Here is a 54,874-nt window from a genome sequence, read left to right as displayed (position 1 = left end):
CAGTGTGAGGGGTGGCAATTTTTTGGGTGCCATAACTTTTAATTTTTTTGTTCAAAATGACCGCCAATATGCTTGTTACCAGATTAATTATATGTGGTAACAAGCATATTTTGGCTGTAATTTTTTTTTAAAGTGATAGCATTGCAGCAGTGGCAGCTTTTTGGATGCTTTCACATATTTTCCAACTACATTTTGTACATGTAGGGGTGAATACCATGCCAAAAAAATCACAATGAGCATTATTCCTCTCATTTGATACCAACCAAACGCCCCAGGCTGATGGCCTACTATGACAGTTGAGATAGAACTAAAGAAATGGGTATTGCAAGGGGTGCCATGTAGGCAAATACAAAGGTATACCAAAGACCCTACATTGCTTTTGGAACCTTCAAACCTGTCGCTTCTTTAATGGATTTTCCATTTTCAATCAATCTTCACCCCGACTTGCTCATATTTCATTTTTGTCTATTAGGCAGGAAAAGACTTGATGACTATTGCTCAGTCAAAAAAGTATAATAATTATATGATTTGAAAGAAAATAAACAATAAACTTCTGCCAATTATATTCCCACAACCGATTTTGTCCCAAAGGCGTTAAAATCAACCACCAGTTTTGTGAGTCTCAGTGGGCGATTCGTTTCTTATGTATTATTTTGTACATTATATTTGTTGTTGTTTTTTGTTTTGGTTTTTTTTGCTGTACATGTACTTTGATAAATCTGTTTGTACTTCGCATTTAACACAGGTTGAGTTAAAGTTGGGCATTTCTCTTTTCATTTTTTTTGTAGGAACTATGTGAGAAACCAACTTTAAAGATTTTTTTTTTGTATTTTTTCTTCCAATAAATAGAAGTACGAAAATTTGAAGCGAAATGATGATGAATAAAATTCAAATGTTTGCAATAAATTGTGTCTGTTTTCTCTCTTCATATTTACCAGATTTCACATTCTCGTTTTCACCACTTTAAGTAAGAATTGCTTATGGGCCAACTTCTAGAACTTCTATCACGATGGCCCCCTTCAATGGAGAATGCATTGTGCTAGCTATTGTTCAGATAATCCATCATAAGGGAGTTGCTTTGTACAATAGAAAGTGCAGTGGTTTCTCCATTGAAGGGGGCCTCGTGAGTGCGGTGACCTGTGCCCAGATTCATGTACATGTATACATGTACATTGCATGCCGTTTTGCCTAGTAACATGTTTTTGCTGAAAGATTTTTTTCGGTGCTTTCAATTGCTAATTTCAAAGTTTCACCACATGTATTCAATAACATTTGCCCCAGGTCTTAACAAAAATACTTGTTTTCACTGTTAAAAAGAATGCAAGTGGTTCTACCTGTGTTTGACAGAAGTTCCCTGCTGGTAAAAAAAAAAAAATTAATTGAACTTGCCTTACCCATTTTGTCATGCTAGAAATTGTATTGTTTTTTTCCAACTAAAAACAGCCAAGGAAGTTGCCATGACCGTTTCTAAATCGCCATATTGGAATAAAAGTGAGACCATGCTCCTGCAAACTACAGATTGGTATCAACCATGTAAGTTGCCAAGGTATCATTTGAGCACCCAGTTCGCTTGCTAGAGGCCCATGCACAGTACATATGCGAGTCTTCTTATTTCATGGAGATCGCATTGTTCCTACATGTTCTTATTTCTTTGCTTCTTCAAGTTCTTATTCATTCTCCAAGGAAGGGGCAGGATTTTCTTCCTGTCACTCAAAACGTGGGTTGTAGGTAAACCCCTGTAGGCCCTATATATTGCAAGCAAATTCGGCACTTGCAGATAAATCCCTAACTAGCAGTAGCAGCCAAGCTGTCAGAGGGCTAATCCCGCTGTACAGCACTCGTTTTCTGATTTATCCCCACAACAATATACGGCACAAGTCCATTGTTGTCAACAATGAGGATTAAATAGGAAAACACCACAGCTGCAGCTGTGCACACTGATTGTGGTTGATAAGCTCAGTGCTGCCCAGTTATATGTTAATGAGGTGATGTTGTTGGATGGACTACCTCCATGGATGGACATCACATTTTTTTTACTTATAAAACGACTGAAACATTGTGCACTTAAGGTCTTAGTTCAAAAACCAGGGGAATACTATAGGCCTATACATTGTATGTAAAAATGCGCTTGAACTTTTACACAAAAAAGAGGTCCTTCGATGCTGAAGCGCAGCAAGTCTACCAATTTCACGGAATGTCTAGAGGAGTAGAGAGGGCGCCTAACGTAAACATAACCAGCAAGCAGTGACAAGTGTAATGTACATGTACGTACTGAGATCAGTGACCACATCCAAGGAGCTATGTATGTATTTGGCAAACCATGAAGTGCTGACATAATGTGATGTACACAATGTACATGTACAACAACGTAAAAAAAATCAAAACGTTTTTCCCGCGTGTAAATGTACTTTGTTCATGTACAATAATTATACATTCATGTACTTGAAAACGGGCGTCTGACGTCTGGTCTGCAAATACACCTGTCATCCTGCACTTATTATTAGTCATCATCAAAACGGTCCCAGCATGGTGTCAGCATGGTGTCAGCATGGCGTATGTTGGTCACTTGCCTGATTACGTTTACCTTGTTAACCGTCACGCTACCCCTGTAAATGCATTGAAATTATACGATTCAAGAAACGAATCTCTATAAATTCCGGTTTTCAACTAATTGTTTTGGTAGATCTCTCCGCCCAATGAATTATTGAGTATTTTGCCAAGACCGGTGATTAACGAATGGTAATAACGCAAGTAACTGTGATAACCCCCCCCCCCCCCAATAAATAAAAGGGGTAGGCCTAGGGGAAATTTAAATCAAATTTAAAGAGGACATCTGAGGAAAGTTTGTACTCAATTTTAAAATGGACTGACCCAAAAACTGTACATAAAGTAACGAAACATTGATTTGACAGACATGAATTCCATCTCTTTTTTGAAAATGTGGTGGCTCTGAGAAGAGCCGTTTGGGTTTGGAGTTAAGCTGGGTCTGCTGGGGCAGTTTACTTCTTGGCTGCCTTCTTTGTAGCTGGCTTCTTTGTGCCCTTCTTCGTGGTCTTGGGCTTGCTCCCCTTGGTTGCCTTCTTGGCCGTCTTAGGCTTAGCCTTGGCTGCGGGTTTCTTGGCAGTCTTCTTGGCAGCAGGCTTCTTGTCCTTCTTGGCTGGCTTCTTGGGCGACTTCTTCTTGGTTGCCGTCTTCTTCTTGGTCGGAGACTTGGCCTTCTTGGCAGCCTTCCTGGCTGCTTTCTTGGCTGCTGCCTTCTCCTTCCTGGCCTTGTTTTGTTCCTTCTTCTTCTCCTTCAGCGCCTTGGCCTTCTGGCGAGCCTTATCCTTCTTTGCCTTGTCGGAGGCGGACTGCTTCGTCTTACGGCTGTCCAGCTTGTAGGATCCGCTGGCTCCCTTGCCCTTGGTCTGCACCAGCTTGCCCGACGCCACCAGGGTCCTGAGTCCCCGCTTGATGTGGGTGTCGTAGTTGGGCGGCAGGGTGTAGTTGGCGTGGATGTACTTCTTGATGGCCTGCGAGGAGGAGCCTGATCGTGGCTGGTCCTTCAGGTTAGCCACGGCGGCCAGGATCATCTCCCCGGCGGAGGGGTGAGTTGGCTTCTTCTTGGGCGCAGCCTTCTTCTTGGCGGGCTTGGCTGGCTTGGCGGCGGGCGTTGTCGTCTGCTCGGCCATGGTGATCAGATACACACTTGATTTCTTTGAACGTGAACTTCAGCGATACAACAATACGGCGATGTAAAGAGATTTTCCGCACGGCGGCTTATATCGCATTATTGCGGACGCAGTATGAGTCGCCAATTATGATTGCTAGGCGAACAGGTTTGTCCGCGAAAATTCGCTCAAAATGGCCGCTGAATGCAAATGTGTGTTAGTGGGCATTTTTTCAACCGTTTATTTCGGGAAAAGAAACCTACTCCAACTCTTTTTATTCCTGGTGTCGGGTAGAGGACGAAATAACCTTTCATGTCGTGTATAATGTTTTGATTAAAAAACTACCGAATTTGATGAAAAATCGAGCGAATATAAATGTTGAAGAACATTTATTCACGGCCACAAAAATACGCGATTATGCCACGAAAACGCAAGATCTGCCACCGATAAATTGTATCCCAAATTAAACCTGTATCTTTGATTTGTTAAGAGCATGAGCTGATTTTAAGACAGGTCTCGGTGCTAATGTGAAACATGGGTCTGAATTTTGGGTGGAAGGACGGAAAAACGCAGCGACGCCATGTTGTGACAAATCATTTCACCCCAATCAGGGTTTAATCGCATTCAATGTTGGGGCTAAATTTCACCCTTTGACGGCATTTTGATAAAATGTTTTACTGGATGTGTTATCTAAAATCTCCCCGATCCCTTACTCGGCAAAAAATCATCAGATTTGACGGTGTAGTTGGGGAAAATGTGGAAAAATAGGAATCGTGTTCAATCTCTATCAGAGGTCAACTTGCGTCCAAAAAGTTGACGTCACAAAGTAAAGCACAAGAGGCCGTGGAAAAAATGTCACCGATTTATGTCAAATTTCATCTAAATTTCAAATTTCAGGAGTAAAATTTCTCCAATCCTTATTCAAGGAAGGCTTTATCTAAAACCCAATGTGCTATTCATTCAAATTAATTGAGGATTTGGAGCAGAAAACCTCGATTTTGTTATCACAATCTCTACCGCTATTTTGTTATTTTGTTTTCGTCGTTCGAAGTTTCTATTTTTAGTCCTCGTGGTGGGTTGCTTAAGGGAGAGCAACGGCACGCAAATAACTCATTTCTGACCACGAAATTTTACGCAAAATACATCTTTTTGAAACGAACAGTGGACTATATTTCAGTATTGCTAAATTCCCACAGGAAAAATGATTTTGTTCAAGCGTAAACTCCGGTTTGGTGGCGTTTTGGGTCAGGATTTTTTTAGTTTTATTTTTCGACAGATGAATGTTCAATTATCTGAGAGGCGACAGCGCAGCCTGAGATAATTATTGGTCATGGAACAAAATAAGGACCCACTATATTTGGCCTTTATCATTATTTTATTCTCCATCGAAGGAACTATCCCGACTGAAGAAAAATTATTTTCTTAAAGAAATCCTTAAAACATAAAAAAAATTGCGAGTGAAAGATATTTCACTTCACACAATTCTTTGAAAAAAAATGGGGGAAAAATTGATCTCTAGGGTACGGCCGGGCTGCTTTCTCACTAGGCCTGTACAGTTTCGATTCTGTGCCACAAAATTGTTTCTGCTTTCTATTTCGAATCGAATCAGGTTCGAAGGTATTTAAGTTCACGTAATTCCAACATTAATATTCACAGGTTATTAAAATGAAAATTACTTAACAATCTGGCGGAGTTCATTTTTGCTTTTTGAAGGTAATTCTCTGGTAAATTGAAAAGACGGTCAGAACAAAGTTGGCATTAAAGTCGGCGCTCAAGCTAGCTTCCGATCCCATGCACCAATTACAAACCTGCAGGCTGTTTTGTTTTTTTACCAATGTTTTTAAAAGGGCATGGACAAAGTTTAAAGTGAACAAAATGTGATCTACTCAATAACAATCTTTTCACACATTGTTTATTGAAAATCTTTGAGATTTTTAGACAAAATTGCCATTTTGTATCAAACCAAAAACCAGAAAAAAAGTTAATGACACATTTTCCATTTAGTCACAAAGCAAAAGTTACACTGCTCAGTTGGTTCATTATGCATTTTATATTCCATTTTTCCCGGAAAGGTGAAAAAATTTAAAATTTTGAAAAAAAGAGCAATACATGTAAATTAATAGCTTCTATTACATGTAACTGTTATAACATCTACAGTAGTAGCTGTAAGTAAAAAAATAACATCTTTATTGAAGAGCCTTCTAACTCCATTTCACAAGAAATTTACTGTGGCTGCTGAAAATATACACATAATGGGCTCCGTGTGCCAACAAGAGAGGGCCCGTATTTACCACTTTCAAGAGCCACGTGGACGGGACACACCGTGTGCGCATACTGGTTTGCGCGCGTATACGCAAAGTACGCATGACAATCCAAACGTGCACAAAGCCATGGTGTCTTTGCGTGAGCGTCAGGCGCATCGGCAATGTGTTCAAATGTCTCTCACATGGTCTCCCCAACTCTCCGTATCTTACCGTTGAGAGGGTACCTGTGCACGGAGCCCATGTAGCCACTTTGTTTCGTCAAGTTTTCTAATTTACATAAAAAACTGTTTCTAAAGCACATTCCAAAAGATTGTTACGTAATCTGACGTAACACATGATGTGCACAAAATGTTCCAACTTGGGGTAAAAACCCTAATTGAATTATGTTGAACAGTACATTCGCATCTACACACATATCCAATCTTCTCTACTAGTGCAGACACAAATTTGTGGTTTATGGGAACTTACCCCAAAATAACATGCTAAAGCATAATGCAAAGAGTGCATGCACAGAAACATACTCTGCACAGTACACAAGTGCTAGGCATTGTCCAACTGCATCATAGCTGCCACAAACATAAATCTTAATTTAAACATCTGTGCTACAATAACTTACATCTTGTAATGTATACATGTACTTTACACGTAACTGTGGACCTCCATTATCTGTTGAGCATTAACATGTACATGTACTAAGTAGTCTTTGTAGTGGAGTCCATCACAAGTCCTTTCACAAGTCCATTCACAGAAGTCCTTTCATTAAGCTAGTCACAAGTACATGTAACTGGATGAACAATGTCAAAGGAATGCTTTTGTAACAGTTCACTTGAATAACTTATGACTTGACTTGAGACTGAAGGACTTGTGATGGACTTGTGATGGACTAGTGATGGACTTGTGATGGACTTGAGCTGGACTTGTGATGGACTTGTGATGGACTTGTGATGGACTTGTGATGGACTTGTGATGGACTTGTGATATTGTGATGGACTTGTGATGGACTTGTGATGGACTTGGGACGGACTTGTGATGGACTTGGGATGGACTTGTGATGGACTTGGGATGGACTTGGGATGGACTTGTGATGGACTTGGAATGGACTTGTGATGGACTTGGGATGGACTTGGGATGGACTTGGGATGGACTTGGGATGGACTTGGGATGGACTTGTGATGGACTTGGGATGGACTTGGGATGGACTTGGGATGGACTTGGGATGGACTTGGGATGGACTTGTGATGGACTTGTGATGGACTTGGGATGGACTTGGGATGGACTTGGGATGGACTTGGGATGGACTTGGGATGGACTTGGGATGGACTTGGGATGGACTTGGGATGGACTTGGGATGGACTTGTACAGACTTGTGATGGACTTGCAGGGACTTGTGATGGACTCGACTACAACACTGGTGCTATTAGATAGAAGTACATGTACAGGTGCATGAGAACTGTAATACAGTGGTACGTCGCTATACCGAACACCGCTATACTGAACATTCGGCTATACCGAACATCGTCCTTGGCTCCCGATTTTTGTGTACAAAACCAACCGAACATTGTTGTTGAAAACCGTCGACAGAAGAGCGACAAGTGGCTATTATTTCCCCAAGGCATAGAAGGGGAAAGCCACCCATCGATGTAGGTAGTAAGCTCAAAACTGTGTAATTACATAATTCAATAGTCGGAACGTGTTCGAAGTTGTCTTTCAGTAACTACCAGGGCCTGCACGGTGAAGTTCTGAAGGGCGCCATTTATTGAAAAGTGAGTACCGGAGCACTGGCAGCTTAAAATCGCTATACTGAACGATCACTATTACGAACATTTTCTGTGGATCACGATGTTCATTACAGCGGCGTTCCACTGTAGTTCTCGAGACTTCCAGCTTGTAGCCTAGAGCAAGTTTGGAGGCGAACGACAGTTAACCATAGTTCGGCTAACTTCGCTCGAACGATGGATGGTTGAACTACTCTACTTGACTATTTTGAACTGCACCACGGGGCACATCGCTGGTTACCAGTAACTGCGGGCATCATAAACCACAACGGGGATCATGGACCAAGAAGTTTCGTAATGACCTTTTGACCATTGTTTGACTAGAGGCGTTCCCACGTTGCTATTAGTGAGCTGGAGTAAGTTATGTCGCGAATCAACCACTGGTCGACTAATGGTCCTTGCCCGAACTTGCTCCTATCCGAAGAGATGAGGCAGCTCTTATGTCACAAGAATACTGGGGACATATTTACTGGGCACGAATGGTATCTCTAGCAAACATACGTATTTGTTGATTCCCGATCCCCCCCCCCCCCCCCCCGCCACCTCTCATGTTTACACACAGTCACATACTTTAGAAAAACAATTAAAAAATTGAAAGAAGCTCCAACCAACTGTTACTTTCACGTACCCCGCTCAACTTGTCAAAAAGGACAGTGCCAGAACCGAAGGGGGCTTACGAAACACAGCTTTGTCTGTCTTTGGTTCTGTCTCCAGCTCAAGATTCAACGACAACGTTCGAAGCAATGCAAGAAGGCCAACAGTTGAAGTCCTTGGGTGCCAGGGTTTGGTGTCTCCAGAGCAGAAATTGTTCGTAATGAAGTCTGTCAAGTCAGAGACTGAATGGTTTAACCGTATCTTTTAAAACAGGGGTCCTTTTTTTAAACGGTAGGTTTAACACTCATCTTGAATCCTGTGACTCAAAATTGTCCAGTGTGTTCCGCAGTTGACAGATGGTTTGAAAGCTTGTCTGGAGGTGGGCCAGTGAAGTGGAGATTGCCGTCAGTGCTCCGTCCTGTCATGAATTCATGGAAACAGAATGGACATTTGTACTTATGTCTAAGAAATTAACGTCAAAAGTTAAAAATGATCATGGAAACACCGGGGCGAAGCTCTTCTCTTAGCGATAAGTGTTACTGGGTTATTTTACGTGCATTATACAACGCACGGGACCTATGGCTTTACGTCCCATCCGAAGGACAAAGCAATAATGGTTAAGTGTCTTGCTTAAGGACACAAGTGTCAAGACCGAGACTCGAACCCACACTCTGCTGGTCAGAAACACCAGAGGTTGAGTCCGGTGCTCTTAACCGTTCGGCCGTGACACTCCACTCCACAGTTTGTTTACAAAAACAAATCTCAGCAGCAGCTGTTGTTTCTTCAATGCACACCTCTGATGTATAATCTGAATTTTATGGAAACTCACCATTTTCCCGTCCTTCATGTCAAAGCCGCTTGTCCATTGGATGGTCTCCAGGTTGCTGCTGAGCTCCGCCAGGCACGAAGCGACCAATGGGAAGAGCTCTTTGACGTGCCTGTGGTAGGTGGCCTCAATCTTTAGGTAGTCGCCGACGAAGGGCTGCTGCAGGCGATTGATGAGATGGTCCTTGCTCTGCACGACGGCCTGAAGGTGTGAACTGAGCAGGTCCAGCTGAGAAATCTTGGATTCTGAAAATCAAAAGTTGCCAGAGAATTTTGTTTATCTTTAAAAGAAACGTCTCATACGGTAAGGCTGGGTATGCATCACCAATGCAGGCAAATCCATGATATCATGGCAGGATTTGAGCAGCAAATGCATAATATTTAGCACAATTAACAAGGTTCCGACAGTTAATTGACTTCTTAAATCTTGCATCTATGCATCCACATGAAGTGTGACTTGGCCTTAACAATTAAGGAGCTAAGATGAGCAAAACATGAATTGGCAAAATGTAAACTGTGGGGAATGTTATGTATAAACACCAGAGATGAAAGTGGCCTTGGCCAAAAAAATCTGAAATTGGACCTTGGGTCCAAGCTGCCACAGCGTTGCGCAGTGCAGTGCAGCGCAGCGCATCAACATGGGACCCTGTTAATTTTTCCATGTCATAGGTCAGTATTTAACCTTTTCTCCAGCCGGAAAAGGATGTGATCAGTGTTGGCCTAGGTGTTTCTACCGTAGAATCACTCTTTTCATGACTGGTACAAGAGGTTAAAACTGGTGAAACTTGTGAAAATTTGTACGTGCCATTTTCATCGACTTTTCATGGACTTTTTTTGGAAATTATAATGAAGAAAAAAAAACATTTTTGTGGAAAAATTGTTAAATAATCGTTTTTGTGGGATTGTTAAATAATCTGAAATTTCATTGGAAAAGTAAAAAAAAAAATCTGATTTCAGATTAAAATCTGAAAAGTTTCATCTCTGAATCACTGAACTTAGACAAGGGCAAGCTAGCAGGGAACATGGCTTTAGTCAAGTTCTATTCTTGACTTGTTCCCCCTTGGCTTTGTGATTCAGCCCTGTGCTCTCATCCCATAGGCCCACAAAGTGGGGCAAAGTTACAGCCTCCTCACCAAGAATACCAAGGTGTGTGATGTCCCTTGTCTCCTTGTCCATCAATCGGCACTGAATCTCTGTAGTTGTCTGTCCAAAAACATCAATCAAAATATGCAATAGACCTAAGACGTAATGACGTAATGGCTCTGTTTACATATGCGCTTTCCTATGGGAGCGAAGTCGGGACGCCAGATAAAGTGGGGACCGTCTACTACATAGAAAAGCGCACATGTAAACAAACCGTGACATCATTACGTCTCAGGTCTATTCAAAAATTAAAAATCAAGCACAATTAGCATTTCAATTGTAAACCAAAGTTAAGGCGGCAAAAAAATTGTACAAAAAAAAAAACGATGAAAGAAGCAATGGGTTTGGGTGCAGAACCCTTGGGCACTGAACCCAGGCACCAAAGAAGGTCAAAACCTGTCCAGAGAATACAAGAGACATTCAGACACCAGTTTGTGTGAAATTATCTGTCAGATTAGGAAAGTACTGGACTACCTCACTGAGATACCGAAGTGGCTTATTCGGCAGGGTGACTTAGAGTCACTTGTGTGTCAGCATCAAGCTTGAGGATACAAACCCTGACCTCACCTTGTCTAGTTGTTGACCTTTTGCCGTCATTTCTTTCAACTGTTTCATGAGATGCAAGGACGGTGAAGTGGCCTGTAGAGATTGGACCATCTCAGCTAATGCTTCATCCCTCCTCTTTATTTCAGAGATGACAAGAAAAGAAAATATGATATGATAAACAAATAAAGTTTCATTTGTTCAGTGTCATTTGAGAAAGTCTTACATTAAGAAATGTGATTTTTTTTTTTTTGAAAGCTTTCGGTACTTCAAAATCTGAGACAAACAAAACTTAGTGTACACAAATTTCTACAAAAACTCCAAGGTTGTCTAAGGGGCGTGGCCTACTCGCAAGCGTTAGAATCGCGTTAGAATCACGTCAACGCAGCTTGTAATATTCCAATGGTAATCCTTACTTTTAGGACCCCGTTCCCGTATAGGAAGGGAAAGACTCACCAAAACAGTTAACTAAATGACACTCAAAATTGACATTCTGATATTTCTTGGCACATCTGAACAATTGGCAATGACACCTTCTTGAACATCAGCAGGTTTAATTTTGTGGAAAGAGGGCAGGGCTTTGATTCATGAGGGAAATTCGGGGGTAAAAGACGACGATGACAACCAGAAAACAGACTCAAAATCCAAGATGGCAAACGTGAAAGCTCGATGCGATGAAAGCTCGATGCTGATTGGCTGATAAAATAAACATCTTATTTATTTTTTAGCAGCCAATCAGCATTGCATTGGGCTTTCATTATGTAGGGCTTTTACTGTGTTGTGGTGAGAACTACAACATGCACGTCTGACTGCGAAAAAAGTAGGAAATTCACATTTTCTTTGACAGTGCTTTCAAAATTGCAACTAACATGAGTTTATTTATGTGAAGAAAAAAGACTGACTGCAAAAGTCACTTTGGTACTGGACAGACATCTGCAAAAGTCAGTTTTGAACAGAACTCGTAAAAAATAGAGGTGTCCTAAAAGTAAGGATTACCATTCCGATTACACAAACACGACAAATGGACGCGGAACGCCCAAAATTTGACACAAACAAAACTTAGGCATGTTGTACCGCAAAGACTGCATTGGCTGACTAAGGGGCGTGGCTAACTCGACGGCGATAGGTCAATTCTGTGAACGATAGATCACATAGCGCAGCGCGATCACCCAATTGCGCAGATCCACCGATGGCGCATTCGGCTAGGGCGAGGCCTACGCATACGCGCCCGCGCCATGACCCATGCCATTGCCCTGTGTCCAGTCCGGAAATGGGTCAACTCGTACCCGAGTTAACTCGTACCCGAGTCAACTCGTACCCCAAAATTGACACCCAAGTCAAGTCGTACCCGAGTTAGGTCGTACCCGAGTCAAGTCGTACCCCAGTCAACTCGTACCCGAGTCAAGTCGTACCCGGGTTGACTCGTACCCGAGTCAACTCGTACCCGCAGCTCAAAATAGTTGCCTATTTTCGAAAAGAAAATCAGTGAAACATACGCAATATCGGAGGGATGTCCGTGCAACATCGTTTGTGCCGAGCCTGTGCGCGCACTCGCCGGTCAACGTGGTCGTACCGCCGTGCACAGTGATATCGTTTTTGCCGGGCCTGTGCGCGCACTCGCCGGTCAACGTGGTCGTACCGCCGTGCACAGTGATATCGTTTTTGCCGGGCCTGTGCGCGCACTCGCCGGTCCACGTGGTCGTCCGTGCACGGTGATATCGTTTTTGCCGGGCCTGTGCGCGGCGCGCACTCATCGGTCAACGTGGTCGTACCGTGCACGGTCCTGTGCGCACACTCGCCGGTCAAAGTGGTTGTGCGTGCACGGTGTTTTTGCCGTCGCGTAGTTAGTGTCGGAACCTTCGCCGTTTTTCAACGGCATTAGGCCTTGGTGTAAGTTGTAGTTGTACATATTTAATACGGGGCTAATTTTCATACTTCAAATAAATGTTCTACCCAAAGTATGCATGCTTTTATCAATTTATTGAATTACAATTTGCTAATGTCAAACAATCGTTCACACCCAAGGATCAACTAACAAATTGGTCCCCTAAAACTTATAGAAAGAGCATCTCTGAATGAAACTTTATCGTGTTTAATTGATGCCTCAAATGTAAACAAATAATTAAAAATCCTACATTTCTGTTACCAAAATAATATTCTAGTTGAACTTATCGCAGAAACTTTATTTGAGCTGCACAAGATTTGTTTTACGACATTTACCGAAATAATTGTACAAAAAATGACCAACATATTAAAGAATCATTATAAATTAAATAACGATGTCCGTGTGACTCTTTTAAGTTTCCTGTAATATATTTTCTCTTCAGATTTGTACTTTCAGGGCCCCCAATCTTCCCAAAGAGATTTGTGCCATGTGCAGTTTTTATTCAATAAATGATGCCAAAAATGGAGTGAGTGAACGTTGAAAACTATTACTTTTACATTACAAAATTCATTTTTTAATAGCAGCTTTCTTTAATAAAAAAAGGTCTTAAATACTAAATTCGTAAAAAGAAAACTATGCCCTTAAAACACGTTCGACCGAACAAAAAAAAAGATGTAGCAGTTCGCACAGTCACTCCGCAATCTCAGTGATCCAGGGTCTCTGAAAAAAAGAAAGGAAAAACATCATTACTAAGAGAAAATACTACACAAATTTTAAAATAACACATCTGATGATCTGGATGAAAAGTGAAATTTACCGTTTATCAGCGAGGGCTCCGTCGACTCGTGAGTACCACACTGATGCCGTTTTGAAAATGTTCTCCGCGTGGTACCCGTCCGTTCGCGATGAAGCCCTTGCCGATGAACGGTACATTTTCCCTTTTCATCCAGATTGTGAGCAACATTTGATACCACCGCCTTCAACTAATCCTTGAACTTTATTTGTATTACTACTATTTCTCAGTCGCCGTTTTTGAGGAAAAATCGGAAGTTTTATTAACCATCCATCCGTACTTCCAAACTAAAAAAGGAGGGGAGTACGAGTTGACCTGGGTGCGAGTTGACCCGGGTACGAGTTGACTCGGGTACGAGTTAACCTGGGTACGAGTTAACTTGGGTACGAGTTAACTTGGGTACGAGTTGACTCGGGTACGAATTGACTCGAGTACGAGTTGACTCGGGTACGAGTTAACTCGGGTACGAGTTGACCCAAAATCTCTAGTCCTACCGTTTTTAAATGACCACTTCGCTCCGCCAGACGAATGGCGCTACAAACAGCCGCAGTTGTTCGATCTTCCGATATCCATGGATTCGACAATTGAAATGCACTTCTATCTTCCATTTCTACTATGTCTTTGACCAAAAAAGGACGAACAAAGGACATCAATTTCCTACATTTTCTTGAAGTTTAAGAAGTTGTTCGTGTGCGTAAATCGAATTTTACCGCTCCACTTGTTGTAATAGTCAGGCTCCGTGACATGAAATATATCATAGCATTAACTTGTCGTACTCTTTTGCCAGTAACGTCTGGGAAAAACATTGTGTTCGTTATACCCAGGGCAGAGAGTGAACCTGGCCGCGTATTCGGCCAGATACCACAGCCGCGTATTCATCCGTGTATCCAGCCGCGTATTCATAAAGTACGGAGGCCAATAAACAACATTATTGATGTGATAAATTTTTATATATTTAATGCGGATTTCATCGAGGAGTGTACCGAAAATGAAGGACGTCCGAATTATGTTTGATGGTCAGTTATTGAGGACTAGAGGCTTCCTATAAATTATTTTGGTTTCAGATCTAGGGCAGCTATGAATCACGTGATACTCGTCCTGAGAAAAGTCGTACTAAAATAGCATTTTGCGGTAACGTTGTACATTTAACTTTAAGTTAAACTTCGAGACAAAGTGTACCAAACAGTGTAGAAGAAAAAGTCAAATCGCCGATGACACCTTAAAGAGTGGTGTCCCGCCTACACTCTATTTTGGTTTCAGGTGTGTGGGGTGTATCTGTCACGTAACAATGGCATAACAAAATGGGCTCTCAGCCAAATTTACTTTATTTTATATATTTAATGCGGATTTCAGGAAAAAGTGTACCGAAAATGCAACATGTCCGAATTATGTTTGATGGTCAGTTATTGAGGACTAGAGGCTTCCTATAAATTATGTTGGTTTCAGATCTAGGGCAGCTATGAATCACGTGATACTCGTCCTAAGAAAAGTCGTACTAAAATAGCATTTTGCGGTAAAGTTGTACATTTAACTTAAACTTCGAGACAAAGTGTACCAAACAGTGTAGAAGAAAAAGTCAAATCGCCGATGGCATGCATCTTAAAGAGTGGTGTCCCGCCTACACCCTATTTTGGTTTCAGGTGTGTGGGGTGTATCTGTCACGTGATAATGGCATAACAAAATGGGCTCTCACCGCCAAATTTACTTTATTTTCATTATTATGCGGATTTCAGGAAAAAGTGTACCGAAAATAAAACATGTCCGAATTACGTTTGAAGGTCAGTTTAATATTGAGGACTAGAGGCTTCCTATAAATTATTTTGGTTTCAGATGTAGAACAGCTATGAATCACGTGATACTCGTCCTGAGAAAAATCGTACTAGTTAAAGAATAGCATTTTGCGGTTATACAACATTAAACTTAAGTTAATAAACTTCGAGACAAAGTGTACCAAACAGTGTAGGAGAAAAAGTCGAATCGCCGAAGTCATCTGAAAGAGTGGTGTCCCGACTACATTCTATTTTGGTTTCAGGTGTATGGGGTGTATTTTGTCACGTGACAATGGCATATTAAACATAATGCGCTTTCACCGCCAAATTTACTTTTAAATTATTTATATATTTAATGCGGATTTTAGGAAAAAGTGTACCGAAAATGCCACATGTCCAGATTATGTTTGATGGTCAGTTATTGAGGACTAGAGGCTTCCTGTGAATTATTTTGGTTTCAGATCTAGGGCACCTATGAATCACGTGATACTCGTCCTGAGAAAAGTCGTACTAAAATAGCATTTTGCGGTAACGTTGTACATTTAACTTAAGTTAAACTTCGAGACAAAGTGTACCAAACAGTGTAGAAGAAAAAGTCCAATCGCCGATGACTTCTTAAAGAGTGGTGTCCTGCCTACACTTTATTTTGGTTTCAGGTGTGTGGGGTGTATCTGTCACGTGACAATGGCATAACAAAATGGGCTCTCACCGCCAAATTTACTTTATTTTATATATTTAATGCGGATTTCAGGAAAAAGTGTACCTAAAATGCAAAGTGTCCGAATTATGTTTGATGGTCAGTTATTGAGAACTAGAGGCTTCCTATAAATTATTTTGGTTTCAGATCTAGGGCAGCTATGAATCACGTGAAACACGTCTTGAGAAAAATCGTACTAAAATAGCATTTTGCGGTTGTACAACATTAAACTTAAGTTAAACTTCGAGACAAAGTGTACCGAACAGTGTAGGAGAAAAAGTCAAATCGCCGATAACATCTTATAGAGTGGTAGCCCGCCTACACTCTATTTTGGTTTCAGGTGTGTGGGGTGTATCTGTCACGTGACAATGGCATACCAAAATGCGCCTTTACAGCCAAATTAACTTTATTTTATAAATTTAATGCGGATTTCAGGAAAAAGTGTACCGAAAATGCCACATGTCCAGATTATGTTTATTGGTCAGTTATTGAGGACTAGAGGCTTCCTATGAACTATTTTGGTTTCAGATCTAGGGCACCTATGAATCACGTGATACTCGTCCTGAGAAAAATCGTACTAAAATAGCATTTTGCGGTTGTACAACATTAAACTTAAGTTAAACTTCGAGACAAAGTGTACCAAACAGTGTAGAAGAAAAAGTCGAATCGCCGACGTCATCTTAAAGAGTGGTGTCCCGCCTACACTCTATTTTGGTTTCAGGTGTATGGGGTGTATTTTTTTCACGTGATAATAATTGCATAACATAATGCGCTTTCACCGCCAAATTTACTTTTATTTATATATTTAATGCGGATTTCAGTAGAAAGTGTACCGAAAACGCAACATGTTCAAATTATGTTTGATGGTCAGTTATTGAGGACTAGAGGCTTCTTATGAACTATTTTGGTTTCAGATCTAGGGCAGCTATGAATCACGTGATACACGTCTTGAGAAAAATCGTACTAAAATAGCATTTTGCGGTTGTACAACATTAAACTTAAGTTAAACTTCGAGACAAAGTGTACCGAACAGTGTAGGAGAAAAAGTCAAATCGCCGATAACATCTGATAGAGTGGTGTCCCGCCTACACTCTATTTTGGTTTCAGGTGTATGGGGTGTATTTTTTTCACGTGATAATAATTGCATAACATAATGCGCTTTCACCGCCAAATTTACTTTTATTTATATATTTAATGCGGATTTCAGTAGAAAGTGTACCGAAAACGCAACATGTTCAAATTATGTTTGATGGTCAGTTATTGAGGACTAGAGGCTTCTTATGAACTATTTTGGTTTCAGATCTAGGGCAGCTATGAATCACGTGATACACGTCTTGAGAAAAATCGTACTAAAATAGCATTTTGCGGTTGTACAACATTAAACTTAAGTTAAACTTCGAGACAAAGTGTACCGAACAGTGTAGGAGAAAAAGTCAAATCGCCGATAACATCTGATAGAGTGGTAGCCCGCCTACACTCTATTTTGGTTTCAGGTGTGTGGGGTGTATCTGTCACGTGACAATGGTATACCAAAATGCGCCTTTACCGCCAAATTAACTTTATTTTATAAATTTAATGCGGATTTCAGGAAAAAGTGTACCGAAAATGCCACATGTCCAGATTATGTTTGATGGTCAGTTATTGAGGACTAGAGGCTTCCAATGAATTATTTTGGTTTCAGATCTAGGGCACCTATGAATCACGTGATACTCGTCCTGAGAAAAATCGTACTAAAATAGCATTTTGCGGTTGTACAACATTAAACTTAAGTTAAACTTCGAGACAAAGTGTACCAAACAGTGTAGAAGAAAAAGTCAAATCGCCGACGTCATCTTAAAGAGTGGTGTCCTGCCTACAATCTATTTTGGTTTCAGGTGTATGGGGTGTATTTTTTTTCACAGGACAATTGCATAACATAATGCGCTTTCACCGCCAAATTTACTTTATTTATATATTTAATGCGGATTTCAGTAGAAAGTGTACCGAAAACGCAACAAGTTCAAATTATGTTTGATGGTCAGTTATTGAGGACTAGAGGCTTCTTATGAACTATTTTGGTTTCAGATCTAGGGCAGCTATGAATCACGTGATACTCGTCCTGAGAAAAATCGTACTGCGGTTGTACAACATTAAACATAAGTTAAACTTCGAGACAAAGTGTACCAAACAGTGTAGGAGAAAAAGTCGAATCGCCGATGGCATCTTAAAGAGTGGTGTCCCGCCTACACTCTATTTTGGTTTCATGTGTGTGGGGTGTATCTGTCACGTGACAATGGCATAACAAAATGGGCTTTCACCGCCAAATTTACAATTATTTTATATATTTAATGCGGATTTCAGGAAAAATAATGTCATGTCCGAATTATGTTTGATGTTCAGTTATTGAGGACTAAAGGCGTCCTATAAATGTTATACATGCTGCAAAAGGTGATCCGTTTTCCAGATAGATAATTTATGTTATTCAGCGAATTTTTGAAAATAAACGACAAATATCAATATTTTTCTATGGTGTATAGAGTTCACAATATAAGCAGCCATGTCGTCAACGAGTTTTGAAAATTTGATGCAATAATTACTTATAAATTAACTGCTTAATGGGAATCATCACATTTAACGTAATTTTCGAACGCTTTTAGAGATGTTGAAAAATAAATGCATCATTTAAAACAAAGTGTACCTCACATGTTGTCAAAAAAGCATAATTTTATTGCATAATCTACGAGATCACATCACTGGGCACACTCAATTTTGGTATTGGCTGCAGCCGAACACTAATTAGTGCCTAATTGGCCCCTTAAAGTGACCCAATTTTCCAGGCACTATCAGAATGCATTCTTTTCAACTGCGTTTATCACTGCTCCTTTAAAACAAAGTGTACCTCACATGTTGTCAAAAACTCATCATTTTATTGCATAATCTACGAGATCATGTGACCGGGCACACTTAATTTTGGTATTGGCTTCATCCAAGGACTAATTAGTGACTAATTGGCCCCTTATTAAAGTGACCCTATTTTCCCAGCACTATTAGCATGCATTCTTTTCAACTGCATACATCACTGCTCCTTTTAAACAAAATAAAGTGTGGCCAGTCACATGATCTCGTAGATTATGCAATAATTTTTTTTTGGCAACTTGTGAGGTACACTTTGTTTTAAAGGAGCAGTGATGTATGCAGTTGAAAAGAATGCATTCTGAAAGTGCTGCGAAAATGGGGTCACTTTAAGTGGCTAATTATGCACTAATTAGTCCATGGATGAAGCCAATACCAAACTCAAGTGTGCCCGGTGACATTATCTCGTAGATTATGCAATAAAATGATGAGTTTTTCACAACTTGTGAGGTACACTTTGTTTTAAAGGAGCAGTGATATACGCAGTTGAAAAGAATGCATTCTGAAAGTGCCGCGAAAATGGGGTCACTTTAAGGGGCTAATTATGCACTAATTAGTCCATGGATGAAGCCAATACTAAAATTAAATGTGCCCGGTGAGATGATCTCGTAGATTATGCAATAAAATTATGAGTTTTTCACAACATGTGAAGTACACTTTGTTTTAAAGGAGCAGTGATATACGCGCAGTTGAAAAGAATGCATTCTGTGCCGGGAAAATGGGGTCAATTTAAGAGGCCAATTAGGCACCAATGAGTGCTTGGATGAAGCCAATACCAAAATTAAGTGTGCCCGGTCACATGACCTCGTAGATTATTCAATAAAATTATGACTTTTTGACAACATGTGAGGTACACTTTGTTTTAAAGGACCAGTGATGTATGCAGTTGAAAAGAATGCATGCTGATAGTGCCTTGAAAATTGGGTCAATTTAAGGGGCTAATTAGGCATTAATTAGTGCTTGGATGAAGCCAATACCAGAATTAAGTGTACCCAGCGATATGATCTCGTAGATTATGAAATAAAACTGCGTGTTTTTGGCAACATGTATAAAGGTACACTTTGTTTTAAATAAGCAGTGATATTCGCAGCAGAAACGAACGCATTACAATAGTGCAGTAAAATAGCGTCGCTTTAACGGGCTATTTAGGCACTAATTAGTGTTCGGCTCGAGCCGATACCAAAACTAAGTGTGCCCAGTCGCATGATCTCGTAGATTAAGCAATAAAATTATGAGTTTTTGACAATTTGTGAGGCACACTTTGTTTTAAAGGAGCAGTGATATACGCAGTTGAAAAGAATGCATTCTCATAGTGCCTGGAAAATGGGGTCACTTTAAGGGGCCAATTAGGCACTAATTAGTGTTCGGCTGCAGCCAATACCAAAATTAAGCGTGCCCAGTCACATAATCTCGTAGATTAAGCAATAAAATTATGAGTTTTCGACAACATGTGAGGTACACTTTGTTTTAAATGATGCATTTACTTTTCAACATCTCTAAAAGCGTTCGAAAATTACGTTAAATGTGATGATTCCCATTAAGCAGTTAATTTATAAGTAATTATTGCATCAAATTTTCAAAACTCGTTGACGACATGGTTGCTTATATTGTGAACTGTGATACAGCGTAAAAAAAAATTGATATTTGTCGTTTATTTTGAAAAATTCGTTGAATAAAATAAATTATCTATCTGGCAAACAGATCACCTTTTGCAGCAGGTATTATAGATTTTTTTTACTTTTGGTGAATGCGCGGCTGAATACGCGGTGGAATACGCGGCTAAAATCCGGCCGAATCCGCGGTAACCTTGAGCCAGGTACTATTTGGTACACTTTGTCTCAAAGTTGGGCATAATAATATTTAACCGCAAACTGCTATTTTTAGTACGAATTTTCCCAGGACGAGTATCACGTGATTCATAGCTGCCCTAGATCTGAAACCAAAATAATTTACAGGAAGCCTCTAGTCCTCAATAACTAACCATCAAACATAATCTGGACATGTGGCATTTTCGGTACACTTTTTCCTGAAATCAGCATTAAATTCATAAAATAAAGTTAATTTGGCGGTAAAGGCGCATTGTGGTATGCCATTGTCACGTGACAGATACACCCCACACACCTGAAACCAAAATAAAGTGTAGGCAGGACACCACTCTTTAAGAAGTCATCGGCGATTGGACTTTTTCTTCTACACTGTTTGGTACACTTTGTCTCGAAGTTTAACTTAAGTTAAATGTAATACCGCAAAATGCTTATTTTAGTACGACTTTTCTCAGGACGAGTATCACGTGATTCATAGCTGCCCTAGATCTGAAACCAAAATAATTTACAGGAAGCTTGTAGTCCTCAATAACTGACCATCAAACATAATTCGGACATGTTGCATTTTCGGTACACTTTTTCCTGAAATCCGCATTAAATATATAAAATAAAGTAAATTTGGCGGTGAGAGCCCATTTTGTTATGCCATTGTCACGTGACAGATACACCCAAAAAGCCTGAAACAAAAATAGAGTGTAGGCGGGACACCACTCTTTAAGATGTGATCGGCGATTTGACTTTTTCTTCTACACTGTTTGGTACACTTTGTCTCGAAGTTTAACTTAAGTTTAATGTCGTACAACCGTAAAATGCTATTTTAGAACGTTTTTTTCTCAGGACGAGTATCACGTGATTCACAGCTGCCCTAGATCTGAAACCAAAATAATTTACAGGAAGCCTCTAGTCCTCAATAACTGACCATCAAACATAATTCGGACATGTTGCATTTTCGGTACACTTTTCCCTGAAATCCGCAGTAAATATATAAAATAAAGTAAATTTGGCGGTGAGAGCCCATTTTGTTATGCCATTGTCACGTGACAGATACACCCCACACACCTGAAACCAAAATAGAGTGTAGGCGGGACACCACTCTTTAAGGTGTCATCGGCGATTTGACTTTTTCTTCTACACTGTTTGGTACACTTTGTCTCGAAGTTTAACTTAAGTTTAATGTCGTACAACCGTAAAATGCTATTTTAGAACGTTTTTTTCTCAGGACGAGTATCACGTGATTCATAGCTGCCCTAGATCTGAAACCAAAATAATTTACAGGAAGCCTCTAGTCCTCAATAACTGACCATCAAACATAATTCGGACATGTTGCATTTTCGGTACACTTTTCCCTGAAATCCGCAGTAAATATATAAAATAAAGTAAATTTGGCGGTGAGAGCCCATTTTGTTATGCCATTGTCACGTGACAGATACACCCCACACACCTGAAACCAGAATAGAGTGTAGGCGGGACACCACTCTTTAAGGTGTCATCGGCGATTTGACTTTTTCTTCTACACTGTTTGGTACACTTTGTCTCGAAGTTTAACTTAAGTTAAATGTACAACGTTACCGCAAAATGTTATTTTAGTACGACTTTTCTCAGGACGAGTATCACGTGATTCATAGCTGCCCTAGATCTGAAACCAAAATAATTTACAGGAAGCTTGTAGTCCTCAATAACTGACCATCAAACATAATTCGGACATGTTGCATTTTGGGTACACTTTTCCCTGAAATCCGCATTAAATATATAAAATAAAGTAAATTTGGCGGTGAGAGCCCATTTTGTTATGCCATTGTCACGTGACAGATACACCCCACACACCTGAAACCAAAATAGAGTGTAGGCGGGACACCACTCTTTAAGGTGTCATCGGCGATTTGACTTTTTCTTCTACACTGTTTGGTACACTTTGTCTCGAAGTTTAACTTAAATGTACAACGTTAATACCGCAAAATGCTATTTTAGTACGACTTTTCTCAGGACGAGTATCACGTGATTCATAGCTGCCCTAGATCTGTAACCAAAATAATTTACAGGAAGCCTCTTGTCCTCAATAACTGACCATCAAACATAATTCGGACATGTTGCATTTTCAGTACACTTTTTCCTGAAATCCGCATTAAATATATAAAATAAAGTAAATTTGGCGGTGAGAGCCCATTTTGTTATGCCATTGTCACGTGACAGATACACCCCACACACCTGAAACCAAAATAGAGTGTAGGCGGGATACCACTCTTTAAGATGTGATCGGCGATTTGACTTTTTCTTCTACACTGTTTGGTACACTTTGTCTCGAAGTTTAACTTATTAAGTTTAATGTCGTACAACCGTAAAATGCTATTTTAGAACGTTTTTTTCTCAGGACGAGTATCACGTGATTCATAGCTGCCCTAGATCTGAAACGAAAATAATTTACTGGAAGCCTCTAGTGCTCAATAACTGACCATCAAACATAATTCGGACATGTTGCATTTTCGGTACACTTTTCCCTGAAATCCGCATTAAATATATAAAATAAAGTAAATTTGGCGGTGAGAGCCCATTTTGTTATGCCATTGTCACGTGACAGATACACCCCACACACCTGAAACCAAAATAGAGTGTAGGCGGGACACCACTCTTTAAGATGTGATGGGCGATTTGACTTTTTCTTCTACACTGTTTGGTACACCTTGTCTCGAAGTTTAACTTATTAAAGTTAAATGTACAACGTTACCGCAAAATGTTATTTTAGTACGACTTTTCTCAGGACGAGTATCACGTGATTCATAGCTGCCCTAGATCTGAAACCAAAATAATTTACAGGAAGCTTGTAGTCCTCAATAACTGACCATCAAACATAATTCGGACATGTTGCATTTTCGGTACACTTTTTCCTGAAATCCGCATTAAATATATAAAATAAAGTAAATTTGGCGGTGAGAGCCCATTTTGTTATGCCATTGTCACGTGACAGATACACCCCACACACCTGAAACCAAAATAGAGTGTAGGCAGGACACCACTCTTTAAGGTGTCATCGGCGATTTGACTTTTTCTTCTACACTGTTTGGTACACTTTGTCTCGAAGTTTAACTTAAATGTACAACGTTAATACCGCAAAATGCTATTTTAGTACGACTTTTCTCAGGACGAGTATCACGTGATTCATAGCCGCCCTAGATCTGTAACCAAAATAATTTACAGGAAGCCTCTTGTCCTCAATAACTGACCATCAAACATAATTCGGACATGTTGCATTTTCGGTACACTTTTTCCTGAAATCCGCATTAAATATATAAAATAAAGTAAATTTGGCGGTGAGAGCCCATTTTGTTATGCCATTGTCACGTGACAGATACACCCCACACACCTGAAACCAAAATAGAGTGTAGGCGGGACACCACTTTTTAAGATGTGATCGGCGATTTGACTTTTTCTTCTACACTGTTTGGTACACTTTGTCTCGAAGTTTAACTTATTAAGTTTAATGTCGTACAACCGTAAAATGCTATTTTAGAACGTTTTTTTCTCAGGACGAGTATCACGTGATTCATAGCTGCCCTAGATCTGAAACGAAAATAATTTACTGGAAGCCTCTAGTCCTCAATAACTGACCATCAAACATAATTCGGACATGTTGCATTTTCGGTACACTTTTCCCTGAAATCCGCATTAAATATATAAAATAAAGTAAATTTGGCGGTGAGAGCCCATTTTGTTATGCCATTGTCACGTGACAGATACACCCCACACACCTGAAACCAAAATAGAGTGTAGGCGGGACACCACTCTTTAAGATGTGATGGGCGATTTGACTTTTTCTTCTACACTGTTTGGTACATTTTGTCTCGAAGTTTAACTTAAGTTTAATGTCGTACAACCGTAAAATGCTATTTTAGAACGTTTTTTTTCTCAGGACGAGTATCACGTGATTCATAGCTGCCCTAGATCTGAAACGAAAATAATTTACAGGAAGCCTCTAGTCCTCAATAACTGACCATCAAACATAATTCGGACATGTTGCATTTTCGGTACACTTTTCCCTGAAATCCGCATTAAATATATAAAATAAAGTAAATTTGGCGGTGAGAGCCCATTTTGTTATGCCATTGTCACGTGACAGATACACCCCACACACCTGAAACCAAAATAGAGTGTAGGCGGGACACCACTCTTTAAGGTGTCATCGGCAATTTGACTTTTTCTTCTACACTGTTTGGTACACTTTGTCTCGAAGTTTAACTTAAGTTAAATGTACAACGTTAATACCGCAAAATGCTATTTTAGTACGACTTTTCTCAGGACGAGTATCACGTGATTCATAGCTGCCCTAGATCTGTAACCAAAATAATTTACAGGAAGCCTCTAGTCCTCAATAACTGACCATCAAACATAATTCGGACATGTTGCATTTTCGGTACACTTTTTCCTGAAATCCGCATTAAATATATAAAATAAAGTAAATTTGGCGGTGAGAGCCCATTTTGTTATGCCATTGTCACGTGACAGATACACCCCACACACCTGAAACCAAAATAGAGTGTAGGCGGGACACCACTCTTTAAGATGTGATCGGCGATTTGACTTTTTCTTCTACACTGTTTGGTACACTTTGTCTCGAAGTTTAACTTATTAAGTTTAATGTCGTACAACCGTAAAATGCTATTTTAGAACGTTTTTTTCTCAGGACGAGTATCACGTGATTCATAGCTGCCCTAGATCTGAAACCAAAATAATTTATAGGAAGCCTCTAGTCTCAATAACTGACCATCAAACATAATACTGACGTCCTTCATTTTCGGTACACTCCTCGATGAAATCCGCATTATTAAAAAATATATAAAAATTTATCATATCAATAATGTTGTTTATTGGCCTCCGTACTTTATGAATACGCGGCTGAATACACGGCTGAATACGCGGCTGTGGTATCTGGCCGAATACGCGGCCAGGTTCACTCAGGTCAGAGAGTGAACCTGGCCGCGTATTCGGCCAGATACCACAGCCGCGTATTCATCCGTGTATCCAGCCGCGTATTCATAAAGTACGGAGGCCAATAAACAACATTATTGATGTGATAAATTTTTATATATTTAATGCGGATTTCATCGAGGAGTGTACCGAAAATGAAGGACGTCCGAATTATGTTTGATGGTCAGTTATTGAGGACTAGAGGCTTCCTATAAATTATTTTGGTTTCAGATCTAGGGCAGCTATGAATCACGTGATACTCGTCCTGAGAAAAGTCGTACTAAAATAGCATTTTGCGGTAACGTTGTACATTTAACTTTAAGTTAAACTTCGAGACAAAGTGTACCAAACAGTGTAGAAGAAAAAGTCAAATCGCCGATGACACCTTAAAGAGTGGTGTCCCGCCTACACTCTATTTTGGTTTCAGGTGTGTGGGGTGTATCTGTCACGTAACAATGGCATAACAAAATGGGCTCTCAGCCAAATTTACTTTATTTTATATATTTAATGCGGATTTCAGGAAAAAGTGTACCGAAAATGCAACATGTCCGAATTATGTTTGATGGTCAGTTATTGAGGACTAGAGGCTTCCTATAAATTATGTTGGTTTCAGATCTAGGGCAGCTATGAATCACGTGATACTCGTCCTAAGAAAAGTCGTACTAAAATAGCATTTTGCGGTAAAGTTGTACATTTAACTTAAACTTCGAGACAAAGTGTACCAAACAGTGTAGAAGAAAAAGTCAAATCGCCGATGGCATGCATCTTAAAGAGTGGTGTCCCGCCTACACCCTATTTTGGTTTCAGGTGTGTGGGGTGTATCTGTCACGTGATAATGGCATAACAAAATGGGCTCTCACCGCCAAATTTACTTTATTTTCATTATTATGCGGATTTCAGGAAAAAGTGTACCGAAAATAAAACATGTCCGAATTACGTTTGAAGGTCAGTTTAATATTGAGGACTAGAGGCTTCCTATAAATTATTTTGGTTTCAGATGTAGAACAGCTATGAATCACGTGATACTCGTCCTGAGAAAAATCGTACTAGTTAAAGAATAGCATTTTGCGGTTATACAACATTAAACTTAAGTTAATAAACTTCGAGACAAAGTGTACCAAACAGTGTAGGAGAAAAAGTCGAATCGCCGAAGTCATCTGAAAGAGTGGTGTCCCGACTACATTCTATTTTGGTTTCAGGTGTATGGGGTGTATTTTGTCACGTGACAATGGCATATTAAACATAATGCGCTTTCACCGCCAAATTTACTTTTAAATTATTTATATATTTAATGCGGATTTTAGGAAAAAGTGTACCGAAAATGCCACATGTCCAGATTATGTTTGATGGTCAGTTATTGAGGACTAGAGGCTTCCTGTGAATTATTTTGGTTTCAGATCTAGGGCACCTATGAATCACGTGATACTCGTCCTGAGAAAAGTCGTACTAAAATAGCATTTTGCGGTAACGTTGTACATTTAACTTAAGTTAAACTTCGAGACAAAGTGTACCAAACAGTGTAGAAGAAAAAGTCCAATCGCCGATGACTTCTTAAAGAGTGGTGTCCTGCCTACACTTTATTTTGGTTTCAGGTGTGTGGGGTGTATCTGTCACGTGACAATGGCATAACAAAATGGGCTCTCACCGCCAAATTTACTTTATTTTATATATTTAATGCGGATTTCAGGAAAAAGTGTACCTAAAATGCAAAGTGTCCGAATTATGTTTGATGGTCAGTTATTGAGAACTAGAGGCTTCCTATAAATTATTTTGGTTTCAGATCTAGGGCAGCTATGAATCACGTGAAACACGTCTTGAGAAAAATCGTACTAAAATAGCATTTTGCGGTTGTACAACATTAAACTTAAGTTAAACTTCGAGACAAAGTGTACCGAACAGTGTAGGAGAAAAAGTCAAATCGCCGATAACATCTTATAGAGTGGTAGCCCGCCTACACTCTATTTTGGTTTCAGGTGTGTGGGGTGTATCTGTCACGTGACAATGGCATACCAAAATGCGCCTTTACAGCCAAATTAACTTTATTTTATAAATTTAATGCGGATTTCAGGAAAAAGTGTACCGAAAATGCCACATGTCCAGATTATGTTTATTGGTCAGTTATTGAGGACTAGAGGCTTCCTATGAACTATTTTGGTTTCAGATCTAGGGCACCTATGAATCACGTGATACTCGTCCTGAGAAAAATCGTACTAAAATAGCATTTTGCGGTTGTACAACATTAAACTTAAGTTAAACTTCGAGACAAAGTGTACCAAACAGTGTAGAAGAAAAAGTCGAATCGCCGACGTCATCTTAAAGAGTGGTGTCCCGCCTACACTCTATTTTGGTTTCAGGTGTATGGGGTGTATTTTTTTCACGTGATAATAATTGCATAACATAATGCGCTTTCACCGCCAAATTTACTTTTATTTATATATTTAATGCGGATTTCAGTAGAAAGTGTACCGAAAACGCAACATGTTCAAATTATGTTTGATGGTCAGTTATTGAGGACTAGAGGCTTCTTATGAACTATTTTGGTTTCAGATCTAGGGCAGCTATGAATCACGTGATACACGTCTTGAGAAAAATCGTACTAAAATAGCATTTTGCGGTTGTACAACATTAAACTTAAGTTAAACTTCGAGACAAAGTGTACCGAACAGTGTAGGAGAAAAAGTCAAATCGCCGATAACATCTGATAGAGTGGTGTCCCGCCTACACTCTATTTTGGTTTCAGGTGTATGGGGTGTATTTTTTTCACGTGATAATAATTGCATAACATAATGCGCTTTCACCGCCAAATTTACTTTTATTTATATATTTAATGCGGATTTCAGTAGAAAGTGTACCGAAAACGCAACATGTTCAAATTATGTTTGATGGTCAGTTATTGAGGACTAGAGGCTTCTTATGAACTATTTTGGTTTCAGATCTAGGGCAGCTATGAATCACGTGATACACGTCTTGAGAAAAATCGTACTAAAATAGCATTTTGCGGTTGTACAACATTAAACTTAAGTTAAACTTCGAGACAAAGTGTACCGAACAGTGTAGGAGAAAAAGTCAAATCGCCGATAACATCTGATAGAGTGGTAGCCCGCCTACACTCTATTTTGGTTTCAGGTGTGTGGGGTGTATCTGTCACGTGACAATGGTATACCAAAATGCGCCTTTACCGCCAAATTAACTTTATTTTATAAATTTAATGCGGATTTCAGGAAAAAGTGTACCGAAAATGCCACATGTCCAGATTATGTTTGATGGTCAGTTATTGAGGACTAGAGGCTTCCAATGAATTATTTTGGTTTCAGATCTAGGGCACCTATGAATCACGTGATACTCGTCCTGAGAAAAATCGTACTAAAATAGCATTTTGCGGTTGTACAACATTAAACTTAAGTTAAACTTCGAGACAAAGTGTACCAAACAGTGTAGAAGAAAAAGTCAAATCGCCGACGTCATCTTAAAGAGTGGTGTCCTGCCTACAATCTATTTTGGTTTCAGGTGTATGGGGTGTATTTTTTTTCACAGGACAATTGCATAACATAATGCGCTTTCACCGCCAAATTTACTTTATTTATATATTTAATGCGGATTTCAGTAGAAAGTGTACCGAAAACGCAACAAGTTCAAATTATGTTTGATGGTCAGTTATTGAGGACTAGAGGCTTCTTATGAACTATTTTGGTTTCAGATCTAGGGCAGCTATGAATCACGTGATACTCGTCCTGAGAAAAATCGTACTGCGGTTGTACAACATTAAACATAAGTTAAACTTCGAGACAAAGTGTACCAAACAGTGTAGGAGAAAAAGTCGAATCGCCGATGGCATCTTAAAGAGTGGTGTCCCGCCTACACTCTATTTTGGTTTCATGTGTGTGGGGTGTATCTGTCACGTGACAATGGCATAACAAAATGGGCTTTCACCGCCAAATTTACAATTATTTTATATATTTAATGCGGATTTCAGGAAAAATAATGTCATGTCCGAATTATGTTTGATGTTCAGTTATTGAGGACTAAAGGCGTCCTATAAATGTTATACATGCTGCAAAAGGTGATCCGTTTTCCAGATAGATAATTTATGTTATTCAGCGAATTTTTGAAAATAAACGACAAATATCAATATTTTTCTATGGTGTATAGAGTTCACAATATAAGCAGCCATGTCGTCAACGAGTTTTGAAAATTTGATGCAATAATTACTTATAAATTAACTGCTTAATGGGAATCATCACATTTAACGTAATTTTCGAACGCTTTTAGAGATGTTGAAAAATAAATGCATCATTTAAAACAAAGTGTACCTCACATGTTGTCAAAAAAGCATAATTTTATTGCATAATCTACGAGATCACATCACTGGGCACACTCAATTTTGGTATTGGCTGCAGCCGAACACTAATTAGTGCCTAATTGGCCCCTTAAAGTGACCCAATTTTCCAGGCACTATCAGAATGCATTCTTTTCAACTGCGTTTATCACTGCTCCTTTAAAACAAAGTGTACCTCACATGTTGTCAAAAACTCATCATTTTATTGCATAATCTACGAGATCATGTGACCGGGCACACTTAATTTTGGTATTGGCTTCATCCAAGGACTAATTAGTGACTAATTGGCCCCTTATTAAAGTGACCCTATTTTCCCAGCACTATTAGCATGCATTCTTTTCAACTGCATACATCACTGCTCCTTTTAAACAAAATAAAGTGTGGCCAGTCACATGATCTCGTAGATTATGCAATAATTTTTTTTTGGCAACTTGTGAGGTACACTTTGTTTTAAAGGAGCAGTGATGTATGCAGTTGAAAAGAATGCATTCTGAAAGTGCTGCGAAAATGGGGTCACTTTAAGTGGCTAATTATGCACTAATTAGTCCATGGATGAAGCCAATACCAAACTCAAGTGTGCCCGGTGACATTATCTCGTAGATTATGCAATAAAATGATGAGTTTTTCACAACTTGTGAGGTACACTTTGTTTTAAAGGAGCAGTGATATACGCAGTTGAAAAGAATGCATTCTGAAAGTGCCGCGAAAATGGGGTCACTTTAAGGGGCTAATTATGCACTAATTAGTCCATGGATGAAGCCAATACTAAAATTAAATGTGCCCGGTGAGATGATCTCGTAGATTATGCAATAAAATTATGAGTTTTTCACAACATGTGAAGTACACTTTGTTTTAAAGGAGCAGTGATATACGCGCAGTTGAAAAGAATGCATTCTGTGCCGGGAAAATGGGGTCAATTTAAGAGGCCAATTAGGCACCAATGAGTGCTTGGATGAAGCCAATACCAAAATTAAGTGTGCCCGGTCACATGACCTCGTAGATTATTCAATAAAATTATGACTTTTTGACAACATGTGAGGTACACTTTGTTTTAAAGGACCAGTGATGTATGCAGTTGAAAAGAATGCATGCTGATAGTGCCTTGAAAATTGGGTCAATTTAAGGGGCTAATTAGGCATTAATTAGTGCTTGGATGAAGCCAATACCAGAATTAAGTGTACCCAGCGATATGATCTCGTAGATTATGAAATAAAACTGCGTGTTTTTGGCAACATGTATAAAGGTACACTTTGTTTTAAATAAGCAGTGATATTCGCAGCAGAAACGAACGCATTACAATAGTGCAGTAAAATAGCGTCGCTTTAACGGGCTATTTAGGCACTAATTAGTGTTCGGCTCGAGCCGATACCAAAACTAAGTGTGCCCAGTCGCATGATCTCGTAGATTAAGCAATAAAATTATGAGTTTTTGACAATTTGTGAGGCACACTTTGTTTTAAAGGAGCAGTGATATACGCAGTTGAAAAGAATGCATTCTCATAGTGCCTGGAAAATGGGGTCACTTTAAGGGGCCAATTAGGCACTAATTAGTGTTCGGCTGCAGCCAATACCAAAATTAAGCGTGCCCAGTCACATAATCTCGTAGATTAAGCAATAAAATTATGAGTTTTCGACAACATGTGAGGTACACTTTGTTTTAAATGATGCATTTACTTTTCAACATCTCTAAAAGCGTTCGAAAATTACGTTAAATGTGATGATTCCCATTAAGCAGTTAATTTATAAGTAATTATTGCATCAAATTTTCAAAACTCGTTGACGACATGGTTGCTTATATTGTGAACTGTGATACAGCGTAAAAAAAAATTGATATTTGTCGTTTATTTTGAAAAATTCGTTGAATAAAATAAATTATCTATCTGGCAAACAGATCACCTTTTGCAGCAGGTATTATAGATTTTTTTTACTTTTGGTGAATGCGCGGCTGAATACGCGGTGGAATACGCGGCTAAAATCCGGCCGAATCCGCGGTAACCTTGAGCCAGGTACTATTTGGTACACTTTGTCTCAAAGTTGGGCATAATAATATTTAACCGCAAACTGCTATTTTTAGTACGAATTTTCCCAGGACGAGTATCACGTGATTCATAGCTGCCCTAGATCTGAAACCAAAATAATTTACAGGAAGCCTCTAGTCCTCAATAACTAACCATCAAACATAATCTGGACATGTGGCATTTTCGGTACACTTTTTCCTGAAATCAGCATTAAATTCATAAAATAAAGTTAATTTGGCGGTAAAGGCGCATTGTGGTATGCCATTGTCACGTGACAGATACACCCCACACACCTGAAACCAAAATAAAGTGTAGGCAGGACACCACTCTTTAAGAAGTCATCGGCGATTGGACTTTTTCTTCTACACTGTTTGGTACACTTTGTCTCGAAGTTTAACTTAAGTTAAATGTAATACCGCAAAATGCTTATTTTAGTACGACTTTTCTCAGGACGAGTATCACGTGATTCATAGCTGCCCTAGATCTGAAACCAAAATAATTTACAGGAAGCTTGTAGTCCTCAATAACTGACCATCAAACATAATTCGGACATGTTGCATTTTCGGTACACTTTTTCCTGAAATCCGCATTAAATATATAAAATAAAGTAAATTTGGCGGTGAGAGCCCATTTTGTTATGCCATTGTCACGTGACAGATACACCCAAAAAGCCTGAAACAAAAATAGAGTGTAGGCGGGACACCACTCTTTAAGATGTGATCGGCGATTTGACTTTTTCTTCTACACTGTTTGGTACACTTTGTCTCGAAGTTTAACTTAAGTTTAATGTCGTACAACCGTAAAATGCTATTTTAGAACGTTTTTTTCTCAGGACGAGTATCACGTGATTCACAGCTGCCCTAGATCTGAAACCAAAATAATTTACAGGAAGCCTCTAGTCCTCAATAACTGACCATCAAACATAATTCGGACATGTTGCATTTTCGGTACACTTTTCCCTGAAATCCGCAGTAAATATATAAAATAAAGTAAATTTGGCGGTGAGAGCCCATTTTGTTATGCCATTGTCACGTGACAGATACACCCCACACACCTGAAACCAAAATAGAGTGTAGGCGGGACACCACTCTTTAAGGTGTCATCGGCGATTTGACTTTTTCTTCTACACTGTTTGGTACACTTTGTCTCGAAGTTTAACTTAAGTTTAATGTCGTACAACCGTAAAATGCTATTTTAGAACGTTTTTTTCTCAGGACGAGTATCACGTGATTCATAGCTGCCCTAGATCTGAAACCAAAATAATTTACAGGAAGCCTCTAGTCCTCAATAACTGACCATCAAACATAATTCGGACATGTTGCATTTTCGGTACACTTTTCCCTGAAATCCGCAGTAAATATATAAAATAAAGTAAATTTGGCGGTGAGAGCCCATTTTGTTATGCCATTGTCACGTGACAGATACACCCCACACACCTGAAACCAGAATAGAGTGTAGGCGGGACACCACTCTTTAAGGTGTCATCGGCGATTTGACTTTTTCTTCTACACTGTTTGGTACACTTTGTCTCGAAGTTTAACTTAAGTTAAATGTACAACGTTACCGCAAAATGTTATTTTAGTACGACTTTTCTCAGGACGAGTATCACGTGATTCATAGCTGCCCTAGATCTGAAACCAAAATAATTTACAGGAAGCTTGTAGTCCTCAATAACTGACCATCAAACATAATTCGGACATGTTGCATTTTGGGTACACTTTTCCCTGAAATCCGCATTAAATATATAAAATAAAGTAAATTTGGCGGTGAGAGCCCATTTTGTTATGCCATTGTCACGTGACAGATACACCCCACACACCTGAAACCAAAATAGAGTGTAGGCGGGACACCACTCTTTAAGGTGTCATCGGCGATTTGACTTTTTCTTCTACACTGTTTGGTACACTTTGTCTCGAAGTTTAACTTAAATGTACAACGTTAATACCGCAAAATGCTATTTTAGTACGACTTTTCTCAGGACGAGTATCACGTGATTCATAGCTGCCCTAGATCTGTAACCAAAATAATTTACAGGAAGCCTCTTGTCCTCAATAACTGACCATCAAACATAATTCGGACATGTTGCATTTTCAGTACACTTTTTCCTGAAATCCGCATTAAATATATAAAATAAAGTAAATTTGGCGGTGAGAGCCCATTTTGTTATGCCATTGTCACGTGACAGATACACCCCACACACCTGAAACCAAAATAGAGTGTAGGCGGGATACCACTCTTTAAGATGTGATCGGCGATTTGACTTTTTCTTCTACACTGTTTGGTACACTTTGTCTCGAAGTTTAACTTATTAAGTTTAATGTCGTACAACCGTAAAATGCTATTTTAGAACGTTTTTTTCTCAGGACGAGTATCACGTGATTCATAGCTGCCCTAGATCTGAAACGAAAATAATTTACTGGAAGCCTCTAGTGCTCAATAACTGACCATCAAACATAATTCGGACATGTTGCATTTTCGGTACACTTTTCCCTGAAATCCGCATTAAATATATAAAATAAAGTAAATTTGGCGGTGAGAGCCCATTTTGTTATGCCATTGTCACGTGACAGATACACCCCACACACCTGAAACCAAAATAGAGTGTAGGCGGGACACCACTCTTTAAGATGTGATGGGCGATTTGACTTTTTCTTCTACACTGTTTGGTACACCTTGTCTCGAAGTTTAACTTATTAAAGTTAAATGTACAACGTTACCGCAAAATGTTATTTTAGTACGACTTTTCTCAGGACGAGTATCACGTGATTCATAGCTGCCCTAGATCTGAAACCAAAATAATTTACAGGAAGCTTGTAGTCCTCAATAACTGACCATCAAACATAATTCGGACATGTTGCATTTTCGGTACACTTTTTCCTGAAATCCGCATTAAATATATAAAATAAAGTAAATTTGGCGGTGAGAGCCCATTTTGTTATGCCATTGTCACGTGACAGATACACCCCACACACCTGAAACCAAAATAGAGTGTAGGCAGGACACCACTCTTTAAGGTGTCATCGGCGATTTGACTTTTTCTTCTACACTGTTTGGTACACTTTGTCTCGAAGTTTAACTTAAATGTACAACGTTAATACCGCAAAATGCTATTTTAGTACGACTTTTCTCAGGACGAGTATCACGTGATTCATAGCCGCCCTAGATCTGTAACCAAAATAATTTACAGGAAGCCTCTTGTCCTCAATAACTGACCATCAAACATAATTCGGACATGTTGCATTTTCGGTACACTTTTTCCTGAAATCCGCATTAAATATATAAAATAAAGTAAATTTGGCGGTGAGAGCCCATTTTGTTATGCCATTGTCACGTGACAGATACACCCCACACACCTGAAACCAAAATAGAGTGTAGGCGGGACACCACTTTTTAAGATGTGATCGGCGATTTGACTTTTTCTTCTACACTGTTTGGTACACTTTGTCTCGAAGTTTAACTTATTAAGTTTAATGTCGTACAACCGTAAAATGCTATTTTAGAACGTTTTTTTCTCAGGACGAGTATCACGTGATTCATAGCTGCCCTAGATCTGAAACGAAAATAATTTACTGGAAGCCTCTAGTCCTCAATAACTGACCATCAAACATAATTCGGACATGTTGCATTTTCGGTACACTTTTCCCTGAAATCCGCATTAAATATATAAAATAAAGTAAATTTGGCGGTGAGAGCCCATTTTGTTATGCCATTGTCACGTGACAGATACACCCCACACACCTGAAACCAAAATAGAGTGTAGGCGGGACACCACTCTTTAAGATGTGATGGGCGATTTGACTTTTTCTTCTACACTGTTTGGTACATTTTGTCTCGAAGTTTAACTTAAGTTTAATGTCGTACAACCGTAAAATGCTATTTTAGAACGTTTTTTTTCTCAGGACGAGTATCACGTGATTCATAGCTGCCCTAGATCTGAAACGAAAATAATTTACAGGAAGCCTCTAGTCCTCAATAACTGACCATCAAACATAATTCGGACATGTTGCATTTTCGGTACACTTTTCCCTGAAATCCGCATTAAATATATAAAATAAAGTAAATTTGGCGGTGAGAGCCCATTTTGTTATGCCATTGTCACGTGACAGATACACCCCACACACCTGAAACCAAAATAGAGTGTAGGCGGGACACCACTCTTTAAGGTGTCATCGGCGATTTGACTTTTTCTTCTACACTGTTTGGTACACTTTGTCTCGAAGTTTAACTTAAGTTAAATGTAACAACGTTAATACCGCAAAATGCTATTTTAGTACGACTTTTCTCAGGACGAGTATCACGTGATTCATAGCTGCCCTAGATCTGAAACGAAAATAATTTACAGGAAGCCTCTAGTCCTCAATAACTGACCATCAAACATAATTCGGACATGTTGCATTTTCGGTACACTTTTCCCTGAAATCCGCATTAAATATATAAAATAAAGTAAATTTGGCGGTGAGAGCCCATTTTGTTATGCCATTGTCACGTGACAGATACACCCCACACACCTGAAACCAAAATAGAGTGTAGGCGGGACACCACTCTTTAAGGTGTCATCGGCAATTTGACTTTTTCTTCTACACTGTTTGGTACACTTTGTCTCGAAGTTTAACTTAAGTTAAATGTACAACGTTAATACCGCAAAATGCTATTTTAGTACGACTTTTCTCAGGACGAGTATCACGTGATTCATAGCTGCCCTAGATCTGTAACCAAAATAATTTACAGGAAGCCTCTAGTCCTCAATAACTGACCATCAAACATAATTCGGACATGTTGCATTTTCGGTACACTTTTTCCTGAAATCCGCATTAAATATATAAAATAAAGTAAATTTGGCGGTGAGAGCCCATTTTGTTATGCCATTGTCACGTGACAGATACACCCCACACACCTGAAACCAAAATAGAGTGTAGGCGGGACACCACTCTTTAAGATGTGATCGGCGATTTGACTTTTTCTTCTACACTGTTTGGTACACTTTGTCTCGAAGTTTAACTTATTAAGTTTAATGTCGTACAACCGTAAAATGCTATTTTAGAACGTTTTTTTCTCAGGACGAGTATCACGTGATTCATAGCTGCCCTAGATCTGAAACCAAAATAATTTATAGGAAGCCTCTAGTCTCAATAACTGACCATCAAACATAATACTGACGTCCTTCATTTTCGGTACACTCCTCGATGAAATCCGCATTATTAAAAAATATATAAAAATTTATCATATCAATAATGTTGTTTATTGGCCTCCGTACTTTATGAATACGCGGCTGAATACACGGCTGAATACGCGGCTGTGGTATCTGGCCGAATACGCGGCCAGGTTCACTCAGGTTCCATAATGCCTAGGCGCCCGCCTAGTTTTTGTTTTGTACTACCATTTTAGTGGGGGACGAGGTTGCTCACGGGGGTGACCGTTTGAGCCGATTCTCGGCTAACTTTGACAGAATTTTTGTTTTAAAACGAGTTTGACAGAAAATTTGACAGAATGGATTTTTTGGTCAGATTTCTGGCAGAATTCTGCAAAAATGGTTATTTGACAGAAAACAGCGAATTTGAACAAAAAAGTGTCCGTTTGTTTAAAAAGCTTCAATCCTTTCAAAAAATCCTTGCATCAATGGGACAGGTTGGCTGGTTTAGGTGCTGAGGTTCACTGCAAAACGGACTTCGTCGTGGCATGGGGATGGCCGGATCTGCGTTTTGCCCGAAATTAACCAATAATTTCACAACATCTTTATGTTACTAGATTGTTTATTATGTAATTTGAATCTTCAATTAAGGCAATACTACAAATCTGCATGTGATTTTAAGTGTTTATAGTGTATTTCGAGTAATTCTAGGGAATTTTGCAGATTTTTGATAAATCTGACAGATTTTTGATGTGCATTTAGCAGAATTTGGCTCTGACCTTACGGTCACCCTGTTGCTCGCCTACAAGTTGATAACTTCTGTTGGGTTTGCGAGGGTGAGTTCACTCAAATTTCAGTCCCGCTTTAAAGGCCTCTTTCTTGCATTTTTTTGGTGCAAAGTTGGTAGGCCTAGGTCTCCGGTTTATGTAGACAATCATAAAAATTGCCTTTTTTTAACAGGTTTAATTCGTTGTTGTTTTGTTTTGTTTTTCAATGAGAAGATATTTCGAAAGATTCCCATATCTGGCTAGACCCGTGAACGTGGCGTTGTATACAACGCCACGTTCTTGTTTCATTTCGAACCTGGCGAAATCGATCCGACATACATAATTCCGTTTGGGTGTTGAGTACTCACCTACAAATCTAAATTTGCCCGTCCGATTGTTTCGGTTGTGTAATTTCGACGAAATTTGCCCATCAGTAAAGACCCATACGAACGTGTAGAAATTAGATTTTAACCTGACCATGACAAATAACCCCGGACGCGTCTGAGTCGCTTGGACAGATTGACGGCTGTTTCATGTCGCAACCCTGAAACCCCCCCCCCCCCCCCCCCCCCCCCCCCCCCGCAGACGATTGGCTGCTCGGCTCATCTCGTGTACAGTACGTGTGTGCACACACACGCGGGCGCACGTGCGACCGCGTGCAGTGCGGTGAGAGAGGAAAGGACTTGAAACTTGTCTAAAACGATGTCTGTTTTAGCTGCGACAGTAAACAGCCGTCGAATCATACGAAAATAAAACGCAATGCGCATGCGTCAGTTGGGAGAAAATGGCAGCTAGCAGTAGCGGACGGACTTCATGAACCGGGGCCAGAATTTTCCTCAATTTTCGTCAAATGCAAGTTTTGACGTACAAATAGAATTCAAGACAGCTTCATATGTGAGTACTTATTACATGGGCAAAATAACGTCCAGTGTGTGTAACGGAGGGAGTCAGAAGGACACGTTCGCCAGGTTCGAAATGACATAAGAACGTGGCGTAGTTTACAAGCCACGTTCACGGGTCTAATATCTGGCTAGCCCTAGTCCGAGTAACTTGGACCCAACTTATCGCCTTTTTTAACATTTGGACATGGTCTGGCGATATCGCCAGACCATGTCCAAATGTTAAAGACTCCCACTCCGTAGCCTCGTAGCCGCCAACAGGGTGGTTGGTTTGGACTTACACATTTTTTCAGCAACTCCCATTCATTTTGTGTTGCTTCGTTCTCAAATAATGGACCCCGGCCCCACTCAGTATCCGCGTAGCTGGCAATGGACTTGAATTGTTTCTTTTGCAGTGATTCCAACCTCGTAGCCAGTGATTTTAGGGGTGTATTTCCGAGTGGCGGGGTATTCTGCAATTACTCCAAAAGGCGATAAGTTGGGTCCAAGTTACTCGGACTAGCTAGCCCCATAAATGTGGCCTATTTACTGGACTGCCTCCGTAAACATAGGCCACACATCCACATGTACAAAAATCGTGTCGACTTTGCCAAATTTTGATTTTCACATTTAGGCTTAGTTTGTAGGATTTTTTAGCTTTAGAAGCATTCTCACCCTCTATATAGGCTAATCAGAAAGTGCTGCCTTTTTCAGATGTCTAATTTTTGTGAAATTTCATGTTGAAAACGTGTCGACTTTGCCAAATTTTGATTTTCACATTTAGGCTTAGTTTGTAGGTTTGTTTTGCTTTAGAAGCATACTCACCCTCTTTATAGGCTAATCAGAAAGTGCTGCCTTTTCAGATGTATATTTTTCGTGAAATTTCCAGTTTCATTTTTACACGTTTGCGTATCAAAATTTCAACATGAAATTTCACAAAAATTAGACATCTGAAAAAGGCAGCACTTTCTGACTAGCCTATAAAGTGGGTGAGTATGCTTCTAAAGCAAAAAAATCCTACAAACTAAGCCTAAATGTGAAAATCAAAATTTGGCAACGTCGACACGATTTTTGTACATGTGGACGTGTGGCCTATGTTTACGGAGGCAGTCCAGTAAATAGGCCACATTTATGGGGCTAATATCTGGCCATCACTTGTCACCTTAATTATGACTAGTCCGAGTAACTTTGACCCAACTTATCGCCTTTTTTTAACATTTGGACATGGTCCGGCGATAGTGGGGTCCAAGCTAATACCGCGACCTGGACAACACCGTCCCAAAAACCAACATTTTCCAACAAAAAACATCAGATTTCACCTTCAAAACGGCCTCCAAATTAAATGAATTACTAGATATGCCACCTAAGGTACAAGTAGACATCGATAATTAAGATGGTTGTACTGAAGTTTACTTACGATCCGGAAAAAGAGTGAAATTTTCCGTTCATTTCGGAGAGCTCCCCTCGCGATCTTGAACACGTTAAATTCCCGATCGTGTTTAATGTTTGAACAACGCGATTTCTTCTACATGCCCAGCATACATTCGATGGTCCCTGTATCCCGAGTGCGATTCCGTTACCGAGCGCGCGCGATACATTGATTATGATAATGAGTCACGTTTGTAAACACATACACGTGCATTTCGAACTGTAAAAGGGAATCGGGAACCAGCTTGAACTGGTATCCACCATAAAAGCTGTGCTAGTTCCCGATTCCCTATTATCGTTTGAAATGCACATGTGTTTACAAACGTGATCCAGTCTACTTATTATCATAATCGATGCATCGCGCGTGCTCGGTAACGGAATCAGGGGGGGGGGGCGGAATTCACCCCCTCCACTTTTTTCCGCGATAGCCTTGAAAAAATTTCACGACCCAAGCTCTTATGACTTTTTAGACTCGAGCCTTTCGCATCTTTTGATACCAAAAACAAAAATATCGGCGCACAGCGAAAAATTTTACGTGGAAACTGAATTTCCCCATATACATAGTGTACACAGTGCAGAATTATTATTCGAGCATATGAATAATTAATTAGCCATAATTCCAAAACCCTTTGACCTAGCTATAGTAATGAAATTACCTGAGAGATGGTCAAAATAACCCGGCCTGTTTAGGGTTAAGGGAAATATTACTGATGGCCAGATATGGGAATCTTTCCTATTAAATATTGGAACTTTAGTCAATATAAAATTGAAAGAGGTACACATGATATAGGCTATTCTTATTTTTTGGGGATGAAAAAAAAATTGAAAATTTTGCTAAGCTGGAAATCGAACCCTGCTATGCTGGGGATCTCTCACTCTGCACATGCTATCAAGTATCATATCCACTAGGCCACAGGTCTTGCACAATTATATTAATACCTCGTATACACTTCAAAGAGGGCACTATACAATGTAGCTGGCTCGTTTATCTATAGGCCTACTGAAAGAAAGCTGGCTAGAAAACTTCCTAGAGAATACTGCCCCCCCCCCCCCAACCCAGTTCAGCTGCTGACCAATATCGGGGTGTTATAATACTAGTAGAATGGGGCCAAAAATAATCCATGGTATGCTAATTGGGGGGGGGGGCATGCCCCCTGACCCCTAACAATAACAGGGTTTGTCTTCGGCACGCTTTCACCCCCACCCTCTTCATATTAACCCTCTGCGCAGAGATCGGACTTTTCAACCATGAGCCAAAACATTGCAGTGAGTGACGGGGTCGTGAAGGACATCCTGCGTGCGGGAGGTCCTACCAAGGTCCAGGCATTGGAGACCATCACCGTCCACTGCACTGGTTCCCTCGCTGGCAACCCACCCAAGAAATTTTGGAGGTATTAGCATGTGTTGTCATCAACTACACGTTAAAAAGTAGTGAGCATCCCCCTATTTGGGGATATTGATATTTTTGATCAGGGGTGTATACCCAACCAGTCTATGGTAATTTTAGGTTGTCCCCACTGCTGTTGCACGAAAATTTAAAATTGAGCCTATTAATGGCACGTACCCTAAGGCCTATCCATGTTTGTTTATTGGGCATGTACAGCATTTGCTTTTGCTGCAATTTTCAGAAATAAACAAATTTCGAGGATCAGTTTGTTAGGCAAAAAAAAAATAAGTCAGTCTCTGGTCAGCACGCGCGTCGATTTTAATCACGGGCGTCGATCTTTTTTTTTTCCAAAATGTTCCGCGGTAGCTCCAACAGCGCCCTCTATTTCCGCACCTCCTCAATTTCTTTTACCAAAGAGCACTAAGGAATGGGAAATTGCACCAAGGCAAATGATCGAAAGCACCAAGGCAAATTATGGAGGACACCAATGTACATGAGGACACCAAAAAAACAAAATAGTACCCCACCTTGTGTGTACAATCCAAGCTTGAAGAAAAAAAAAAAAAGCAAAAAAAAAAAAAAAGCCGCGTGGCCGTGTCAATTCCGGAACTTTGGTCTGACCAGAGACCGAATATTTTCTTTTTTTGGCCTTATAGCAAACATTTTTAAAATGACTTGTTCGCATTTTGGGCTTGTAGATCATGCTAAAAAAAAAACCAAGAAAACCAATCATGTTCTTGTAGTCTGGTTCCCTGACCCCAATTAAGATAAATCGGAGCAATTTATAGACTTTGGGGAATTGTAAGGTCAGAGAATCAGTCTAGAAGGCTTATACACATATGTACAATTGCAAAGAAAATGCGGAATAACTAATTAGGAAAAATTAGGAGCAGGTTTTGAAAACAAAACAGCTTTTCCAACGCTGGTCGGGCCGACCATCGTTGGAAAAAAAGTTTTCTTGAAAATGTCAGCACACCAGGAGCCATGATTTTACAGGATGCTTTGGACTGTCATTTCCTAACAATCCAGTAAGGTATTTCGTGGTAATTTGATCATTTCGTTTTGTGATGTTTGCAAATGTTGTATCTTCCCTTAAAAATCACTGAGAAAAGGCTGAGCTTTGGTCCCAGAGTCCACAAAATTTTGTTTAAAGCTACAGTCCATCATTTGCAGCCATCCGAAAAAGTAACTGGCGTATTATTGTTGAAAAACATACTTGGTTGAAAGATAGTAAGGGGACTAAACTCCCTGTGAAATTAATCTTTCTGGCAAGCTATCATTTTGAAGTAATCAACGAAAGAAGGCCTTTCCACCGTAGGAAAATTTAAATTAGTAGTTCGTTTTGTTATTCGGCGCAGCGCGCGCAAGCATTGGCACGACGCACAGGCGCGCGCAGTTGCTATAATTCGTCGGATCAGTGCGCGACATTGCGTATAGCTGCAATTCAAAACAATTCAAAACATGATTCAGCAACTTTTGATTTGAAATTGAGATCCTAGAATGCTGTTTTTCTCGGAATGTACAGCTGAAGCTCAGCTGAAACTTCATCAGGTTAGTTGTTTGGTATCGTTCATTAGATTTTGAACACTTTTGTTGCTTCAAACGAACAAAATGCACAAATTACAAATGATGGACTATATCTTTAATTGCTTCAGAATGGCTATTCACCGAAAGATTGCATTGGTCTACACAATGGGCTGGATTTAGCCCATTCATTGGCGTTGCTTGTAGTCCTATGTGATAGCACTGCCCAGTCCGCAAGTCACAAGTGATAGTAAGTAAGTCAGAGAGGACACTAATGTGGCTCTCTGGGACCAGCAAAAGCTGACCATTAATTAAAATTTTTAATTTTTTAATTGAAGACGTTTTTTGTTTTGTGAATGGGCAATTCCATGGTTATGAAAGGCAGTGTAATGCCTATAACCCAGCCAATATAACGGTGACATCTAATATTTAGAGAGAAGATCCAAAACTCCTGGTTGGTAATGTCCTTGACCATTACTACAGTGGAACGTCGCTATAACGAACATCGTGGGATCTACAGAATTATGTTCGTAATAGCGATCGTTCGGTATAGCGATTTTCACACATTTTTGGCGCCCTCTTTTGATAATTGTTATTGTGTAGTTGCATTTACAAACCACGCGCGGAGTCGCCAAACTTGTCCATTAATATTTTCAATTCCGTAGCAGAACTTCACCAAGTACGCCCTGGTAGTTACTGAAAGACGACTTTGAACACGTGCGACTATTGAATTATGTAATTACACAGTTTTTTATAATAGCCATTTGTCGCTCTTCTGTTGACATTGCTTGGTACGTTTTGTACACAATAATTGGGAGCCAGTGCTGATGTTCGGTATAGCCGAATGTTCGGTATAGCGGTGTTCGGTATAGTTACATTCCACTGTATAAAGAAATGAGTGAATTGAATTTATTAGTGATCTGTTCATTTCTATTGCCACAGCACAAAAGATCCTGGACAACAGCCATTCACCTTCCAGGTCGGCGCGGGAAAAGTGATCAAAGGTACTGAACCAACACCGGGAAATCCTTGAACGAGTTCACATCTTCAGTCTACACACTGAGTTCATGTGTGGGCCATTCTCATAGAGCTATATTAAATTACAAGAGCGCTAACTTCGTGTACAAAGTAATGCCTGCTGGGCGCATCCATGTTTGTGCACAAACCTATGGCTTTTGTACGGCTATCTGCATATCTGCGTTTGTATTCCATACCGATGCGTTATCGAAGCCAATACGCCCAAAACCGAAACGCACGATCAACAAATAAGCGTGTCATTTTGCTCTATGCAAACAGCGCAACGCGTGCGCGTATTCCCTGCAGATGCTTTTTGCTGTCACATTTTTTTGTACCGTCAATGACGGGCTTAAGTTGTTTGTGTATGTTCTACTTGCGCGTCGCATGTAGAGTACTCTTTCAAAATTCAATCCATCTAATTTCATTATGTTCTACAAACACGCACATGAATTCAAAATGTCTGCGCCCAGGACGGCTTCAAAGCATCTCCGCGTGCAGAATGACGAGTTAGCGCTCTAGTAATTTAATATAGCTCTAAGGCCATTCTATAAATTTGGGGTCCACTTTTTTTCCCTGTCCCTGTTACATCTGATACTATGATTTTATAATTGTGATGAAAGAAAATTGTCCCAATTTCAACCATTATTATCTAGAATTTCCCTTATGTCATTGAACCAAATGCTGTCAAAGGCCCATACATGTAGCCTACCTGGTTTGAGGGTTGGGTTTTGTTTTTACTAAAAGGTTGGGGTGCACTCAATCCATTAATCATACGGCAAGTGCTAGAAATTTAAATATGTAGACCATTCATGAATTAACCCTAACTCCCTTGGCATTTTTGCTAGGATCAATCCTGCAAAATCCTCCAACTGCCTCCATGTAAAAATAGCAGACGGCCTCAATCCTGCAAAATCCTCCGTTATTTCTTGAATGTGGTCCTTGGAGGGGTGACCACTGCCTCAATCCTGCAAAATCCTCCGGCACTCACTGTCAATATCTTAAGGCAGAGCCAGTGACATCCTGGAGCAGTGGGGAGGATTTCAAGGCCTAAAATAGGCCTAAACTTATGCATGGCTGAGCAAAAACAACACAAGGTCGGGCCCAAGACCTTGACACGGTGCATCGTCCGAAATCAGCAACACAGTTTTGCCATGTAACCTCAATCCTGCAAAAATCCTCCATTTCGCAAAGAGGATTTGGGAAGGTTAGGGTTAGTAAAGAAATTTCTGTCGATAAAAACTGACAACTGAAAAGACGACACGTCAAATTTGGAGTTGGTCAGTCAGGCTACCCACTTCTTGTAAAGGGCCTGTTTTAAATTATTGAATAGACTATTTTCTTCTTTTTTTCAGGATGGGATGAAGGCTGCTTGTCGATGTGCAAAGGAGAGATTGCTCTTCTCAAGATCCGCTCTGACAAAGGTTACGGAGCCAATGGCTTCCCAGCGTGGGGATATCCTTTTTTACATCCAATTGGTTGAAGAAGTAGCTTATGAAATTGGCTTTCCAGTCATTATTATGTTTGGTGCTACATATTTGTTTTAATATGAAATATATTTGGGGGGTTTAGGGTTCTGCTTTTGTTTTTACTCACCCTGTTTAACAATTCATTTGAGTGGATGGTTCTTTAACTTTCAGTGGGAAATTGTCATTGGAACATTTGTACTGCATTTGTACGTGAGCAAACCAGTGCAACCACCCAGAGTGTCTCTCACACCGAGCTCTCATGACTCCTAATTGGTCATAGAGTGCTGTTACGCCCCAACTATCGCATCGGTCCCAACTATAGTTGGGCCCGTCCCAACTATAGTTGGGCCTGTCCCAACTGTAGTTCCACAGTTGGGCTGGCCCAACTATAGTTGGGCCTGTCCCAACTATAGTTGGGACGGTCCCAACTGTAAGTTCCACTGTTGGGCTGGCCCATCTATAGTTGGGCCACTCCGATCTTTTTATTGTGCAGTGTCCCAACTATAGTTTACATTGATGTACAACTATAAAACGTTCCCTACAGCTCTGATACACGTCTGACTTTACTGGGGACCACTGAAATTAGCTATTGATGGGGCGAATCTATAGTTGGGCCACCCCAATCTTTTTATTTTGCGGTCCCAACTATAGTGTACATTGTTGTACGATTATAAAACATTCCCTACAACTCTAATACACATCTGACTTTACTTGGGACCAATGGAATTATCTATGGGTGGGGCCCATCTATAGTTGGCCGGCCATGGCAATCTTCGAATTTTGCAAAATGTTGCTGGACAATAAAACCCAGCAGCTGGACAACTCATCCAACTAGGCAGTACCACGTGACTGGCCAGCCTTGCGGCATGCATGCACGACGAATACACGGTGCCAGCGCCACGGAACATTTAATCCAACAAGATCTATCAAGCATGAAGCATCCGGCGCAACTCCAGTCCTAACTATAGTTGGGCCGACCCAACTGCCGCACTATAGTTGGGACAGTCCCAACTATAGTTGGGACCGATGCGATAGTTGGGGCGTAACAGTGCTACATGTATTACTTGTCCAAAAAGGTCCTACTTCTGATCCTAAATAACTCTGTTGTTTACCAATGGAATTAAACCAATATTTCCCGATCATGTCAACTAGGCATGACAAAATGGAGCGAGTTCCATCAGCTTGTGCAAAGAGGGTGCGATTTAAACGCCATACGAAAAAAAATACTTACTTTCAAAATGTCGATACAGCGCTGGAGACGGTGGCGGAAGGCGCGTGCTGCAGCCGAAAGCTTCTGGAGGAATGCAGGATTACCTCTGATGCCATTGCACACCTCCTCGATCGCTTGGCACAACACACGATCGCGGAGGTGTGCAATGACATTAGGGGTGACCCTGCATTCCTTTAGAAGTTTTCAGTTGTAGCACAGACCTTCCGCAACACGTGCCTGCCGCCACCGTCTCCAGCACTGTATCGACATTGGAGGATGTCAAGTTAAAAGTGGCAGATTCTGAAAGCGAGTATTTTTTTGCGTATGGTGTTTAAATCTCATCCTCCTGCACAAAGCTGATGAAACTCACTCCATAAAACTTGTCATGCCTTGTTTGCATGATCTGAAATTTTGATGTAATTCCATTGGTGAACAACAGAGTCATTTAGGATCAAAAGTAGGACACGTTTATTTTTACACATAGTATGTAGTGTTCAGGTCTGTTCTTCTTGAAAGTTTTCCTTAACACTGTGCTCTTCACGATCACTCCAAATGCGAACCTAGAGTTTGAAATCGAGATCCTGTGAGGAGGCGGCCCCCTCAAGCTCTTCCATATTGGAACGGGCTGTCTTAATGTTACCCATGATGCATCACTGTAAGTGGTTTCAAGGATATTTATGCGTATGAGATCAGTAGTGTTTAGAATGAGATAATTAGAAAGCACTCCTGAAATTGTAATCGTGTATGTCGTTGAAGCAGTTATCAAAGAAATACATCAGCTAATCGTCAGTCCACTATCGCTTGATTTTTTTATTTTTCCCATTTTACAATTTGAGTCACTGAGGCTAATAAGCCATTTGCGAGTAACCTATACCCTTTGGGATTTACATTTCAAAAACATCTGGTACACTGACTTGCTCAGAATGCTTGGCACATTTTAACTTTGAATACTCCAGACCAAGACACTGTTGCTAATCACATGATTCGGGGCAAGCTCTTGCATGGTTACGTAAGAGACGCTCAGCACCAATACATTGTTCACAATGGGTGAGAATGGCACAAAGACACCAGACCATGCTGGAGCTGGGGGTTGCTAGCATAAGGCTTGCCCCAAATCACGTGATATAGTAACAGTCTCTTTGGTCGGGAGAATGCAAACTTAAAACGTGCAAAGCACTGGATTAAGTCAGTGTTCCAGATTTTATGCAAATTTAACACGCAAATGGCTTATTTTGCTCAGTTGCGGCTCTATAGGGGGCATTTCTCCCCCCCCCCCCCCCCCCAGTTTTTCCCCGAACTCTTTATGTACAAGTAGATTAATTATGTTTATTTTCTTCGCTGTTAAGATTCGTAAAAATTTGGAGCCAATGAAAGCATTAAAACATTGGTATACTTAAGACAAAACATGCCACACATGCATTTATACAGCCGTACATAGTGTGCGGCCAACGTCTTTGTACATTTGTTATAATTTTGTTATACACCATTCTTCTGTTTGATACATTTCTCATTCATAAAACTGCCTACACCTCTTAAGGTGCTCTAGTGGCATATTTCTGGACCATTGACAATGGTACGCGTGCGTACACAGGCTTGAGATTTTTTTTGACTGCCCCAAAAAATTATTTCCTTGCCCCCAATTGCCCCCCCCAAAAAAAAAAATTAGAGTCTGGCGCCGCCACTGATTTTGCTATATTCGTAAAGATGGAATCACTTCACGTGGACAACTTTTTACACCACCAAATAGATACTACCTTGAAGTATGTACTTGTACAATTGTGCCATTGAATTCTTGAAAGAATACTACTCCCCGTAGATCATGCATGAAAAAAATTATGGTGCAATGTTCTGTGTATCGTTTTTTGTGTGTGTGTTAAGCACTAGTTAATTTCATTTTTTCCAAAAGTTGACCCCTCACATTTTTGTATTCTTTTGTATTTTTTGTACAGAAACTAATACAGATACTCAACTTCAGTGATTCATGTTTCACCAGTTAGCTTTTCACATCTCTTTTTAAATCTTTTCGTGATTCTTGCCAGATCTAAAATACAACTTCGTGGATACGCGGCAGACGCGATTTCTAAATCTCATGCTGCATGTGAATAATTTCCGTGATCGGTTGTGTTGTTTTTGAAAGAATCGCTTTTCGTTATTATTAAGAGACCAGACATAGTGTTTGTTACACAAAATTATGGTGTGTTTTCATTTCATTTTTTTCCATTACACCTATTTGTGACCCTCCAGCACAAAACCAGTCACTTGGACCAATTTTTTGAAAACTGGGATTTTGAGCTCATTGGAAAGGACATTGAATATCCTTTCCAATAATGTACTGAATATGGGAATCAGACAAAATCTGACAGAGTTTTTGGCATTTTCAGATTCCAATTTTTTGGCCTGGGAAAGTTTAAAGAATTGTGAAATTGGTTGTTAAAGGGAATATACAACATTTGCAAACATCAAAAACAAAACTACTAAATCATTATGAAATACCTTACTGGACTGCTAGTGAATGACAGTCCAGCATCAGTTTCTATACACACAAAGCTTCAAACAAGTCAGTGTAAGAATATTTGCTATAAAATACTAAATCCCAAATCCATCCATTTCTGAAATTTAGGCAAAAGCACTTAAAAGTTTCCCAAGGGAACTCGGAAACAACACACATTTCTATAAAAAAAAAACAATCGGCACAAAACTTGGATGGACAGTCATCACTAGTCTTGTCCTAATTTATTTACACAAATGTTCAATATTCTGATGTATTTCTAGGCTGTATCTCAAAATATGGCAGTGTGACTTCTGACTGGTTATATGCTGTAGGGTCACATATTGCGATAGGTAATGCGTTCCCTTGTTTTCAGCATTCAACCAATACAAATGGTTCACAGATAAAATGTTTAAAGAATTGAAAAAGTTCATTTACTTTATAGCTCACTCTGTAATTATAGTAAACAGAGTATAGTAAACAGACTATTTCTGCATATTATTTTGATGTTGTTTTGATATTGGGTGATTTAAGTAAATAGATAAATCATTGTGAAATTTCTAATCAGTGCCTAGCAAAGAGGAGAACAGATTAAAAGTAAGAATTAAATGAAAACTACTTATTAAGAGTTGTTTATTTTGGTGTCAAGTTGATGTTCTTGAGGTTGAATATCATAAGATATAGTTGACATGGTCGTCTTGTTTTGGGGTTAACCCTAAAGGGCAAAAACATAAAATTCCAACCAATGGGTTGCCGTGCAGCGAATTTTTTTTTGGCGCTATGCGCCGTGAAAACTGAATTTCCCCATATTTGTAGTGTACACAAAGCATAATTACCATTGGTGCATATCAATAATTATTTATCCATAATTCCAAAACCCTTTAACCTATAGTCATGCAATTTCTTGGATATGTTCATATTAAGTTGGTCTGTGCATGCACTGAGAATCATAATTTGTCGTCACTCGATGGCCGAGATCGGGGGGGGGGGCTTCTCCCCCCCCCCCCCCCCCCTGCGCCGTGAAAACGGAATTTCCCCATATTTGTAGTGTACGCAAAGCATAATTACTATTGGTGCATATCAATAATTATTTATCCATAATTCCAAAACCCTTTAACCTATAGTCATGCAAATTCTTGGATATGTTCATATTAAGTTGGTCTGTGCACTGAGATTCATAATTTGTCGTCACTCGATGGCCGAGATCTGGGGGGGACCTTCTCCCCCCCCCCCCCCCCCCCAGAAGTCATAGTAGTGTAAATTTAATGGGTTGGGGGGGGGGCAAAATGTCCATGCCCCCTCTAAGACTGATAAAACGAGAATATGTTGCGGGGAATACGGGAATTTTTTTGGGAAAATATGTTTTGCTCCCCTCTAGAAAAAAATTCTGGAAGTTGATATCTGATTCTGTCGGTCTTGCATGGTGCCTGTACTTGAAAACAAACTTTTACGTGACTTTAAGGACATTGACTCTTCTTTATCTTCTTACATCATAGGGTTTTCCGTTGTTGTCCCAAAGCGAATCGGAGATAAAGGCGTATTTATACAAAGAGAGAATAATATGTACACTGCATGAGTGCTAAGTAGTGCAGAATTTACAGTTGTCTGCTAAAAGCATACAGGCTTACAAGACTCACCTTCGATTTTCATATATAATTGCATTTCTTGGCAAATGACCCTGCGTTTATTGGATTAAGAGCCTAATGCCACTCCAGAGTCTTGTTTTTTTTTTCATCCAGGATTTTTGTTTAATCAGATACTTTTAGTTTTCCATTGGCAGTGCTTCAGTGTTTCCATGCAACGCAAAATACACTAATGTTGCCCCTGACACTTATTAGATTTCCGTAAATCCATCGAAAACTTGTATACAACTTTTTCATCTAACAATTTGCTTCGTTCGTGTACGGGCCAAACAAATCTCGTGCTGTAGACAGCCGATTTTACAGAGAAGTTCCTTCTTAAAAAGTGAAGTATGGTTGGGAACCACCAAACCAGCCACATACATAAGTAACAGTGCATTTAGTTTCGGAAGTTTTTTTTTACCTTAATAGCTGTTCTTGTTTTCTGCTACGTGCGCAGTGTGAAGACGATTATACTCGAGAGTCCTTCAATTTGGAGCCTCAAAACTTGCGTGCATGCTCTTGTGCCTATACCAATAATATTGTACGCACATAAGAGTTGTTGGGAATCATGCTGGGGTAAATAAGGAGGAAATTATTATATGTACAACTTACAGTTTCACTGTTCGCAACTGATAATTAATTAAAATGTGTTTATCTACAGGGTGTCCCCAAAAAATGTCCCTCTGGATGATATACAGAATTCTCATTTAAGAAGAAAATTTCCAATTCAATTATAGAATAATTGATGAGCCCAAGCATTGTTCTTCATTGTGTGAAGTTTTTGTTGGATTAATTCGGTTCAGTGGTTTTGAAACAAATACCATTAATGTAACACCAGTCTATTTTGCTCCATTTCAAGTTTGACAATACGACTATATATGTGTAAAAAGTCTCTTGTTTTCCAATGGAATTAAACCAAAATTTTAGACCATGTAAACAAGGCATGACAAATTTTATGGAGCGAGTTTCATCAGCTTTGTGAGAGAGGGTGAGATTTAAACGCCATACCTAAAAACAAATACTCACTTTCACGATCTGCCACTTTCGACTTGGCGTCCTCCAATGTCGATACAGCGCTGGAGGACGGGGCTGAAGCCATGTTCTGCAGTTTGAAGCTTCTAGATGAATGCAGGATCACCCCTGACGTCCTTGCAAACGATCGAGGACGATCGAGGAGGTGTGCAATGACATCAGGGGTGGTCCTGTATTCCTCGAGAAGCTTCCGGTTGCAGCACGTGGCTTAAGCGCCGTCCCCAGCGCTGTCTGCACATTGGGTTAACGTCAAGTCGAAAGTGGTATATTCTGAAAGTGAGTATTTCGTAAGGCGTTTAAAAAAAAGCGCACATAAAACAAATCAACCATGCCCAGCTTCTGGTGTTGACGGTTCATAACTCGCACGAATTCCTAGAAAACTCGTGATAATTTTGTGGCAAGAAAAGGCTAACCTGGAAGATTGGCATCAATCTTTCTAAAGTTTCTACACACAACTTACTAATGTCTTTTCTTGTTAAGTTTGTGGCACAATTTTGATGCAAGTACTATATGTAAATATGGATTATGCTCTCTGTCGTATGCGCTACAATGATCTTTTCAAGTTCCTTATCAGTTCATAATGCAATCTCCTGAACGTCCATCTCTTCATCCGATTGCTGAGGATTGGCCAGGTTTATAATGCTGTGATTGTCGTTGTCATCGTCGCGGTTCAAGTGTCCGATGTTGCTCTGTGGCTCATCCGTCGCAGCGGTCACATCGATGACGGCGACCGCGTCCTCCCCGTTGACGGGCCTCACGCCTCCTCCTGCCCCGCACCGGCAGCGAAGCGCGTCCCGGGCCACGCTACGCCACTGGTCCATGCAGGAGCTGTAGATGAGGAGATTGGAGCTTGCTGCAACGTAGACGGCCACCGATGCGGCTATGGAGAGCGGGTCAGTCAAGCTGGACGGGATGTGGGGCACATGAGTCTGATCTTCTCCAAGACTGACCATGATGTACACGTGCTGGGCCCAGTAGACAAAGTACGCGATGAAGTTGAGGCAGATGATCCCAGCCACAGCACAGCAGCGTTGTAGGGTATCATGGCGAGCCAAGAACTCCTCCTTGCTCTGCCGGACTCGCTTCCAGGTCAGGTAGGCGAAGCAGGCGTAGAAGACATAGTGAAGGGCGAAGATGATGACCAAGAGACTGCCGAAGTACATGGAGTGGTACATCTCACCAGCGGGCCACCGATAGCCGCAGGTGGGTTGTTTGAACGAGTTCCCCGGCGGCCACACGACGACCCAACTCGCTGCCGCCACGGGTAGCGCCAGGAGGAGGCTGTAGACCCAGGCCGCGGCGACGTGGTTGCGGGCCTTCGTGACCGTGCGCTCCAACCCGTCTCCCGGCTTGGTGACGGCGGTCAGTCGGTCGTACGCCAAAGCGAAGACGATGTTAGCGCTGACGATCATACAGAGAGTCTCCACAGTCACGACAAACTTGCACATCCACCCACTCGAAGACCAGCCATCCTCCCCGCTCAGAATCTCAAGCAGACGAAGAGGAACGGGAAGCAGGGAGATCAGATCCGGCAAAGCCTTGTGGACCATGAAAACATTAGTCGAGGTGCGCATTATCGGCCGTCGGACGTAGAAGAAAATCAAAGCGGCGTTCGTCAGAATCCCAACGGTGCCTAAAACGACCAAAGAGGCAGTCAGCACGACCGTGCCCACATCTAGTTGAGCCGACATTTTCTCGCAAGAAAAAAAAAATAGGTAAATTGGATAAACAATAGTTTCTCTCTTTGGAGCTTGTGTATAGCTGTTGATATCGAGATTGAAAACAGAATCAAGTTTCCCGACACAAGCACGAAGAAGAGAACTCAAAATGGGAGCAGCGGTTATTGTAGTCGAATGGAATTATTTCCACTGCTCCGCACAAACGTCTGTCAAATTGCTGGACAGTTTCAAGTCGGTCATCCAATACATCTGCATTGCGGTGATGGGGGAACTCATGCGCGCGCGTGTGCAAGAAAATATAATTGCTTTCTTGATGAAAAACCATTTCCTTTGCGACTACTTGAAGCAGGGAGTTTAAATATTCATCAGTTGCAGGCTTCAGCCAATTACATCCAAGATCGATGAAGCATGTGATTAAAAGACCCTAGGCTTACGCTCCAATTAGACCAACCAATGGCGCGCTTCATCTACTTTTCTTCATCGAAAGTGTATCGAAATTGATGACCTTCAATTTCAGGCGTGTCAGACGTTAATTTCCAATTTGAATAATCTAATAAGCCTCAAAATACAGAACAGTTTGTGATGTCATCCTCCGAAAAAAGGTTGATTGCCTAATTTGCACAAAGAACATTGTGAGAAAAAAATATATTTGTGTTAAGAATTCTATGGATTGTACAATATTGTGTCATCGACCTTGTCAATAAAATAATGACCAATTAAATTAAAATTCTTTCACTAAGAGAAATAAAGGCGTATAAGTAATTTTTATCTTCCACGGGCCATGTGTATGCTTGCCAATTCGAGATTACTTTAAAGTGCTATTAAACTTTTTAACGATTTTTTTCAAAAATATTTCAATGTTCGCGTTAAGGTAAATTAAAACTATATAAAATTATTCCATTCTTATTATTATATCTGAGCATTATTGATTTTCCGTCTATAGCTTTGTGGCGATTCGGTTTTCTTGTTTTTATGTAAATAGTCTTTACTCGGGGAATTCGTTTCCACCTTCATCTCAAGTCTGTTCTTGGCTATTGTCAGTTATCATTAAATGCTGTTTTCTGGGCCGATGAAGAAAATTAAACTGGGAAGGACACCGGTCCCGATTAATTCTTTTCATCAAGCCATTTCCTGTGCGGTTGTACAGACAGCAATTGCTACGTTCAAAACAAGGTCATTGTCGACATTAGAAATACAGGGCCTACAAAATAAAATAGAAATGTAGGGGCCTACAGATTATCTCTCTAATGAACCTATCTGACAATGGAGTGCATCCACTCGAA

General features: G+C 40.1%; 4 protein-coding genes across 5 annotated transcripts; 1 reads left to right on the top strand and 3 right to left on the bottom strand.

The window, feature by feature from the left end:
- Positions 1–2,770: 2,770 nt before the first annotated feature.
- Positions 2,771–3,751, bottom strand: LOC119738622 (late histone H1-like). The gene has a single exon (XM_038213528.1). The coding sequence runs from the start codon at positions 3,669–3,671 to the stop codon at positions 3,000–3,002; it is 672 nt and encodes a 223-aa protein (XP_038069456.1). The 5' UTR covers positions 3,672–3,751; the 3' UTR covers positions 2,771–2,999.
- Positions 3,752–8,306: 4,555 nt separating this feature from the next.
- On the bottom strand, positions 8,307–14,238 carry LOC119738323 (AUGMIN subunit 2-like). The gene is made up of 5 exons (XM_038213170.1): positions 13,967–14,238; positions 10,819–10,932; positions 10,242–10,311; positions 9,113–9,354; positions 8,307–8,701 (listed from the first exon to the last, which is right to left on the bottom strand). The coding sequence occupies exons 1-5, from the start codon at positions 14,120–14,122 to the stop codon at positions 8,588–8,590; spliced, it is 696 nt and encodes a 231-aa protein (XP_038069098.1). The 5' UTR covers positions 14,123–14,238; the 3' UTR covers positions 8,307–8,587.
- A 23,556-nt stretch (positions 14,239–37,794) lies between these two features.
- LOC119738175 (peptidyl-prolyl cis-trans isomerase FKBP12-like) lies at positions 37,795–49,873 on the top strand. 2 transcript variants are annotated; one of them, XR_005272436.1, is made up of 6 exons: positions 37,795–37,929; positions 41,397–41,557; positions 44,020–44,081; positions 45,447–45,546; positions 47,312–47,425; positions 48,720–49,873. XR_005272436.1 is itself a non-coding variant. In XM_038212924.1 (5 exons), the coding sequence occupies exons 2-5, from the start codon at positions 41,415–41,417 to the stop codon at positions 47,355–47,357; spliced, it is 351 nt and encodes a 116-aa protein (XP_038068852.1). In that variant the 5' UTR covers positions 37,795–37,929; positions 41,397–41,414; the 3' UTR covers positions 47,358–47,714. The 2 variants fall into 2 exon arrangements, 1 of the variants encoding a protein (XP_038068852.1); XM_038212924.1 differs by lacking the exon at positions 48,720–49,873 and having other exon boundaries at positions 47,312–47,714.
- A 2,614-nt stretch (positions 49,874–52,487) lies between these two features.
- Positions 52,488–53,603, bottom strand: LOC119736861 (somatostatin receptor type 5-like). Its single transcript, XM_038210871.1, has one exon. The coding sequence runs from the start codon at positions 53,601–53,603 to the stop codon at positions 52,488–52,490; it is 1,116 nt and encodes a 371-aa protein (XP_038066799.1).
- Between the last annotated feature and the right edge of the window lie 1,271 nt (positions 53,604–54,874).

The sequence above is a fragment of the Patiria miniata genome, unplaced genomic scaffold, assembly GCF_015706575.1.
Source record: "Patiria miniata isolate m_02_andy unplaced genomic scaffold, ASM1570657v1 HiC_scaffold_3, whole genome shotgun sequence".
Classification (NCBI taxonomy): Eukaryota; Metazoa; Echinodermata; class Asteroidea; order Valvatida; family Asterinidae; genus Patiria; species Patiria miniata.
The sequence above is the reverse complement of the archived record's forward strand: the minus strand, read 5'-3'. Positions and strand labels throughout refer to the sequence as shown.

Bases quoted from the DNA above. Each gene is read 5' to 3' on its own strand.
- LOC119738622 (XM_038213528.1), bottom strand. From the start codon at position 3,671: ATGGCCGAGCAGACGACAACGCCCGCCGCCAAGCCAGCCAAGCCCGCC.
- LOC119738323 (XM_038213170.1), bottom strand. From the start codon at position 14,122: ATGTCCTTTGTTCGTCCTTTTTTGGTCAAAGACATAGTAGAAATGGAA. The intron at 10,933-13,966 runs GTAGGACTAGAG...TCTGAAATAAAG, and splicing joins GAAGTGGTCATTTAAAAACG to AGGAGGGATGAAGCATTAGC. The intron at 8,702-9,112 runs GTGAGTTTCCAT...AATTCATGACAG, and splicing joins ACATGAAGGACGGGAAAATG to GACGGAGCACTGACGGCAAT.
- LOC119738175 (XM_038212924.1), top strand. From the start codon at position 41,415: ATGAGCCAAAACATTGCAGTGAGTGACGGGGTCGTGAAGGACATCCTG. The intron at 44,082-45,446 runs GTACTGAACCAA...TCTTTTTTTCAG, and splicing joins CGCGGGAAAAGTGATCAAAG to GATGGGATGAAGGCTGCTTG. The intron at 45,547-47,311 runs ATATCCTTTTTT...TGTGCTCTTCAC, and splicing joins AATGGCTTCCCAGCGTGGGG to GATCACTCCAAATGCGAACC.
- LOC119736861 (XM_038210871.1), bottom strand. From the start codon at position 53,603: ATGTCGGCTCAACTAGATGTGGGCACGGTCGTGCTGACTGCCTCTTTG.